Source organism: Myripristis murdjan, chromosome 10 (genome assembly GCF_902150065.1).
Source record: "Myripristis murdjan chromosome 10, fMyrMur1.1, whole genome shotgun sequence".
NCBI classification, from domain to species: domain Eukaryota; kingdom Metazoa; phylum Chordata; class Actinopteri; order Holocentriformes; family Holocentridae; genus Myripristis; species Myripristis murdjan.
The window spans coordinates 8,295,167-8,356,655 of NC_043989.1; the positions used below are offsets into that span (position 1 = coordinate 8,295,167).

The 61,489-nt window shown below is 40.0% G+C and overlaps 2 protein-coding genes across 4 annotated transcripts in view; both read right to left on the bottom strand.

Annotated features, from left to right (window-relative positions):
* Positions 1-15,842, bottom strand: part of gria2b (glutamate receptor, ionotropic, AMPA 2b) — a 57,502-nt gene extending 41,660 nt beyond the window's left edge. For all 3 annotated transcript variants that reach the window (XM_030061987.1, XM_030061985.1, XM_030061986.1), the window contains exons 1-2: positions 15,561-15,842; positions 15,251-15,391 (exon numbers count right to left, since the gene is read on the bottom strand). In XM_030061987.1, the coding sequence (XP_029917847.1) occupies positions 15,251-15,391; positions 15,561-15,645 (226 nt within the window). In that variant the 5' untranslated portion in view covers positions 15,646-15,842. The remainder of the gene's footprint in view (positions 1-15,250; positions 15,392-15,560) is intronic.
* A 9,394-nt stretch (positions 15,843-25,236) lies between these two features.
* glrbb (glycine receptor, beta b) lies at positions 25,237-59,719 on the bottom strand. Its single transcript, XM_030062751.1, has 10 exons — positions 59,445-59,719; positions 56,307-56,452; positions 52,352-52,458; positions 49,241-49,308; positions 43,832-44,058; positions 40,823-40,905; positions 40,081-40,221; positions 35,891-36,043; positions 31,525-31,817; positions 25,237-25,965 (listed from the first exon to the last, which is right to left on the bottom strand). Exons 1-10 carry the CDS (start codon positions 59,445-59,447, stop codon positions 25,669-25,671), a joined length of 1,518 nt encoding a protein of 505 aa, XP_029918611.1. The 5' UTR covers positions 59,448-59,719; the 3' UTR covers positions 25,237-25,668.
* Between the last annotated feature and the right edge of the window lie 1,770 nt (positions 59,720-61,489).

Genomic DNA, 61,489 nt, shown 5'->3' on the forward strand with positions numbered 1-61,489 from the left:
CCTTCACAGCAGCCTGAGCACATTTGTCACTGATCTAGTTGCTGCACGGGGCTGATTTTGACCTTGTATCTCCAAAAAACATACAGCGGCAACACCAGACAAACAATTCATGTGCGTGTCAGTAACCATACTGTGTACTCCGCCGTTTGATGGACAGCTTCGCCCAGATGCCTTGCAGCTCTAGGAGCAGATTCAGGCCCTAAAGGGACTCAAACCCCTAATCCTGTCAGCATTGGTAGCATGCTCTACTCAACGATATACACAAGGTCACTGAGAATCAAAGGAACCGATCAAGAGGAATATATCAAAGAACTGTATGTGCATCCGAGAACGTTCCCCATCAAAGTTTGAACTAATATGTTTCTACGCCCACTCCTTCAGGTGCTGAAGTGAGCCTGAAACACACACACATACACACACACACAACCACGTACTGTACACAGCAGCACACACAGGCGCGCAAATGCTCAAGCGGTCCCTGTCACTGCTGCATTCATGGGAATTTGTTGATGTAAAAACACAGTCTGACAGCTGTAACATTTAGCCAGTGCAAGGAACAGAGATATGTCCTATGTCCCATCCTGTGCTATGCTCCATGAAAACAGTTTTATGTTTGGTTGGGGTATGCACAAAAATACTCATATAGTGTGACTGTCTGCCACCTTTAATGTCTTCGTTGTGCAAGATATCCTTTCAAGGATTTTAATACTTTTAATAAACCAGCCTGCGATGCCAGTTTGACCCACTCTGACTCTTCTGGCTTTGTCGCCGAAGTGAACCTGTGGTCAGGTTGAGTAAACAAAACGTTAATTTTCAGTATAATTTTTTTTTTTTACCCCTTGGAGGAACATTGGCCCAGGACCATAGAGCCGTGATCTGGTTTAATTCCCTTGCTAGACTGATCCCTGGGTATCACAGCTCAACCCTGTTCTCTCTACACTGCAGAAAATAGCCACTATGCAGTATTCTCATTAAGTGCTGAACCTTTAAATGCCATCTCTTTAAACTGAGGAAATCTGCAAAAGGTCATTACATGTTTTTTTTTTCTTATCTGAAGAGCAATTTCACTTGTTTCGAGATATTTCTTGAACTAAGATCTGTATTTTCTTTCAAGTTAGCATCATTTGATTCAAGAATATGACTGATTAACAATTTGATTGGCTTTGGGAAAAAGGTGAAACAAGGCAACAGTAAAATGTTGTCCACCGTGAACTCAACTTGTTCTGATAAGAAGATCATTTTAAGACGCAGTGCAAGATGAAATGACTTGGTAAGGACGTCTTTGGCAGCGCACCACCATGGGATGCTGCCTGGGCGACAGTCTCATCCTCTTAAGCGGCCGGCGGGAAGACTTCTGGGAAGTGTCACCGTGGGCGAGTGCGGCACATTAGGATATGTTTTTGTCTGGCAGCTCTTCCGACAGCTGCTCTCTAGAAGTACAGAACAATTCAGTTTGCATCAACTTCAGGAAAGCCTCCATCCTCTGTGTCTCTCTTTATCCTTCTCTCTCTCTTTCTCTCTCTCCCTGGTTCTTAAAGGATTTCTGAGGGCACTGGAGGTGGATGTGGGTTTCACAAGCAGGGAGTTGAATGGGTTTTCTCAATTTAAGAGGCTGGAAAAGAGGCTTCATATTTGGACACATATACATCATGTAATCAGCAAGAAGTGCACTTAATATTTATCACCAATATGAAGAGTTTTAGACCAGAATAAGACATCCACTTTTTAAAAAATACAGCAAAAACTTCAAATAAATAGCTGTCTGTTTCAAAGGCTTGATAATTTCACTTAAATTTCACTTGAATTACAAAAGAAACACTTGAGTTGTGTCGTGCTTTGGAGGTGCTTTCTTTGTATTTTTTCTACAAATCTATCACAAAGATTTCTGATATATTGAGTTTAAATACAGCAAAATGCTGTGTTGTGTTGCATCACGGTGCACGGACACTACAATCCATCCCACTGTAAGCACAATACAGAATTCTTCCGCCATATTGATTCTGCAGAGCCAGCCCATGCATCACACGGAGCTACTTTGTTCGCATTTGGCCTGTCTCTTGTAATAAAACATACTGTATGTCCATTGACCTTTAGTGGAAATACCAGAGGAGAGTTTGGATCTGCTGCTCTATGTTCTAATGATCTTGGCTTTGCCAGACCAATATTAGTTACATCTATAGAAACACAGCTTCATCCAGCGTCTGCGAGAGCCGCTGCCATGGCAACCAGACACTCACTGTTTGCTGAAGATGAATAGGGATATACCAGGGAGGTGGGGCAGAGTGAGAAATTGGTACATACCGTCCTCTGCTTTCAGGCTCCCATGAAAAGACAGATTTTCACATTGGCCGTAAACCCAGTCTAAAGATTTTACTAAACATATAAAGAAACACTAAGAGCAGTGCAAGTCTTAAATACTACTACTAATACCAAATCTTATTAGTAATACTAACGCCAGTACTAGTGCTAATACTAATACCAAAACTAATAGTGATGCTAATGCAAATAGCAGAACAAATACTAACACTACTACTAATACTAATACCAAATCTGATGCTAATGCCCATACCAGAGCAAATATTAATACTAATACTAATAGTAACACTAACACTAATACTATCAGTACCAATGCTAATACTAGAATTTTTTTAAATAAAAAATTTTACTTAATCAGGAAATACCTCACAGAGATTAGAAATATCTTACTGACACAAATACTAATAATATGAATATGAATATAAAAAACAGTAGTAATATATGCAATAGGGATCTAAGTACTAGTACCAATACTAATATCATTTTTTAAATTTTTATTTAAATCTTTATTTTACCAGACGATATTTACCCAATATGTAATACACTGTATTGTGTTATACAACAATATATATTATATTATATTATATTATATTATATTATATTATATCTGCTCAAGTCTATTCTGCTTTATTCTATACTAAACAATGCTATACTATAATGTCCCAATACCACACTATATTTCACTATGTTATATCTACTATACTGTTATGAAATGTGATACAGAGGGATCTGAATACTAATGAAATCAAATGTTTACAGATCTCAAACGTGAGACTATGAGAGTGGTTACAGCTCAATGATCTGCATGAGAAACTGAGGAAGGCAGCAACTCTTACTCTCAAGCACAATCTTCATTTTTTAATACATAATGCTTCCTTGTTGTTCCTTGCAACCCTGCCAAAGCTTGAGTCAGGTGTGCAAATCACGATGAATTTCGAATAGTGCTTTCACTTCAATAACCGCGATCAATAATATGCACTCAGATTGTGTTTGCGGTCTGTTCTTTGGAGCGTCATCTCCCTCATCATATGGGGTATTTTATGCAGCTTTGACTGTTTTTGACAAGCATCCTTAAAACACAAAAGGCTGTTTTGTTGTGCCTGCACAACACCAAACTATGACTCAGTTATGTTGACAGAACACTGGACCATTGCATGATGATAATTGCTCTACAGTAATCTGTTTGTTCGCCTGGAAAAACAAATATCACTTTTATGCGTGCAACAGGAGATTATATGTAATTAGGATATAACTGACAATTACAGCCACTACAGTATGACAGGCTTCCATGTCTGAATGTGTCTTCTAATGTGGTGGAGTATTATATTGCAAGGATTATAGATGGTTGCGCCGCTGTTGAGTATTTTCCAAAATGTGCTTGGTGTAAGTTTCCTTGACGAAGCGAGTGATTGTTTTATTTATTTATTTATTTATTTTTAAAGAGGTCTGGAACACAGTGTGGGAGAAGGTGGAGGCACACGGAGCCAAGTATCTGCAAGGAAGTCTTGAGAATGAGTCAGGAACATTGTTGGCAAAGTTCTGCCTATTGGCTCAGTCTTTTTTCCCCCGATAATAAATGTCTTGTTTTAATCTTATGTAATTTCAATGATATTAAGCTGGAGCACAGGTTAGAGAGTAAAATTTGTCAAAGAATGGTCCATTTTTCTATTTGGATATCAGTGTTTTTTAACTCATTAAAGAACTGAGAAATACAATACCCACATTGAGGTGTTTACCAAAGATTTAGGATATTTAACTTTGGCTAATAAGGCCTCTGTGTGAACACTGTACACTGGAGCAGAGCCAGGCAGGAATAAAAGGTCAGTATCGAAGGCGTTTTATTGAACGCAGTGCTATTATTTCAGCTTCGTTTTGGCAATCAAATGGTGGAGTGAAAAAGGAACTGTCAGATAATTTATGCAGCTGCCCCCTTTTCCCAATGTTTCTCCTGCTGTTTTATCACAGCAGGGGAGTCGAGGAGCTGCTAATAGACATGGGGGGTTGTTCTTCGAGTGTCATTTTGAAACGAACGTACTGGATTGGACTGTAGTGTCATCTCAATCTGATTGGTTGGTTCTTGAATTTCTCCAATTTCCTATCTGTAAAAAAAAAAATAAATAAATAAAAAAAAAAAAAGCCAAAAAGCCCGCAAGCAGCAATAAGTAGGATTTTTACCGCCCCTTTGCACAAAATGACCATAATAGATCTGCAGGGAGTTAATGGGTTTATTGATCTATACCAGGAGCTGAAGGATTATTGTACTTCCCAAGATGCTGAGATTTCCAGCTTTGAAACTCCATTTCTGGCTTTCATTTTGTTTTGGATTGCAATGTATCACCGTTTTTGTGACCTTTCTGTGAAATCTCTGCCCTAATCAGCTAGCTTGCTCTTCTGAAAATGCGACTTCATTGTTTGTTTTAATTACAGGCCACCATAATTCGAGTGAAGGCGGTGGGTGGGAGGGGGTCGGAGGAGGGAATAAGTTCTGCCGGTGTTGTTGTAATTTTCCAGTGGTTGCCAATAAAGGTCAATAAAGGTCATAAATTACTTCCCACTGCTTTTACAGGTGGGAGTTTTACTGTCATTTTACTGGATCATTTTGCAAATTGAAACTGCAACTGCTGCACTCTAATCTTGGACCGGAGTGGTTTTGGATCCGGCCCCAACTGCCTTTGGTCTTGTTCTTGTCCTGGTCTCGTTTGGGGGTTGCCGTGACAACCACCCTGCAGGACTCTTTCCTATTTATTTTCCGAGCCGAACAGCATGGTGACAGACACTTGTTTCTGATGGGAGGATATTCTTCATGCTATATGCACTCATACATAGGCACACAGGATAGTGTCCATTTGCATATTTATCTGTGCACACACAACTACACACACACATACACACACACACACACACACACAGATCCACTCACAAGCATCTATATTATATCGAATTCCCTGCCACTCTCTCTCAAAATCTATTTTAGATACACACAGCTCACACGCCCACACACAGTCTTACTTTCATTCTGCCAGACAGGTGCACACACACTCTCTCTCACTTACTGTCTTTTTTGCACACACACCAACGCCCACAACAATAGCCACCCCTCCACCACCTCACACACAAACACAAACACCCACTGATTTCATGTCAACCCATAATCTCTTTGTCTCAGCCCCGCACACTCTGTTTCTCACTTTCTCTCACACATACTCACAGACACACACACTCTCCTCAATGCATAATGGTATCCACCCCCAAAACAGATACAGTCCAGTTTTCAATCCCTCCACTCCTGGCAGATTCCACCAAATCCTTTCCTTACTGACCCATGTGACAGGCGGATCAAAGTGCCCGCCCACTCGCTGCGGCCTTACAGGGCTTCACACAGTGAAGCACCCGAGGTTCCTTTAATGGAAATGGACTGAATCACAGCTCCAGGCAGTGGGGGAGCAGGCCTGCTGCAATAGACTGTGAGGAAGCATGACTCCTCCAAACTTCAAGATTCAATAATGATTCAATACTAAGATGCGACTTTTCCCTTGCTTCGACATGTGTTTTCTACATCATTGCTTTATTTATTTTCACTATCTACGTCTATCAATTTATTATTGTCTATCTGTGGTGGGTGTGGGAGTGCTGAATTAGGAAGGAGAGGCCCATTCTAAAATATTTAGATATTGTTCAAAGCTGTGAGTGGCAGTGTACCATGGGACCATATTGTTGTTTGGTGGTGTATTTATTTATTTATTTATTTTTAATTTCCATGGATAATTACAGTAAATATGATATCAATTTCATCATGTCATTGTCAGGTTTATGGTTTGTCTGTAGTCTGATAGTAGATTTATTTATTTCTTAATTAATTAATTATTTTTTTAACAAATATAAACTGTAAACATCAGGTTTGGCTGACAGTCCCTCAGAACAAGGGCTTCTGTCTAGACGCAGGATTTAGAGCCAATCATCCAACAATCATGCAGAGAAAAGAATCTATCGAAGAAAGAAGAAGAGATGCAAATTGCATCAAGAATAATTGCATCAACAGATCAGGCTAATGTTGCATTTTGATGAGGGCTGCATCTATCACCTTTTTCCCAACTGGAAAACGTCTTGCTTTCTTTTCTCAGTATCACTGTCATTACTACTTCATCATTTTGTGCAGTAATCCCAAAATTGAATACAAAAAGTTCACATTGGTCCTTTGCAGTTTGTGGCAAAAAAAAAAAAACAACCTATATATATCAAAATATCAGATGCACAACCTTCATCTTGTGTTTGCATGCATAAATTCCATGATGTTTAGAGTACATATAAGTGACACACTGACAGCTTCGATTTAGAGAGAATTTGGCATCCAGATGTCAGAGGAAATTGCTTTCTTGTTGTTTACATTTATGTAGGCGGTGGGCCATTAAGGAATAAATTCTGTCAGAGCGCCATATCAGGGATGTAGCAACACAGATTTCTCGGCAACATAGCTGACAAATTAAAGAAATTTGTTTTTTTTTCTAATGGACTGAAGCTCTTTATGAAGTGAACGACAGCCTGTACTGCAGGTTGACCATTATAGCAAATAAAGCAGAGAATGAATTACATTTTATTGCGCTGATACCATAATACATGCCAACATGCACATATGTAGCTAATTTAGTTGTTGATATGTTTAGAGACAAGTGCAGCTGAGGCAATTCAAATAGATTTATTGTGCTTGGTGAATGCACTGATTCTGATTAGTAATAGTTGAGTATACACTGGTTGCCGCGAGCTATGCTCATTTAGCAAGTAAACAGCTGCTGTGCTGTCAAACAAATAGACCTTCCAAGGAAACAGCAGTTTTTCTTCAAAATCAGATTTCCTTTTTTTTCCTCTGTTATATTAAAATTGTGCCACTGAAGTAGATATGGAGAAAAAAAAATAGATGCTGTGTGGCTCTGGTTCTTACAAGTCTTATCACTGGCTGCTTGTAATGTTGGTGATCAAGGAAATCCAGCTCATTTTACTGTTTCACTCTCTATGAGCCCGTCTGGCTAAATCAGTCAGCGGATGCTTGAAATGTGACTGTGAGCGAAACTGGAAAATTCATATGGATGTGGTATCCACCTTTAGCTTGAGTCATGCCTGTGCTTTTAAAAGCATCCAACCTGCCCACACACAGCTGTTCTTACATGTCCATTTGCATTGCACTGCTCAATAATGACAGAGCCCAAAGATGTGCTTGTTCGCTGCCCGATCGCTCACCCTCTCTCTCTCTCTCTCTCTCTCTCTCTCTCTCTCTCTCTTCATCCTGTTGGGTCATTTTCTTTCATCATTCCCCATTTTTTGTCTTTCTCTGTCTCTCTCTCTGTCTCTCTCTCTCTCTCACACACACACACACACACACACAAACACACGCCCTAATAAGTCTGAGAAGAACACGCTGTAAGGCAATACAGGACAACCAAATCGAATGTTAATCACCATGATGATGGAAAAGTCAGACTCTGCTCTTTGCATGCTAATGAACACTCCCTCTTAGCAAATATAGGAAATTAACTTGGAAATATATAAGGCTCATTCTCAACTAATCCAACATCATTTTACCAAGACAAACATTTGGGTGTCAGATTCCTATATGGACATGGTTTTACAGCTTGGTCAACCCTTTAAGCCTGCAGAAGCAAGTGGGGTTTAATGTGTTTGGCTCACGTCCTCTCTTCATATGAGGTGGTGATGCGTGATAGCATGTCTTCTTAAAAAATGCTTAAGTCATTACCTGTCTTGAGCCCTTGACTTATAAAACGGCAACAGTCTAGATAACGTAATGAAGCCCTTCATGGCTGCACTTGGCAGAGGCAGTAACGTAAAATCAGATAATGGAAAATGAGATGAACTTAGATGAACTCCCAAGGCAAATTTGGGTCATTGGAAGCACCAAGGAATAGTATATAGGTATAAATAAGTAAGGGAGGAAATGAGCAAATAAATTAATATATACATGGTACATATAATTAATGAAGGCTCAGATAGTTTTTGTTGTTATTGCTGAAAAGATTGTCTTGGTATGTTTGCTGTGCATAATCAGTTTTAGTTCAATTTTGGCTTTTTCCCCAAGAATCCCTCTTATTTTTATTTTCAGTTCCCCTAATTTCAACCACAATAACCTTGACTGGATGCAAACAAATTTATATTTTCCTTGATATATAGTTGTAAAAGTGACTCTGTATGTCTACAAGGTGTTTGTGTGTCCATAATCTGCTTTTGTGTTCAGCAGATGGAGACTGCATGTCCACAACACTCAGTACAAACACACATTTTACTGTTGCAGTTGTGCTGCTTTTCATCATATCGGTGATAAGTTGCAGATGCCAAGGACAGCTGATCTATAATCTTACCAGCTAGCCTTACATCTGCATGACACAGTGCCTTGCTCCTCTAATGGATTTAGCCTCTGCAGGGGTTTCAGACTCTGGTAAATATTAGAGTAAATACCTTTGCTGCTGTTGCCCCTGTTGTCGCCATGCTATCGTTTAGAGTTTGACAAAAAGCTGCAGAAGAATGATTGTTTGTTTCTTTTTCTATCAGATTAAAGATTAGAGAGGGGACATCTAGAAAGATGTGCGGGGATAAAGCCTTTGTTCCATCTTGTTGGGATAAGGATCTACTCTCTAGGGAGCCAATCCAAATCTTGATTCACAAAGTACAAGAAACGTAAAGAAATTAGTCTTGGTGGCATTGCCGCAAAGATAGATTTACCTGAGATAAAAACAAACCAAAAACAAAACACATGGTGACTGAGGACAGGAAGTGAATACACAGTAGCAGTCAGTGTTCAACCATTAACATGTATTCAGACAGGGTAGTATCCAGTACAGCAGCTGTAAGGTAGGACAATCAAATATCAATTACAGTGTACAAGAAAATCTGGACCATCAGAATCTGAAAATCAGGTGTGAAATCAGTTTTCTGTCCTTCCCTGATATCTGCACCATGGAGTGGGACCCTCCATCTGAGGTGAAAGCAAATAAAATGACTCTGTATTACATCATCCCGCCTTTGCTCAGTGCTAGATGGGTGAAATTCCATTGTGAATAATGAAGTAAATTTTACCCTGAGCTGACATATTTATCCAAAGTGACTCGTACCGTCTGCTGTGGCTGAGCAGTGACAGAGTAACACCTTCATGTAGATACATATATAACTCTATTCCATTAAGTTACCGTACAAATAATGTATTTTAATGCTGTGAAAAGTTACAGGATTACTTGTGTACACTTAAAAAGCAAGAAAATAATGAAGCTCAAAAGGCCATTTAAATACTTTAACATCTTATTTGCTGCTTTATAGACTACATGCAGTGCAATAAATAAATCTGAAAGCCACTAACATCACTGAATTTGGGTTAGAGTAACCTTTTTTGGCTGCAAAGTGCATGTACTGTGTCCCACTAATCATCATTCTGAGGCCCTTTTCTACTGTAAAAATGTTGCTGATGTAAGGTTGTGAATGTGTGGGATGAAGCAGTCAAAAAAGTTTGCTTCATGCCCTGCTTGGAACACAAATGCACTTGACCCAGCTGCCTAGGGCGCAGTGAGCGGACGAAGCCATCTGATATGAGACAGGAGGCAACTGCCAGCTAAGAGCCTATGAATCATGCTGTAAATGATACTGTCTCAGCCTTGTGTTTCTTTTTTTTCCTTTTTCTTTTTTGCTTTTTTTTTTTGAGGACAGAATGAACAGGGCTTGGTTGGGGGTTGTATTCAGGGCAAGCCAAGGCCCATAGAGCTTTCTTTAGCCTCATTTTCTGACCGGCCAGCTCCCAGGCCTGCTTAATATTTCACAGCTCCCTCTGAAATGGAGGAGAATGCATTTAATTAAGTGTGAACAATAAATTGGCTATAACCAGTGCACTACCATGCATATATGGTTGGTTGACACTTTTGATCATCCAGCAGCAAGCCGCCAGAATGTGTGTGTCCCCGAGATGCCACATGCATGTAGATGCATGAAATTATTGGGGCAACGTGATTCAACCATGACAAACCAGAACTTTGATGTGTTAAATCAGGTGCCTCTGTCAGTGAACTCAAATCTGCTCTGTTGGTCTCACAGGAGGAGCAGTTTGCTTTGAAATATTAAAAAAAAAAAAAAATCACAGTATGGGACCCTAATATGGCAGAGTATAATGTATAAGTCGAGGCAGGCACACACACACACACACACATACACAGACACACAACCACACACGCACATGGATGCATGCATATAAACGCACAGACAAGGAACACAGAATTCAGCATAATGCAAATGTTAACCTCTGTTTTACAGTAAAAGGAAAACTCTCCACTCTTATGTATCATCAGTCTGCGATGACGCATTTGTCAGTGGATTCCAGCAGTTATTTTCGGACGAAGTGCTGCACTGTACTTTTTTGGAGCACTCGCTTTCCCTCAACCTTTCCCGTCCACTTCTATGTCAGTTAGTGATTTCCTACATTTCCCAGAATGACTTTCAACAACCCCGCGCTGCAGATGTGTAGGTGGTTTTGCCAGTGAAGAAGATGATAGTGGAGAGTGTTTGTGCTTGTGTGCTGCGACTGGCTGTTCAAATTGACAAAAAAAAAAAAAAAAAAAATGACAGATCTGAAAGGAATCAAGCAGCGGCTGTATTGTATTCTGGTCCACTGGGGCCACTGTGAGGAAACTGGTATCTCTGTCTCTTCCACAATGGATTTCACCCTGTATGACTGCTGAACGTCATTCAGGATGGAGGAAACTCTTACTCTTTGATTTTGAGAGACATGCACGAAAAACCTGACATTTGTTGTTTCTCTTTTAGATAGCTAAGAAAAATCTGCTATTAAACTCCATTGAAGCTGTGATGGAAATATCTCCACGTGAGGTCAAGTCCATGTGGCCAATAATCTATGGTAATAAGAAAACAGCACCACCAAGCAACAAATGGTGCCAGAAATGCAAGGTACGTTGTTTTGTTTTTTGGCAGTGTTCAAGTGTTTTAGGGTGGATTTTTCTTCCCTTAAGTTTGTGAGCCGGTGTAGCAGATGTGGCTCTACTCATGTCTGAAGTTTGTAAATACTTACAAATTCATAGCTGTAGGTGGACAGCACACACACACACACACACACACACACACACACAAAGACACTGATTTCCCTGGTGCTGGCAGCAGATGCAGGCCTGTACAGATGAACTGTTATCGACTGAGCGACGTGTTCTCCCTCCCACTGCTCTGACACATTGCCTTGATGAAGTGCGCTGCTACACTGGCCAAGCATAACCAGATCATGATACATCTCTAGATAGACGGATAGATGTTGCTGATGCAGAAGTTACAGTATCATGCAGACAATATCACAATAAATAGAAGCACAACACACATATAAGCTATTGCTAAAAATACTAAAAACCTAAAACTAGACCTCAGGTCTACTGCACTCTACAGGTATTTTCTGGATTGGGAAGAAATTATAAGACTATGTTATAGGCTAATATTGGCCTTTTAGTAAATAATTTATAAATTGAAAGCTATGTGGTCCACTGCCATTATGACAGAGGCTCCTGCTTTACTGCAATTAGATAACAACAGTCAGTAAAATTCATTCTGACAGTCATTTAATGACTCATGTATTTGATGCGTTATCTTTTTTAATACTTCAGTATTTGATATATTGGTTAATCTAACTGTTGTGCACGTGATATATGGAGAATTAGATAGACTGGCTAGATGGGTTGTCGAAACATGTGATGATGATAAGTCCGATTTATGTGCTAACAATTTGTGTTTGTGTGTGTGTGTGTGTGTGTGTGTGTCTTTTATTAATCGTAGAAATGGAATTATATAACACTAGCAGTTCAATAAAGCCATCTAATCTAATATAATCAAAGTAATTTTTCAGCAACATTTTGAGTTATTTATTTAGTTATTTATTTTAATTTAAAGGCAGTACCCTGGAGTTTCTCAGACTATTGAATAGGTGGGGTCAGTCACTCTGCCTTTAAGAGCTACTAACCCCATAAGAATTTCATTAGTCTGGCTTTCATTTGAGAGTTTTAATATCCCATGATGTTCTGAATGCTTTCCCTGAAGCTGTTTCATCCTGACAAGAATACTAATGTGGCAGGAAAGACTCAATACATGTAATAGCAAATAAATGGAGATATCTAAAAGCAAAAAAAAAAAATGCAAAATATTCATTATCAGCTGCTTCAGTAGAAAAAAATATCAGTAGCAGTATCTGCCCTTGAAAACCCATACAGGTCCAAATTTCTTTTGTGGCATACAGTATCCTGTAGGTCCACATGTAGTTCTTTGTGATTCAACTCCAGCAACATAATTCACTCTGTGTATGGAAAACGTGATATTGTTCAATCTAAAATGGAGGATCACACCTGATGCAATGCTATGGCAAATGATAGATGTTGATTTCAAACGGCTCTGGCTTGTGATAATGAGGCCTGCGGGCAATCCTGGAGGCTCAACAGGCCGTGATACAGACACTGCCTGCTTGTCATGTTGTGGCTGTGAATGTGGAGCATCACCTCCCATCCCTCCTGTAACTCCACTATGTGCTGTCTCATGGACGTCTCAAGCTACACTTTAACACATGGACAGTGGTTGTGTTAATGCACTGTAATTACAGACGGCGGAGAACAGCGCTGTAAGGCACACTGCCATCTACTGGTTTAAAAGTGTATCCCCTCCCCCCAGAAAAAAAAAAAAAAACTCCCACACTCCCCATAGATTAGGTAAGCAGGATTCACACACATTTTGTGAAGGACAGAGATGGGCACAAAGATAAAGTCAAGGCACTGGGTTGAGAGAAAAGTTGACCAAACCTTCAGCTTAATATCTACCCTTTCGGCATCAAGCAACATAGTCAGTTCAACATCACAGAGATCCATATCAAATCACCATGCCAACCAGTTTTTGTCAGAATAAACACATGCACATAGTAATTTTCACATCAGCTAATGATCAGCATAATCAGTTTCCACCACTGAATATGGATGCTTTTTTAGATTTCATTTTAATGAAACACTTGAATCCCAAGAAACGGTAAGCTTCACCACCTTTTGTCATTCTATCAGTGTGTGTCTCAAACAACAAGACTGCTCTGGAAGTTAAGGAGCTTCATATCACTGGCCAAAGGTGACATGGGAGGGTGGAGCAAAATGGGACAAAAAGATAACAGAAATAAAGAGTATGAAACAGAAATTTATAGGCACCCCATACTGGCAAAATGCATTTCACACAATATCCTCAGAGGTGTCTTCAATTATGCAACGAATTGGCCAAAAATGGCATTCACTAGAAACATATTTCAGTAGCTATATGTTTTGGACTCAGTCGTGCAACACACAAAAAAATATATACCTTTCAATTGTGCAAACTGTTTTTCCAATGAATGTGACTGACATGTAAAAAATATAAATATACATATTTTTTTTCTTGAGTGCTGTATGCACGAAATGGATTTTTTGGCAGCACAGGACATGAAACATCTCCGCTCCGGTCCTTGACTCCTTGCTGTGCGTCCTGCTGATCAACACCTGACATGCCACCGTCTCCACGGTGCCAGCATCACCGCGGCTGTGGCGCGCGCACTGTGGCTCTCCAAGCCGGAAGCTATTATATGGTAATGGAGATCGATGGGAACCGATGCGCGCACCAATCAGAAGCTCTTTGGATTTATGTTTGAGGGACTGTTGAAACCAACAGTCGCTCGGCAACCGCCTAATGAAATGTACCAGCCGTGACCATTAAAAAAACAGACTTCAGACCCTGTCCAACTGCCTCTTGATGTGGGCATTTCAAAGAAAATACTAAGCGCCTTTGAGAAAGGAAGTGATTAAATTTGATTCCCGGTGATAGAACTCAATTTTATATCCTAGTCCGTTTTTCTCACGGAAATTGATAATTCGTCAAGAAGTGACGGGCAATCAATTCCCCAAAGTGGATGTGAGGTGGAGGGATGGAGGTAGCCCCAGATGGGCACTCCTGCTGTTTGCATGCAGAGTCGTGATGCTGTGCTTAGCGTCTCCAGGAACTGCCCCGACAGTGGGCCAATTCGTTTAGGACCCGGGTCAGTATTTATTGCGTCCTCCTAATCCACAATGCAACGTTTACCACTGTGTTCAAGCGTCGCCTGGCCACTACAGCTGATGCTACATGTATCTCCAAGCCCTATAGGCGTCAGGACTTGCAAGCCAACAATGGACGAGCCCCGCTCCCCCTGAGCTGGGAAGATACGTGACATCGATATCGACTGCACAAAATGCCATTCTTAACAAGCAATTAATGAGTCTTGTGATGCAGACTGTATCTTTTTCTTAAAATGACTCTATGTCCATGGGGATGAGACAATCCTACTTGTCTCCAATGCAGTTTATCTTGTTTCAGGAGGCAGATCACCCCGCCGGTATCAAGAAAAATGACATTTGATTAAAGAACAAGCTGCGTTTTAATTTGAAATAAGTATATTTATCACATCTGAGTGGTGTATTTCTCCACTCCTTTCAGGGGGAAATAATAAACCTAAGGCTTTAAGACTCAGTGTTAGATTAAATTACTTGTTAAGATCGATATTTTTGCAGTGCATGTCTTATTGTTTGATCTCTGAATCTGAGCGAATGAAAACGAGATGGACGAGCCACATTCCCCATCGCCGTGACTGACGGTTACTGTGGAAACCAACTTTCCCTTGCCAGCGGATGCTCGTTCAGTCTGAACTACCACATCTCACATATCCCTTATGCTTATTAACACAACTTAGACCAGAATTCTTAATCCTACACCATGTGTCAATCACAATCACTGATTCCATTATTCCAAACTCGCTTAATTAAACACACAATATAAACAGCAAATGACATGGATGCCAATAACTGGAGATAATTGTTTTCACTCTAAAACTCGAGAAGTGATGATTTTTTTTTCTACTTACAACAGTTGGTCACAGCGAAACTGTTGGCCACTTCCAGATTGTCAATGTGAGGCGTCAATCTGAATTCCGAGGTGCCAAACTGAACCATTCCTATCCGAAAAGCGCTGTACTCCTGATCCGCGCCCCTTGGAAAGAGTCCCCCTGAAACAGACACAAAATAGCATGTACTCGCACAGATCTATCTTAATAAGCGTATTTGAGTTCCCTTTTTCTTGAGAATCATGCACACACTCGTTGGCTGTAAGGCACTCCGTTAAAAAAAAAAAAAAAAAATCATTTTTTTTTTTAACTAAATGGAAAGGCTACATACCAATTTGAACACTGGGAGAGCCTCCGAGCGCACAGCCCCATAAAACCAGCAGAAATAAAAGGGATAATTTCACTATCTTTTGCATGTCCACAGTTGGGGTGTCCACATCCACCAACAGCCCGATATTCCTTGTTTCCTCCACAGTCGTTAGATCCGACACATATTGGACACTTTCAAGCCTTGAGGAAATTCGCCGCAGAAACGCACAGTTTTCTGCAGGTGGTTATCAGTGAAAAGACTCTCGCTCCAGCACTGAAGGAATGGTTTCCTACAATGTAGATTTACTGTTTCTTCTTCCGCTGTTCCTCCTCCTCGTCGCTCCCCTCCTGCCGGCAGCTGATACCTTCTCTAAACGCACAGGGACACTGCGCGTCTCCGCTCGGCGCGCCGGAGATCCTTTCAGCATCACACCCACATGTGCGGAATGTTAATGAGAAGGCGCTCAGACACGGAAAGAGCCGAGCGCCTTACACTTGGTGACAAGAGTGCATACATTGTTCACATGGGTGACCCCGTGGGACTCAAACCCTTTAACCCCCTTGCAATGGTAGCACCATTGCTTTACCTATTGAAAGGGAATCCGCCCCTAATCAGTCTTGTTATACCCATTGAAGTACAAAGGGAATAGGACCCTGAGTGTTTTTCTCTACCCATTGAGCTACACAGGGGATAAAACTGCCAATCCTAAGAGTGTTAATGCCATAATCTATGCATTACACTACACATGGGAAGCTTCAATATGAGACGTTTAAGATGCAAAAACAGCCAAAGGCTTTCAACTGGACTGACTCACATCATCCCAGAGACATTATGTGTGTGTGTGTGTGTGTGTGTGTGTGTGTGTGTGTGGCAATGTTATGATATAAGCTACATGATCTTTACATCTCTACATGATCAACTCTTATACTCCCTCTTGTCGCTACAGCTATTTCAGAAGGTCAATCTGCTCATCACTTGATGTTGTCTTTATTTTATACAAGATAACTGTTGAAAGGTTTTCCAATCCAGCACCCACAACACTCCCTACGGAATTGATTTGTCATCCCCCACCAAGCTTGTGTTAATTGCACTCTCATCTGAGCCCCTTGAGGTCAGAGCCATTATTGCAATAAAACAGGCCAGAAACCATAACATCAAAGGCATTTTGAGAGTACATCATGGTACATATATACATTTTTTTTTTTTTTTTTTTTTTTTCAAATCGGTTTACATCAGCATCGTGAGTATTTATGGTGACACACAGGAAACCTGTTTCTAATTACATTAAGAACTGGGGGATTTTCCAAATAATTAATTTAGATTACATTTTAAGCATTTAGCTAATGCTAAATGGAACCTAAAGCAACCCATAAAGAGGGAGCACTCCAAAATTGTGCCCAAGAACACTCAAGCAGAGCTCTTGGCTCCTGGTGGACATACAGGGGCTCTTGTAGGTATCCATGTGACCTTCTTGTAAGGGGATGGTCTCTTTAACCTTCCATTGATTCACCCTATTACCCTTCCTGGGGGTGGAGCCACATAGAGGAAGCAGTACAAAACAGCCTCTACGTATATATTTGAAATTTGTGTAGCCAAAAAAAAAAAAAAAAAAAATCTATCGAGAAATGATTTGTGTGATATTTACATGACCCTTTCCCCATCAAGATTTACTTTGCTGCAAGCTTAATCCATTAGTGACTCAATATGCTGAATGGCTTTTGGACAAGGTTGTAAAAGTCAAGAGTTTCATTCAAAAATGAGCCATTTGGAAGAAGTGAGCCTTTTTCTCTTAAAATAATTACTAATATGAGAGAAAAACTGACAGTGATATATTACTGAAGATATTTGTTATGTTAAAGCTTTTTTTGTATAACTAACCTTTTGTAGGATGGAAGGGATGGCCTCTATTTTAAATATACGAAACATAAATTACATTTGTTCTCTTCCACAAAATTAAAATGTGGCATTTTGAGAGGAAATCTTCCAAATACTTTACGACCATCTCCATACAAGCTTTCAAAATTAGATCCAGAGCATGTTAAGGGCCAACATTTTACACTGAGGAAACTCATCAAGTGCATCATCTGGAGGCCATCTCTTATCTCACCAAGAATAACCATTAAATTAATCTTCTCTTTAACTGTGATCTACGACTTACGCTCACCCCATGCATTCAAATCCAGAGCAGATCTGTGTGTGGCCGTATATGCTGTTTTAAACAGGGTTAAACGGAGGAGAGCATCCCCATCACCAACAGGAAATAAATGGCACTCCTGTCCCCTGGTTTTATGATATGCAGGCTGTATCTCAGCCCCCAAAGACAGATGTATATTAATCATTGGGCGGTGTGAGATAGCAGTCTGGGAGCAAGCTAATGAGGCTGAGAGTGAAGGGGAACTAGTGATGGCAGCAGTTAAAAGGCAACAGAAGGTACTGAGTGTCGCTCAGACTTCAGCACCATGGACAGCGAAACATAGCATTTGCCATTAAGAGAACAGTCCTGTGCAAAAAACCTTGCAGTACCAAGGGTGCCTTTATTTCTATGGGTGACTCTAGTGGGAATTGAATCCCTAAACTTTGTCAGCTATACCAGGGGTTGGAAACGTTGATTTTGTTAATGCCATTCTCTACCCATTGGGAATGGAAACGCTAACCTTGACAAAGATAATGTCATGTGTTACAAAGGATCCCATGTGTTCATCTGTGCAACCTTGTCTGGAGTTTCTGCCACGCGTGAACACACTCTCCTGCTGTTAGATTGAAATGTAATTTCTATTTGATTATCTCAGGGCATTAATTTACAGGCCGAGAGGTAATTTCACTGTCACAGTAGTGGAGAAGGTTCTAATGAGATTTTGGCGAGACACAAGTAACTCCTGAGCATGAATCTGCTGTATATGTGAATATGTTTACCCTCAAATCAGTTCTTTCAAATAAACCACAAAAATGAGATAAAGACTTTTCACTCACTGTTAAAGTGAAAACACTTAACCTTTCTGAAACTGCTAAAGTGAAAACATTTAACGTTTTGAGGACAGCCTATCAGTCAGTGGCCTGTAGATGCAATAAGGTTCTAAGGTTTATAAGTACAAGTCAGTGACCTTTCAAAAATGTTTCACCACTTAGCCTTTTTTTCCCCAGACAGTCACAAAGTGCATTTTTTTTTTCAGTGGTACAATACTGCCCACAAATGCTGTTTAACCATTGCCTAGAATAAATTTATTTTTCAGGCATTTAGCTACGTCTCTTACTTACAGTTACAATTCACATTTTGCAGACACTTTTATCTAAAGCGACACAGATATTGGGCGTACATGTCAGATAGCATATGAACTGCAATCCCAGAACTGATCGGCTACTGTCTGAGGCCAATTTAGCCTCTGGGGTCGGTGACTGATTTTGGTGGGTTTTCTGGTGTAGCCGGAAACAAGCTGGAAACCGTTTCCGTTTCCGCTTCTTTGATGACAGGAGTCAAAGGTTTCTCCACAGAATACACAAACATCAGTAGTTTTTGTGTTTTAGGCTCAGACGACATTTCTGCCATTGTGTTCCATCGCTTTTAGAGACAGACAGGGAATGGGAAAGAAAGACAGTGTGAATACATAGATAGGAAGAAAGATAGAGGGAGAGAAAAAGTGAGAGAAAGATGGGGAAAGAGTGCCTGCTTTTCTTCCTCCTCCACCCAATGCCCACTGGGAAATCTAAAAGCCAGTCAGTCAGCGAAATGACTTTTTTTTTTTTTTTTTAACTCCTATATTGTTTTGTTCTGCAGTTTGGAACGTCCTACGTTGTTTGGATTCGCTTTGTGGAGAATCTCAAGAGAGACATAAGCCTCCATGTTGCACAGAAAATAACGTGAAATTCAATCTATGTTCTGTCCACTTGAGTAAATATGCAAGATGAGCCCAGAACAACAACAACAACAAAAAAAAAAAAGACAAATAATCTGAAGGTTTCACCCTATACTACAAAATCAGTAAATAACTTGCACATATAATGTAACTCTGCAAGGAGTTGTTCATACATTATGTGGCTCAAATTAATTTTCTATTTTTTACCCGCTTATTTCTCTTCAGGCAGGCTGTGGGGGGCTGGAGCCTATCCCAGCATGCACTGAACAGAGAGCAGTATGGCCAACACAGACATACAGATGAAGTGTTCACATTCATACTACTGATAGACAATTTAGAGTATCCAATCCAGCTGACTGACATGTCTTTGGAAGAAACCCACACAGCCACAGGGGGAACATGCAAATAAAACCACAAACATCTCACTGTGAGGTGACAGTATTAATAATAAGCCACTGTGCTGCCCTGGAGAATCAAGATAGATATTTGCAGATCTTTATGTAAAGTAGCCACAATTGTAATGGAAAGGGGAATTTTTTGGCTCATGTAGAGTTAAAAATTAAATTTACTCTTCAAAACTCCCCGAACAAAAACAGATGTAAAGACTGAGGAGTGCAATCACTTTTTATCTGTTATGCAGCAGCACAATAATATCACTGCTATTAAAATGAGCATCCATATACACTTTACATGTATGGAAAATTTATATTCCCACAGGGAAAACCACCGATGCCATGTTTCCCATGCTATTAAACAGCTGAGCACACACAAGAAAATGCATCAGAGGAACCACATGACGTCTCCTACGGCTGAAAACAAACACCTACAGCACAACAGAGAAAGAAAAAGAAGCATCCTGCAACTGATTGCGAGAATTACAACTTGACTGCAATGCTGCACAAACAAGTATGAAACATCAGAAAATCCTCTGAAGATGTAGAGCTTTTTGCCTTCATTTTGTGTCAGTTGGCAGGGAAACTGAAGAGGACAGGGTTTCTCTGTGACATGGAGGCTGCTGACGTGACAGAGACTGGAGCTGTTTGAGCATACAACGTGGAGGTGATGGGAATACATAACAAGGCTTGCAAAGACAAAGAAGTTGCTTGGCCAAGCATATATTGCTATTAGAAAAGTTCTAGGGAGCCGACCCAGCAGGGATCAGTCCTAAGGTCAGGAAGATTGCTGAGACTTGACACCCTGACTGTCTCAGCCTGTGTCAGTAGCCTTCAATCTCTACTGACGCCATACTGAGCTCATTTGAGATTTGACTTCCAAAACGCTGGTCTCTCCCTCAGAACAGTTGAAAGTTTCAAGACTAATGGTTAAAAATCAATTCAAGCAAACAGTAAAAACATACATGAAATGGCTTTTCTAGAAAGTATGTTGTCAGAGGGAAAAAAGAAAAAAATCACAGTTTTCTCATTGGTTGTTAACACTGGAAGGGTAGCCAACATTTTAATCTTCAAAACTGACTGTTGAGATGAAAGTTAACTATATGATGGGTTAATGTTTACATATGAGTAGTCTTCCTTACAAAGTTTTTATGAAGATAAAACCATGAGCATTTTTTTTTTTTTTACTGGTAAACCTCAATTGTCCTGGGTGATGCTGAAATAAAATATGTATGCACAGCAAACCTCCCTTGGATAAATATAGGATACATTTTTTAAAATAACTGTATAATAATGACATACTTCTTCAGGGTCATTTCATGATTCAAGCTGTGCAGTGAAAAGGACATTTTTAAAAAATGAGCTCAGGGAGGTATGTTGGAAGGAATGCAAATAGACGAGGATACAGATAGTTAACATCTATTAATTATCCACAAGTGTAATAGTGCTGGCTGCATTGTGCATTCATTCCTGTAATATATATTTTATACATCCCCTTCCATGCCATCATCATATGTGCTCCTGAAGCCCCTTGCTGATACAGAAAAGCAAATCTTGACAATTTTCATGTTTTCAGTTGAACCTCAGGTTTATATGATCCTCTCCAGAGTGAATGTATGAGCCTTGGACCATTGAAATACATTTAAAATCAGTGCTAAAATTGCAAGTATACATGATAATCAACTTGAAAATGATGTGTTTTGCAGTTACTGAGAAGTTTACTTTTCAAAGATGGGAGATTTTTAACTTGAAAGGAGCACATTGTCTTGCTTTATTTACTGTTCCTCTGTCCATTTCCCTGTTCTTCTCATCTCCTCTCTTCCATCCACCAACATCAGGCATTTCAAATCCGATTTCATTTCAGCTCCATGCATCTATCCATCCATTCATCCATCCATCCATCCATCCATCATTCCATGCATCCATCTTCCTTCACTCTATCTTCTTTTGGTCTGGGCAGAACTAACCTTAACAGCAGGACCCGTGGTCATGGCTGCTTAAGCGATTGGTTTGGTCTGACGGGCTCAACCTGGAACTTGAGCCTCTCGCCACCGCAGCCCCAGACGGGAAATGACATCCTGCACACTTTGTGGAGCTCCACACTTCAAGCTCGGCCAAAATTCAGCCACCAAGCAACCACTGTGCCTGGGAGAGCGAGGAAATTTCTAGTTGACCTGAAATCGACTGTGGCTTTTGAAAAACAGCCTATTAGGCATCATTTATCAGGGAAGTTGCCAATTTCCTCAGGCCAGTGTCAAAATATGACAGTGAGTAAACAAACAATCAAACAAAAAGATACATAAACACATACTATATACATAAAGTAACAAGAAAAAAACAAGTAAAGAATAAAAGTCAAATTTGTAAATGATGAGGATGTGAGGTGACATGACCTGATGTGACTTGATTTGAAATTATGTGACCTGATACGTCATGTTTCAACATAGAGGTACATAATTGGGATATTCTGAAATGTTCTTTGACTCTGTAACCTTGAATCAATCATAAATTTAATTTAAGGAATATAAAAAAATGACAATAATTTCTTGGATATTGGTAGATTTTTTAAAAAATCAATTTAAGCAAATCGATTTAAAAAAAAAAAAAAAAAAAATCATTGTACTCAACTCTGGGAGAGGAATCAAGATCTGTTTTCCAAATCACATTTTTTCGCTGATGGTTGATTATAAAAGCACAACACTGATGGGCCAAACTCACAGAAAATGTGTCTCCCCTCAGCCCTCGGATTTCGCCCCCACAGTTCCTTCACTAATCATCGCCTGACTGTCATTCAGCTGTTCTTGGTGGCCTGGGTCGGTGCCTGGTGAGAGGTCATGTTGGATTAGACAGCAGCCTGTGTGATATAGGTTACTGAGCTGCGCGACTAGCAGGAGTGCTGAGGAGCGGGGGTGGAGCGCAAACACACACACACACACACACACTGAAAGTCATGCACTGAGGAGGGATATGAGGACATGAGCTGTATTTGTTACAACCACTGCCCTGGATTTCATTGTCCCACTCTTTACTTACAATAGTGATCTACGAATTGAAGCTTATTCTAATGCTGCCGTCACTGTAATTCTTTCCTCTGCTTGGATAAAACGGCATCAGCTAATATCTAAAATGCAGGATGTAAATGTCAAATAGAAGTGAGAGCAAAAGCAGCCATAAGCACCGTAAAAGATATCATTACAGGTCTCATGTAGGGCTGAGCTATTCATAATTTGATGCAGTCTCACCACTGAAATGGAAGCCTTTCACAACCATTTTTAGCACGAGTGGGGGACAATGGAAACTAAACTCCTCCTCTCTCCTCCTATCTCTATTAGTGCTGCTGTCAAGCTCTTCCCATGGACCTATACAGGATCTGACTCGGCAACTGTTTTTTTTAAGTCCCAGGAGAATTTTATCCCCTCATTATGATAATCAAATATAGATTTGACCATTAGAGGGCACTGCAGAGCAGACTCTTTCTCATTAAAGATTCAGGCATGGTTGAAAAGAGGTGAGTGTTGAAATGAGTCAATATTTATTACAAATCAATACATTTTCAGCTCATCAATAAAACCTGCAAATATCAGTCCCTTGATGATGTATGTTTCATGTCTGATGTTAAACACCCATTAATAACCATGTCTCATTGCTCAGCTCCAAATCAATGTTTAATATTTATGTCTTGTCTGGTTCTCTCTCTGTGTGGGAAAACAAATTCTCTTGTCAGGCTGGTTTGGTTGACTGACAGCCAAAAAGTCTCCCAAATTCTGTAACCATGACAGCCGCAGGAAAAAAAAAAAAAAAAAAAAAAAAAAAAGAGGCTATCAATACTCATTGTGTTGGAAAATAACCACATTCTCCGGTTTCCTAATCTGCACAGGAAACCGACTGATACATTAGAACAACCCAAAATAAAATGATCCCAGCAATGACATTTCTGCTCTCCTTTACATGCAAACCTGAGCTCACTCGTCTCATGCTTCATTCATATTAGCTTGTTGTTGTGACATAAGGTCGGCATCTATCTTGGTTCATTAAGCTGGAGACAGATTTCATATGAGGAGCCTCGCAATGATAGTCAGAGGTCATTTTCCGAGCACGTTTCCATGAATAATTGATGAGTGGTTTGGCGGATTAGGTGAGGTCAAGCCTCTGTGGAAGAAACAGCTGTGTTGTTGCTTAATGCAGAGTACATGCTGCCTGAGAGGAGGAGAGATGCTGGAGATCAATGATTTTTTTTTCCCACTGTGACTGTAGGAGCAAAAATCCAGATGTGTGTCTGGTCCAGGTGCAGGGTTAAGCACAGGGAGTGTGCTCTCATACCACTTCGTCAATGCTAATTACAAAACAACCTAAGCATCAACTGATACCGAGTACCAAACTGATGCATTTCTCTCACTAAATAGTGCTTGGGTCTTTGGTTTTGTGTCTAAGGATAAAATGATTGATTTAAAATTCTTCTTTCTCCAAGTTTTTGAGAATATAGGCTTCAAAGTTTCAGAAATCAAGAGTTTGCTTTTATCTTTGACATGTCACTCAGGGCCTTTGGTATCAGATAACTGACTTAAGTAAATTCTCTGGTATGATACTCCATTTTAGCCCGGTATCAGCACTGATATTATTATCAGTTTCAGTGTATCAGTGTGAATGTATACAAAAGTGATTAACTCTGTAGCCTATTACCTGTCCTCATCACAACTTTAAGTAATAATGTTGATTCAATAACTATAATGATTAAATAAAATTATCTAAAAAAATAGGAATGACTAAAACAGAGTTCAACTGTTTACTAGCTTTCTTCTTCTGCTTCACCATCCCTCCCCCCCGCTCTGTAAACAAAACAAAAACCTCCTCTAATGAGCACAAGGTAAACTTTCAGTATTCTTTGCTCAAACACAAGTTCAAAAATGACTTGATTGTGAAACCGCAGAACATCTTAACTGATGTGCTTGACGCGTTTGCTTTGATAGAGAGCTGAGAAAGCCTCCGACACAACACTTTTCATCAAGTCATCTGATATTTTATTTGTTTTGCTTGTAAATTTCACAAACACATGGCCAGCTCACTTAGCGACCCACTTACACACGCGAGGACGGTGGAAAAATGGAGTGGGAGATCGTCAAACGTTACAATTGTTGGAGTGGCAGTGTCACATGACCATCTGAACAGGAACAAGGTGTTTCACATATCCACTAGAGCCTTCTCAAGAGCAAATCATGAGAGTAATAAAATTTAATAAATATTATATATATATTTATATTTATATTTTTTTATATATTCATATACATGCAATTTTCAACATGCAAGGTAATTACAATGTTACACTTCGTACTGAAACGTAAATAAAATGCTCAATTTATTAAATTTGCTGGCAGTTTCCCACTCTAGGCATCAAAAATCAGGAAAGCTGACTATTTACAAATGCTCTTTTATAGACCTCTACATCTTTTTTCGCCGATCGATAATTATGTGATCATAATCTTTGACTGTGGATTGTTTTTACACCAAACATCACAAGAGTTATGTCTGCGATGCCCTATCAGTCTCTCTAGTACCAATATCAATAAATTTAAAGTGCTTCATTCCAAGATGCTGAAGAATATCCTTTTTGGGGGGAAAGGAGATCATGGGATATTTATTATTCAGTAGATCAAAAATACAAATGAGTTTAATAATTCATTTTTGGTGATTGATAGTTAAGGGTAACTGACATGTTCAACAATAATCTGCAGTGAGTTTTATTTTCATGTCAGTGGTCATTTTGTATGCGAACAATTCAAACAGGGGATATTTCATTTTATTTTGGAATGAAACTCTTTGATTGTAATTTGATTAATGATCTAATCTAATTAATAAAGGGGAGGATGATATAAGATGATTTCAAGATGATCACAAGTACACAGACCAGTAAATCACATTGAAGAAGAGGAAAGAGAAGGGGAAGAGGGCTCGGGAGTACAGGTCGATTCTTTTGGCAGCTGAGGGGATGACGGGTTTCGGAGGAGGAGGTCTCTTGTTGTTCTTGGCCTGGGATTTGCCGAGGCTGCTGCCGGTATCGATGGGCTTCCCGTAGCAGTCAAAGTTCGAGAGCTCAAAGTCCCGTGGGAGTGAGCCCACGATGCTGAAGTCGTTGGTCCGCAGGTCTGATTTAGAGGTGCACACCTTCTTACAGCGGGTCTCCGCCACCTGGGGACAAGAGAGGGGCAACGTTCGTAAAACATGATACAAGCATACAAGATAAAGTGAATATCAAGATACATGTGAGCCAATGCATGAAACCAAAGATGAAAGTATCCTCTAAAGCAGAAATGATTCAACAATAACCTTTGTTTGACTTTCAACTTAGGCATTTTGCAAGGCTACAAATTTCCCAAAATAGTCAACATCTTGGGGCGTCCCAGTGGCTCATGGGATGAACATGTGCCATGTAAAACTAAATGTAAAGGCTCATTCATGCTCAACATTAAGTACGTATACAGATACGGATGGAGCCTTGTGTCCGTGCTCTGCGTTTATTATGTCCGTATTTCTGCTCATTTTCAGGAAACTTGCAGGTATGAACAAAATGGAGCAGTACCACTGGAAATCGTGAGGCAGTGTAGCTACGAGTTCAAGTGAGACCCGTCTATGACTGAGACACAAGGAAGAAAATTTCAAAATGCATATTACAAGAGGAAAGAATTCTCCCTCCTTCCCTTCGTGATGTGTTTAATGACCTCAAAGGCCACGGCCGTCTACAACACTCCCTGCGCCTTTCTTACTTTGTTGCAGGTCCATTATTACGACCTCCTCCATCGCTGCCATGATTGACTTCTGACTCTGAGCTGCCCTCTAGTGGATTTACTGCTTGACCTCCACGCCGAAGTAATGGATACATGAAAGTATGTGGGCAGTGACGGTTACATCATTTGAAACAGACATTTATTTTTGTACGTAAAGGGAGCATGAATGAGCCTTAAGATGCAGCGTCCTGGGTTCGAATCTGGCCTAGACCCTTTGCTGCATGTCATCCCCTATCCCGGCCCTGACTTTCCTGTCTCTCTCCCCACTGTGACTGTCTAATAAAGCCAAAATGCCCTCAAAATAAATGTAAAGAAAATCAGCATCTTGTTTATTGATCCTTTTCATTCATTCATTTTCCAAGCTGCTAATCCTAATTAGGGTCACGGGGTGCTGGAGCCTATCCCAGTGCTCACTTGGCGGGAGGCGCTGAAACACCCTGGACAGGTTGCCCGTCGTCAGTCCATTGCAAACTTAACCCTTTTACTGTGAATAGTGTAAGAAAATACAGCATATATATACCTACAGTAATAGGGAATCCTATGAAAATTGGAAGTTGTAAACTTAATGTCACCAACATTCATTCGTTCATTGTTTTCTTCAGAATAATTAAAACAAAAAAAATCAGTCAACCAATCATCTGATCAATCAATCAATTGTATAAAACCACAATACTGAAAAGACCTGAGACCTTGAAATCATCCTTAGACTATTTGTTTCTGCTAGCACACTTTTTCACTACCAAAACGATGCCATGCTGTAGCTCAGTGGTATACAGAACAGAAATGTTGGCATTAATTTCTGGCATCCACATCACAAGCATTTCCTCTTGTCCTCCTCTTTCACTCTATATATAGATATATATGTAGAGTGCCTCACAACAGATGGCACAGACTGCCAACGCTGGCCCTTTCTGAAACAGATTCATCCGTCTATCCAGGCCATTCATGATCGCATACATGTTAACCTGGTTGGAGACGAGCTGGAGTTTTCCCTTGGTAAAGGATTAAACTGTATCCAAACCAGACTTTGGGTGGAGTGCACCATCAGCACCCACTGGTTTTCTTTGGAATACTGAACAGTTGTACACGATACCTTGGCCAGTGCAATTTGAAACTGGGCCAGTACAAAACACACTTGGGTGTCTTTATCTGCACACTGCAATACCCAAGGAATCCATGAAGAGGGAAGACTCAGGTGCAGAACAACAAGCACGAGCATTCGTTGGAGCCAAACTGTAAAACCTGCAGCACAATGTGTATCGTCGCAGATGGGAAGTCTACACTTTAGTTTAAAGCCTGACTTTCAGACACATTTTCACTCACTTCACTCATTATTGGCAGGTGACCAGAGCAAATTAGCTATTGCTCAAGAGGTAAGCAAGTTAATTATACTGTGCAATGTTAAATAAATTAAAGGGAGATCATTTGCAACCAGCCTGATTCTGATAATCACATACGTAGTTAGTCTACTGTATGCTAATTAGCGTTAATGCTCAAAAGTTGCATCAGCAATATCTTTTAGCAGCTAGCAGCTGTTGGTAGCATGATGATGAGAAGGCACACTGATATTTAACATTACATGACAGAATGAGCTCTAGTGAAGTTAATGTTGTTTACTTTCCTTCACAGAAGACAGAATTTGGTCCTTTCTTATCACATGACAAAGATAAGTCTGAGAGTCGACACGTGCATCAATCAAATTTCCAAAACATTAACCAATAAACCAAATTATCTATGACTCCCTGTGTCATTGCCAAGACAGAGTGCTTTTCAAAGTCAAGCCTTAAAAACCGAGGCTTGGGCTTCCTACCCATGATGATACAGAAAATACTCCAGACTTGAGAATTTGCTTCCAATTAATGTTTACGCACATGCTTCTGACGTATAGGACTTTTTCCTCTTCACAGGTTCCTTGTCTGTGTCTGATCAAACTTTCAATACGCCACACTATCCATTTGTTTTGTTTGACACAATGTGGTGTGGTGTGTGTGTGTGTGTGTGTGTGTGTGTGAAGGCTCTGCTGGAGTTGTCATATGCCACATCACAGCCATGGTGCAACTAGTTTTGATCAAAAATGAGAAGAGAACTTGAATGAGGCTGTTCAGTCACGGGACGAGACTGAAAACAGACTACACTTTCAAAAAAACACAGTGTAGCTGTTTGATCCTGAAGCTCGAGAATAGCTCAAGCTAATGCATCAAAACTAGTGTTAATTTAGGAGGACAACAACCAAGTAAGATTTTTGTGACCAAAATTAGATCAATGTGCGCTCAAGAATATTGCCTAATATGGTTACTGTCTGAACCGGGGTCTTGTAATCCCTCTGCAACCAAGACATGTTATCACAACAGACAACCATTGGTCATTAAAAAAAAAAAAAAAAAAAAAAAAAACAATATGAAAAAGGCTGCAGATATTGCCGTCCAAAAATCTTTTTCATCAACTTCCCTGAAGGCCTGCAGGGTGAGCAGGAGTCTAATCAGACTGTGGATGCTTATTCACTGAAGTCATTAGACTCATTAAAGCTTCATTATTTTGATTTGGTTTTGACAAGAAAGCCCATTAGATCTCAATGGAATAATGTAATCCTCTCAAACTAAATGCAGCCCTAACTAACATACACTTGGAGGTAAATTAATTTCAATTAGCCGTACAATTTAAAGACCCATAGAAGATATTGCATGCCTGGTTTCTACGTGCGTGAGTGTGGGTCTTTAGCCCTGACCGAGCTGTGTGCGTTAGAGAGGATGCCAATTTTTAATGATTGGGTTTTCCTATTTTGCATTTAGATTGCATCTCTGGACTTCACTCTCATAATCTTGCCTTGGGTTATGGGATATGCAAGGTTAACCATTTTATCATTGCAGTATGAGGGAGGCTACATAAACACAGATGCACTCACTCTCACAGTGAGTAACAGAAAAAGCACTATCACTTCACTCTTATGGTGATTAAACACAGCTCGAATACTAAATGGGTCATTTTTTTTTCTGTTATTATAGGTGCAGCAAATCGAACATTGATGATGTAACCTACATGTACATAACAATAAAAATCAAGGGTGATTGTTAATTTTATGTTATAAGAGTTAAAATCAGAGAAAACATTGGCCTCAACTATGTATAAATATCCACTGTACTGCACTTCACATGATGAAGAGAAATGCACCGCACAAAAGCTAATCAGAAATGAATATATATATATATATATATATATATATATACATATATATGAAACTGAAACTGGGCAATAACTAAATGAGATTTAAAAAGAAAATAAAAACAAAGAAAAGAAAGGACAACTGCTCTTTGTGCGATGGAAATCATAGCTGGAAATCATAACTTACAGTGACCCATTCATCAGTGCTTTCTAATTTCATCATCAGTAGACACAGAATTATTTCTCCTCTCTGAAAAGCAGCTTTCATAAGCGCCTACAGTAAGTCAGTCTCTAATGTAAATATCTGGGGGTGACATAAGAAAAAAAAATTAAGATGAAAAATATATCAGAGTTTTGCTCTTTCAGGAGAATGTTCCTCCTTCTCATTTATATATAAAAAAAATCCACAGCATGTATCAGTTTCTAAAAGGTGTGGATGGGGGTAAATGGCATCCTTTTGTTCGCTGTTTCTCTGCTGTAGCTCGGGAAGAACAGCAACACTACCAGACAGAGCGCTGGCTACTTTCACAACGGCGGTGTAATCAAGCAGTTCAGAGCCCAAGGGCGATTAGCGTCCTGTTCTAACTGCACTGTGAAGTTTGTGCTCAGAAAACCAACGGCGTCCAACCTTTCCTCGCCTGCCCTCAGCCCCATCAGTCTCATGTTGGACCTTCGGCTACTGTCTTCCATCTGAGTGATCTTTGAGGTGAGTTCCCTCACTTGAGGCTAGAGATCATTAACTTGATGCTCACTAGCTCTCACTGCAGCCTGTAGCACGTCAAACTTAGCCGAGCTGCTTTGAATAGCTCTGTGTGAGGCCTTTAGATCTTTGGTCAACACACTCACATTATCCTTAACTGAGGAATGAGAATGTCACTAGCAATGGAGACATTCAGATCTTGTTAAGGCATCGTAACCAAAGGTTTTTCCTCAATGGTGACATACCGTCACCTTCCCAAGTGCCCCCAGGCTTTCCATGAAACATTATGCTGGGATACGTTGGCAAAATGGGTCAGTAGAACTAATGAAAAGGGTTTAGTGGTTGTTCAGGATGGACTATGTTGCTACACGTGCCTCACAGTCAGGCGAACACACACATGATATTGCACTTGGCTGTACTGCAATTTCACCGGACCTGACCTGAGGTAAATTGGTGATACTAAATCACCCCTTGGTGTGAATGTGTGTGTGTGAATGTCTGTTTGTGTGTGTGTGTCCTGTGATGGACTGACGACCTGTCCAGGGTGTTTCCCCGCCCTCTGCCCAATGAGTGCTGGGATAGGCTCCAGCACCATCACAACCCCAATTAGGACCAGTGGCTTAGAAAATGAATGAATGAAATTCAGTGTATTGTGATTTCAGTAATATTTCAATTAATTGCTCGGATCTAGCACCATATAGTGAAAATGGTACACAACACCAATTTATAATCTTTGAAATATACTTAAATTTGATTTCTTTCAGCACTGTAAGACCTTAGATCCATTAAATACATATGATTTGACACTGACACATTAAATTTGTTATATAAGGTGCCCTTAAAACTGCTCTATACTAACTCTATGCTTGCTAGTTTACATTGTTAAATAGCCTGTCATTGACATAACATTAGCTAGAATGCAGCAACATTTTATAAATTACTACAGTCAATGCTGTGCATTGTAAATAACTTATTTCTGAGTGAAAGAGCGATGAATTTTCCTTCAAGGGTGGACACACACTAACATCAACATGCACACACACACACACACACACGCACACACACACATACACACATAGAAGCCGTCAAACCGGATGCACTGACATGTAAGGTGCTGACATGAAGCGGCGTCCCCCCGGTCCCGTTGACCGTGTTGTTCTTGGCAGCGGTGCTCTTTCCCTCCGCCTTCTCCTTGGACGCCATCTTGGCCTTCTCGGCCTCAATGCGCTTGGGGCTGTTGAGCATCACTTGAACCACAGCGTACTCCACCAACGAAGCGAAACCGAACAGCAGGCAGGCAATGAGCCAGATGTCGATGGCCTTCACGTAGGATACCTTGGGCAGCTCTGAAGCCAAAGACGTGCACTCAGAGGACAGAGAGAGCACCGAGAGGATGCCTAGACAGGGGGGGGAGAGGAGTAACCTTGTCAATCAGTGGTCAGCTAAAGTAAGACAGAGTTAGATGTTAATTTAAGAAAAAAGTAAATGCAACTTTCCAGCTCTAAATAACTTCTGTTTGGGTACAAGCTTATCTTTCTTGCACGGCTCCTGGAGATTAATTTATCTTTCTTCCACACTTCCAGACGGTAAATTTGTCCCAGAAAGCATGGATAATTTTCCTCATTAATACCACTAGATTTATATGAACCTTCCAGTGCATGTTAATGTTGTGATAGAGTGCTTGAGAACATTACAGTGAGGCCATGACTCCCAACATACAAGACTGACACAAGACAGAATTGGGGTGCAGTTTGCATCTCTTTTTCCAATTAGGAAAAGCACTTGATCCACCTGGATTAAATTCTGACAAAGAGAGATGAAAAAAATACATCGTGGCCATGAAAGCTGGAGCATTTCCCCTTCCATGCACAAAACAAAACAAAACAATAAATTCATCTCTCAGTTTACTGAATAATGAACGGATTTCTGCCTTGCACGGTTATTGAATACAAGAGCTCAAATACAATTCATGACCTTTGCTTTACCTCTGCAATAATGACATCTAATGGAGCTTAGGGAATGTCTGATGATGCAGTAATTTTAAATAGATTTTTATCTCTGATTGCCTGCAGGATTATTGGCTATAGCTGTCCTGTGCACAGCGGTGCTTTTTCAGGTAATGGTAAGAGCAAAAATAATGATCCAGCCAATAAGGAAGATGGTGCTGTACTACCTCATGAAAAGCTTCACAGCCCCTCCCTTACTCATACTTTTCAAGCTTTTTGAAGCAACAAAAAACACACTGAAATGACCAATGTGTTTCGCATCCAGGCTTCATTAAACCTTCACTCATCAAAAAACAGGATAGTACAGGGTTCAAGATTTCTGATCAAATGGCTGTGTGACCATTGACCTAAATAAGCAATGAAAGTGAGTATTCTCAGCCTGGAAACCCATGTATTTTCCATGACAAAGACAGGTGAGAGATGGAGATACTGAAAATGTTTTCTCCCAGGTTATCTCTACCAGGCAGTAGCCTGGAGGGGATCATGCGTTTGGTTGTGTGTGTGTGTGTGTGTGTGTGTGTGTCAGTCTGTATGTTTGTCTGAGAGCTAATCTCCGCTACTCTCACATTCTACCAATATTTTTCACAGTTGTGCTTCTATGATGAAGAACGTCTGGTGGTTGCGCCTCAAAACCTTTGAAAAACCTGTTTTCTGGTGCTGCATTCTTTGGTAGAGTAAACACACTGCTGACAAAGAAAGTCAACAAAACAGAGCAGACACACGGGAGAAAAACACTGTAAAAAGTTTCATGATTCATAGGTTCATAGGCTGGTTGACAGATTACATTGACATTGACAGATTACGAATAGGCTGACAAGCCTGATGCTTCATAACTGTAAAAATTGATGTGTAAAAACAGCAGCTGTTGTTTCATACATCAGCGGACTAATTTGCCTAATCTTTGCTGGTCTTAAGACTGTAGTGGAAACGCAGAAAACAACACTTTTAGTTCCTTGAAAAGTAGTTCCTTGGATTAAAAGTATTGGGTAATTTGGTTGGAAACCTGCCTATAGGTAAAGAGACAGAGAGTTTAGCTATTTTAATTTGTGCTCTTTTTGAAATGCAATTTCTGTTTAAAGCCACATGGCTTCTGGCAAAGAGACAGAGCTGGCTCACTGGCACAATGTGTGTAATAAACTGAAACAGATAGAGAAAACCTAAGAAAAAGCTAAACTTGAAAGGCTTTTTGTATTTTACGGTATATTTTGTATACTGTCCTGTGTTATATTTGAATAATATAGTAACTTAAACTGTAATTTGAAAACTGTTTGACAGCACAATTGGCTGCTGAGTCTCTCATGTTTTGCCTGTAGTCTGGAAAAGGGAGGAAACTGAGTGCACTATTGTATGCACAAAATAAGAGCAGCCTTGATACAGTATCATCTATGAATACACAGCCTGAGAATGTTCCTGATATGCTTCAGTTACCTCTCCATTGGTGAAAACACCTACTGTATGGGAATAGCCACACACACACACACACACACACACATTGCATGTGTGTGTGTGTGTGTGTGTGTGTGTGTTTCACAAAAACATACAAACACACATGCACACAAGCATGAGCACAAAGCTGCATGTGGGCGCGCGCACACGCACACACACACACACACACACACACAAAAATCACAGTGCAGAGCTATAAATGCCACTGCTCTTACACCTGGGAGATGACTGACCTGGACTGATCCCATTTACAGAGGAGTCAGAAGCGGCTCCCAGGAGGAGATGGTGTGATGATGGGATGAAAGTGGTGTTAAACAACTGGAAGGAGAATGGAGAAGGGAGGTGGTGGATGATTGCAGTGGGATAACAATGGATTATCTTATCCATGCAACCGTGCACGGCCTGAGGTGCTGGTACCTTAAAACATGAGTGACACTGAAACATTGCACATAGGTTGAATTATGGTGCAGAGAACAAGAGGGTAGGAAGGGGACGGGACAGATTTCCTGAAAATGCAGTTTAAATTAACTGAATTCCTCCAATTAAAATTGAAGAATTATAATTCAAAACACCATGTGTCGATTTTATTAGAATAATTATAATAGGAAAAAAGTCACCTAAACCATAAAATTCAGTATTTATAAAATTAAAAGGATTTGGCTTGTAAAAGCATTAATTAATCGTCAAGAACTTAAGCTCTCTAAATACTGAAAAAGTTCTCTAACTTATTTGAATTTCCACTATTGATTTTATTGGAGAAAGTGTCAGGGTGGTCCAACAACAGGTATCCAGTTCTAGGACAAAACTCTTCAATTTTTTCATCAAGGAAACACAAAAATTGCGGTGATTGGTATGACAACTAATGGAGCTATTTATATAACCTGACATTAAATGTCAAGGCCACAGAAATAATGCAACAGATGACCGATGAGGATGTGATGTGACTGAGCAGAGTGTGCTTTGATGAGGTGAATTCCATTATTAGGAAGGTTATCGGGCTGTTAGGAAGACAGATGACGACCCTATACCCCTGTAGTTTGAGAGTTTCTGTTCTTGTTCTAACATACCAGCCTAGGAAAAACAAAAGTGAGACAAAGATCAACACAGTGTGCAGATAGGACACCAGGGATGGGTCTATGGATTTTTGGCTGTGATATATCTGGCAACTAAACACAACAAAATCAAGGAGCCTTTTCAGCTGAAGTGTATCAGGTTTCTTGCCTGGTTTGGACAAACAACAAAGCTTCTCAGGAGGCTCAGCATTCCCCTCGATTAATTTGGTTAATTGGGTTCAGGTGTTCCTCTCTGGCCAGCTGGGCCACTCCTGCCTCTCGACCAGCACTCTCAATCCCCATCCCGCTTAACACAAGGGCTCCTCCAGGAATTCAACACCCTGCCCTTGACTCTTCCCGAAGACCTCAGGCCAAGCCATAAGCACTGCATAGTTTAAGCAGATATGAATGCTTGAGGGAGTAGATTTACTGACTATTCTTTAATAAATCTAAATTTCCATGGGGTTTACTTTACATTGGAAGAGGGCTACTGACAAAGAGAGCACCACTGCTGTAGGTGCTTTCTATCAATTACAGCCACATTCAGTGATTTATCTCAGGTAGAACAATGCTGGACATGGCAGCACGCTTGGCAGATAAAGTCCTCCATGCTGTCAAAGTGATTGATGATGTCATGACGCTGGTGATTGGAAACCAAAATGTCAGTGATCCCTAAAGGCATACAATTATTTCACAGAAGCATCTGTTTGTGCTACCACAGTCTTTTGACCATGGCTTTTGACAACAATAAAACTACTGTGTGATGGAAGGTTCCCTCTTAATGATACCCGGTCTCATCCATCGCCCATTTTCAGTTTTTCCACTACCATCCAAAGCAGGTTTCAGTGTAGGTGTTAAATCTAGTTATACAGCACATGGAATAGTAACATTAGACCCCTGTGTATCTGTAAATGTCACTGGAGGCTGAAAAAAAAAATGGATCACTGGTGTCAGGATTATCCATACCCAAAGGCACCCTGGCAGCACTGGCATCAGGGTTAATCCAGAAGGAGAGCCATGAGAGGACCACGATGAGCAGCGTGGGAGCATAAACACCCATCATGTAGAAGCCAACCTGCCGCCTTAGGGTGAAGATTACCTCCACACAGGTGTAGTACCCTGCATCAGGAACGAGACAGAAGATACACAATGAACTTATTTCACTGAGAAACACGGATCGCTTTGAAATTTACTGATGACAGGCAGGTTCAGTTTGCACAAATCATGAGGAAGGGATACTTCCTCACTGAAATATTATGACCAAGTAAATGCAAGAAAACAATACAGTACTTTATTGATTGTGCCTGTTTTATTTACTGTAGACATAGAGGGTAGATTTAAAGGACTTAATCCCTGGGCAGATAGCAAGCGTCAGACGCTAGAATCAGCAAATGCACCTATTGTTCTCAATGACTGCAGGCAAACTACAGGCATTAAGTGGTGTGTCACAACAGTTTTGACGCGGCTCCAAGCCTCAGCTCAGAGCTCAGTTGAATTTCAAAGCTTCAAAGCAGGGAACAGACCACCAAAATACAGTGCCTAGTGAACTGCAGAAGCAACCAGCTGATCTAGAATTTATCCTCTTGTGTTGACACTTCAAATCTCCTGTGTGCAGTGTGCACTACTAGGTGTCATATGCCATGCATCAAAAGATGTGCAGCCACTGAAGTTTCCCATCTGTTCAGGGCTTTAGAGATTTAGACTAAAAAAGAGCACAAAGAACGTTAAGTCGTTTAACTAAACTTTCCAGCTCTCTAATTAGCATTAGCTAGGTTAGTAGAACTACCAAAGGGCAGGGGTGTCAATCATGCCATGGGTTGCCAATAGTATGCAGGGTTTCATCCCACTGAACTCATTAGTTCCTCCTTTCTGGCTAAAGGAGTGCTAATCAGTATAATCACCTGGTGTAGGTTTTGGTTCTGCAAAAATCTGCATACTCTTGATTCTTTATAGCACATGATTGGACACCACTCAATAACACTGAAAATAAAAATGGACAAGAGAAAGTAAAGATTTGTTTTCCTTGCTCTTGAGGAAGAGGATGAGTCAGAGGATGTGAGCACATGACATCCTCCAAGACTGAACGGAACAGGGTTTTATCATCTCGTCCAAGTGCTAAATAGCGGCTATTTCAAGGGCTGTTTTCACACTGATGTAATGCACAGTGTGGCTGAAGTTGAGACCTGCTCATTCCAGAGCACTCAGGGCTGTGCCACGAAAATCAGACTGTGCCCATCAAAATGCCAGGCATATAGTTTGAAGGATGTATGCGCCTGCCATCTGTCAAACCATAGAAAATAACTCAAAAAGGTGCAGGGTCTTTAAAAAAAAAACACCCAGTGTGATCACAGACTAAAGAGGGATTTTTACGTCCTGAGACACAAAGATTGATTGTGCAAAAGGGGATACAACTGAATCTTAGCAGTGATACTTATGATTCATACGCTCACTTTAAATGTGCGCTTGTTCAAATATTTCTGCTGTAGGGCTAATTTGACTCTTGGGACGATTCCCACACAGACTGTTCTTCTTTAAAGTACAAAACTTTCTGTTCTCAAGTGCTGATTTTTAACCCCTCCTGCTGCACTGGAAGCATGGCCTCCATTAGCTGGGGTTACACCAACATGGGGTGAACAAGCATACATTTCAGAGACGCTTTCCTAATCCCCTCCGAGTCTTCTCTTTCCATCTGCCCGAGGAGGCTGGACGGTAAGCCCGATGGGATGGTGGAGTGGATGGGCTGAGGTAATGTTTGACTAGCCCAAGGCTCTCTGGGTGATCTTTATACAGCATATAAGGAGTGCCTGTGTCATAGAGCAGGCTCGAACCAGTTGTACACAAAGGTGATCTTTGTGTCTGGCTGGGTTTCCATGACAACCCGTTAAAAGGCTGACCCACTGCCAGCGGTGCGCCTCCCAAGTACGAGAGCATTGAGGTCACAGCAGCTCTGTGGTTAATAGAGAGTTTTTCCATTTCATTGCAAGTACCATGCTGCACCCACACTGGGCTTATTATGTGCAGGGTATAGTACCTGCACCCTGTTTTTTTTTTTTTGTTGTTGTTGTTGGTAATAGGAATACTCAGCAGTTTTGATCCCACCAGCATCCTTTGAAAGTGAGCCAGTACAAAATATGTTTGGGTGACTTACAGCCCTTCCCTAGCTTATGCGTACAGAACAAAATGGAAATAACTGCCGTTTCACTAAATTTTGTGAAGTGGGTGCATCTTAAAATGAAAAAGCACATATTCTGTGCACAGTAAAGTGCAAGAAATGTTTTGACAACGCTAAATTATTTTAGGGAGGAGACACGCAGAAGGTAGTTTGGCACTGAAATACTGAGGTGGAAAGCAAGGGTGTGGACGTCAGGGTGGTGGGTGGTCAGATAAATTTCTCCTGAACTGTGATGACCTCGATATTTTACTGAGTGAGGTTTTCAGTTTCAACGTAAGTATTTTTTAAAATTAAAATATTACCTAAACCTCACCCTAACCTTGACCAAGTTGTTTAGTTGCCTGATCTTAACCAAATTTTTATTCACCTTGATCTAACCTTAACTCCACCTTATTCCTAATCTTTCACCATGACAAAAACATGCAAATGGTTTGACAAACCTGCACTGCAGTTGTTGCATGAGCCAATTTGTGTTGGAGAAGCATATTGTTCATGTTATTTGTGCCACAAAAACTAATTTGCATTTTGAAGTTGTACACATTTCACCAAATTTTAGGAACTGTATTGGGGAAAGATATATCATGTTGCATCAGTGCATGTACAGCACTAATGCAGCGCTGCCCTTTGCAATCAACAGGTTTTCATTAAACTGCATAATCTTACGACACATACACATACTCCTCAAAGCTGTCAAAGTTAACATTTCCACATAATAGAAAGGTACATCTTAACATGTACTGTAGTCTAGTATTGAACCGTTAAAATCTATTTGTTTTTTTCACAGTAAACAAAATCCACCAATGATGTCAATATTTCTTTCTCTAATGCAGCATGAACTGGATTCACAAATTTCCCTAAGGTGATAGCATCTCGCAACAAAATCTCCAAACAAGAATTTGTGAAATGAAATTTGAAAAAAAGTAAAATATCTCCTCCTGTTTACAGATTTTTCCAATTGCTTTTAAGGTAGAAAAAAATCATCTTAAGACAATTTTTAACTATGATAAATTACTTGTTAGGATGAATATTATATGCAACACCATGCACAATATTAAACTGGAGCACACTTTGAGACTGCAAGCCTCTGCCAACAATGAGCAATTCTCCAACTTGTTCCACCCAAAGACATCATTACAGCCTCTTAAATTTTATGTTCAGCTGATTTATTGACCGTGCAAATACGCTTTTAACATTTGGAACCGCGTCTCAGTTTCTGTTACTTTCATAGTCACGGCTAAAAAAAAAAAAAAAAGAAAAAATCTGGACAGGTGGGAATCCCAGATCTGGATCACAACATAAATCTGATTGTAAAACTGTTGCTTGGCCCAAGACCTATCTGAGCACTAAAGACTATGGAAATCTGTGCATGTTTTTTTTTTTTTTTTTTTTTTTTTTTAATATCCTGATTACAGACAGACACAGAGAACACACTGGCAGGTGCAAAAACATAATTTTCTTGGCAGAGGTAACAATGATCAGGGTTGTAGTCAGGGACACAGACAAGTTTTTGGACTTTAAATGTAATGATGAGACTATAGCGTTGTGCTTCTCACCCACACAATAACAAGTTCAATTCAGAGGGAATTATTAATGAAAAGATGAAAGAAAAACGCAAAGCTGAACATCATTTAAGTCAAAACCTTGTTTGGCTTACCAGTGCTGTGGTTACTGGCAACACTTAATGATGTAACTGGGACTTCACTGGCTCAAAGGACTTCACTTTGCTCTGTTTTTTTTATGTGTAATAAGTATATAATGTCATACGGTTTATGCCAAATTCAAGACGAAAACCTATGAGTGATCAATTGGCTGTTATTGGCTGAACTGAAGGGTCATTTGTGGCATTCATTTTTCAGTATTTCATTTACTGTAGTCACTGTTTCAATAATTTAATTTCTACTTTCCTGACAATTAAATGTTTTATAACTTTCATTTTGAAAATGGTTGCGTAAACGATGTTTGATATTTATTATGACAACAATACCTGTTCCAGCGTAGTATTTGGTACAGTTTCCGTAATCAATATCCTCCTGTTTGATGTCGAACTGGGGCAGGGCAATGGCGTCCATTTGCACCGGGTCTCCCGTCTGCCACATGAACTGCAGGTCGTCTGTCGTATACCCAACTAGATACAGAGACAGGGAGGTAGACAGATGCACATAAAAATGGTTAAACACAAGCGTGCACACATACACACACAATGAAACAGTTGAACATATATAGAGGTATACACAAACACACACAAGGGCAAATATTATGCACATAAACACAAACAGACAACACTTACACACAATAAACCTGACAGTTAAATACAAAGAAAAAAACATTTTGTCGAGGCACACAGACATACAGACAGCCGTAGGCCTCAGTAATCAGGTCTGGCATTACTGTGAAATGGCTTTAAGCTTTTATTTATTTATATATTTATGTTTGCTTGTTTAGTCTAAACTGCTTTGTAAACAAGATGCAATAACCACAGTCAAGCTCAATTAGCTGGGAGACTTCCATAACAACCTTAAAATATGATGATTTATTCCACTTCTCCAAATATTTACCACTTAAATTGGGCTTTAAACACAACCAAAAAAGACTTCATTTACCCCAAAACGAGTATTTTATAAAAACAACAAATATATTCCCAACTCATGAATAACTCCCAAATACCATTCATCAGATGGTGTGCGCTGACGAGATGGAATATTGTAATATCATTCAGAAATACTCACAGCTCTCAAGTTGCATCTTGCACCTCTGAGTGTCCATGGGGAATAATGTTAGGTCCAGAGGACAAGACAGCGTGACGGACAGCCTGGTAGAAGACATGGAGAAGTTAACAATACTTTTATACGTGCAAATAGATAGATAGATAGATAGATATACTTTATTGATCCCAACCAGGGAAATTCTGGTGTTCCAGCAGTGACAGTAGAAACATACAATAAAGTTAACTAAAGAAAAAAAAAAAGAATAAAGGCTAAATATATACAATAAAGACTATAAAGACTAAAAACTAAAAATATACAATAAGGGCTAACCTAAGGAAAAGAGATATGAGATGTGAAAATATACATATGGAATGAATATGACAATATACAGATGGAACTGAAGTATATACATGATTGTATAGATTGTATAGATAAGATAAATCTCTCATTGCTTAAAGGCCCATTCCTCTTCCCAGTTTGTCAATTATCCCTCCTCCCAGTGTTGCCCCGCTCCTGTCATATCTGCTCACACTCCCACTGACATCATATTGTGTAAAACATGTCATTAAAGCTGCACTGGGCGAAATCAAACACTGGGAGCTCCAAATGGTGAAAGGTAACCATCTGAAAAATGTAAACTTCAACAGCCACACATCCTGTAACGTGACCTCAGTACACAGCACACAGCGGACTCGTGTTTACCCGTCCAGTTGGTGTGTGATGCTTCACACCGAAGGATATCAAAGGGTTGAGGGAGCCAAAAGATCTAACACCGGTCCACCTCTCTCTTGGCAGAGTGCTTGCTCACAGCTGTTTGAGACAGTTTGCACTATTTATTTTATTATTTATGATTTTATTCCATGTTGCTTTTATTATGTTGCCATTCTAATGTGAAGCACGGGATGTGTGTGTTTATGTATGGCATATGGAATACAAAACAGCCTGGCTTGATTTGACTTAATCTGACTTGGCAGCAATATGGCCATACCAGACACCATAATCTCATTTGGGTAAACAGGGCAAATCTACAGTGTGTGAGTTATGGGAGACGACACACTGTTCTTAATTGGAGCCCCACTTTGTAATTAAGGCTGATTAAACAGGTGTATTTTTACTTAAAAATCTTGCCTTGTGCTGCTTTATGCTTTGGTGCTCTGCAAAAGGCTTGAGCCAAACCTGTTAGTTAAAAGGCCTTTAAAATTAACTGAGACTCCACTTGAGCAGTCTATTTAGGAAGTTGCTCATGTCATTGTGTGTCATTGCGTACAATACACGCCATCATTACTGCGGTTGTTTCTGTCACTCGTGTTACGGAAGAGAAAGTGCTGTCTGTTCAGTTACTGGAGAGCTCATTGTGTGTGGAAGCACCGCTCCTTCGCCTTTAAAACACTGAGCAGGTGACAGATGGAGCTGTCTTAGCTTCACCTGTGGTGACAACATGGCTGCATCTCTGGGAGCGCTGTCACTGGCTACACTATACAAGGGACGGTGCTGTTATGTAACACATACCTTTTGCCCCTAAAGAAACAAATTCAGATTAGTCCACAGCACAAAACCATTTTTATAGAAATGAATGTTCATAGCTATGACATGTGAATGACAATTTGATTGAAACTATTGCCAGTTCATTAAAACCTTTACATTTGTCGTTTTAAGTGGGTGTCAGGTATGTGTGTCAAAATTTGTAAAAATCCTCTTGCACATAGGAAGTGATGGCGATTTTTCTGTTTCTGGCCAAAAAAAAAGACAGTGACATGGTTTGTTTGGAAGAAACAGAGGAAGAAATTGTTACTTAGCATATACAGCAAGCGCCACCCCGGCTCACCAGTCAAAAAAAGTCTAACATCTCCAGATTTTACATTTCTTTAACAGAAAATACGAGGAAAAAGACATCACACTGCTTAAGTTCTGTGTAAACACACCATAGTCATACTCAGTGAGCACTGAAAGCAACCACAATCAAAAATGTGAGGAAAAAGACATTGAAAAATGTGTCTTACCGCATGTACATTGTGTTTGAGATGCCTGGGACAGTGTTTTCTGTGCAACCCACAGTGGGTGTGTGTGTGTGTGTGTGTATGTGTGCAGTGGTTACAGCAACTTTTTTGTATGCAGCTTGGATTTGCCATTGTGACCACACACTGGCTCAGTGAGCATTGGTTATTTGCTCATGCACAGAGAAGGGGCTGTGCAGAATTTGAAAGTGAGCACGCAGGAATATTTAATTCTAGATTTCATAGTCATGTAGGATTTTGCATTTGTCCATGGCTGGATGTCCTAGTGGTTAAGGAAACCATTTGATGATTGAAACGACACAGTTCATATCCAACGGCAGCACCAGTCATGTGTCCCTTCGAGATGTCCTTGAGCAAGACGCTGATCTATCACCTACTCAATCATCGTAAGTCACTCTGGACAAGAGTGCCAGCTAAATGCCCGACATGTACAGCTGTGTTTGTGTGTATGTGGCCATATCATCGCTGACAAAGGGCATTTGCACAATCATATTAATGTGACAATTAGTGCTCATGATAACCATTGTACTTTATCACACTTCTATATCTGTGATTGCTATGATCCCATAAAGTAGTGACATTAATAATCAGGTAGATTTCTAAACAGAGCTGGCAATTTGCTTTTTGAAAATACATTTTCTAGGGAACATGTCTACATGTTGTATACCAACAGCTCTCTATTTAGTATGAGACCGGCAACACAGTTGTGTATAGCTTTGCAAAGTGTTGTTTTTTTGTTGTTTTTTTTACAAAGTTGAAATCACACTTCAGTGTTTTCAAGTGAGCTGCATTGCTGCTGGAAAGAGTGGCAACACTTATATACCTATACCTAAACAATCTGAATAATGAAATGCATATATTATACTTTTGATTCATCTTGTTCCTGTGAGCTGAAGCTTTCATGTTTGCAAAGCTACATATTACTGATATAAATAACAGTAGTAATAGCAGTGATTGCAAACCACATTCAGGTAGAAAGGACCGATGAAAAAAAACAAAAAAACAATGAAGTTACCTCATGCTGATGAGGACGTCTCCATTACGGAAGATGAACAGGAGGATGTTCTCCTGAGTGACGTCATGAAAGTTGGCGCTCTTTTCGTTAGCGAAGAACAGGTCGGGTTTCCAGAGGCATTTGAACATCTTGGGATCGACGGTGAGCGAGTCGGACTTGAAGTCCTGCGGTAACCTCAGCCTGGGGTCGTTCCAGCGCTGCCGCAGGAAGATGTTGACTCGATAATCCTGTGAGGTTCAGCAACAGACAAGCACAAACCTATCAGCTGAGAGGTTTGCACGGCTTATCATTTGCTTTATGTTAAGGCTCAGACTCAGCTCGGTTGATATTTAGATTCAGTTTCTCTGGGTTCAGGTGTGGACATAAAATCCAAAATGAAATTTGTGAAAAGGCACGAGACACCAAGCGTCTGTGGCTGCCTCTCAAGGTGCCATCTTGCCATTAGGATGCTGACTGGACAAAACTGCTTTCTAAGAATTTGGAAACCTAAAGTGAAACCCTTTGATTGGTGGAAAACACTGTGAGCTCCTTTTTATTCTCACTGAAGATGATCCAAGAGGCACTACAAGGCTGAAGATTTCCAGATTGATGGGAAAATACACCATCTCAGTTCCACGACCTCTGGCTTTTGGTTATTAGCTCCTTTCGTCAGCCACTCTGCCAGAAATCGAATCGTAGTACACTTGATGATTTCACTTTGAACTGCAACTCATTCCAAGCATTTTAATAGGAAAGTGGTATACCAAATGTAAATAATAACAAATTCTAACCTACTGCCAGGTTGACATTTTCCACTTGTTTTAGGATTTTTGCAAGCTATTTTTTTTTTTTTTTTTTTTTTGCAGTGAGGGTCCACATCACTTGGTGAAATTCTACAGCTGCAAACTTGGGATATTTACATTTAAAGCAGTCAACATGCTGGGAATTGCACGGGCCAAGTGTCAAATGCTATCAATACGGCAAAATACGATACGGCAAATGCCTCATTAGTGTGCCTATTAGTGCAACTTCCTCACTACTGTTGGTGGGAACGTATCACTCAGTGAGGCGTTTGGCCGTTTTGTTGTGCCCACGTTAATGGCATGAGTCAAGCTGCTGTGGGACCAGGTGTTGGGAGGGACTATTAAGGCCCAGTGCGAAGATGGATGACATGTCAAATAAAGCCACCAAAATACCAGCTGTGTGTGTATGTCAGAGGAACAAATTAACTTTTTTTTTTTTTTTTCAATGGGAATTTCCTGCCCCCTTGATGTGATTTTTATGAGCATCTTGATCCTTTTTGGGGACAATTTTGTGGAACTGTGAAATAAAATATCTGAAATGGAACTTGAAGCACACTGCACGGGAAATAATGGTGCTGTGTTCACCCTCCTGTGTCCCCCAACCGGTCTATCTTGCACCCAGTTTGTCATCCTGTTTTGCATTTCAAAAAGCGAACAGGGCAAATGCAAAAAAAGGGTACTCAATTATCAGGGTTATGTTTTGCCACTCATATTTAATTTCGCTGACATTTTATGAACTCTCAAGGGCAACTTTGTCCAAACCCCTGTTAATTACTGACCCCGGAGTGTGTGTTTTGATTAACTTTGTCTGTGTGTTTATCACCCAATATTGCAGAAGTCTTTAATAAATAATTCAGCACTGGAAATTAAATGTCACACTTTGTACTACAACAGATTTCATGTACAAAAAGGGGCACCATTTCCGAACAAAGTGTGGACACTGAACTTCAACAAGGTGCGAATTGTGCTGTATTTTGATGCACAAATTACTAATCTTTACGTGAAGTGGTGACAGAAAAACAGGAAAAACACTTGGTATACATGCGAAAGGTGTCCCTCCAAACTACCTCTCTGAAAAAGCCATGGTGCTTGAACTTAATCGGCATGTTTTTGAAAAACATAGATGACATAACTATTTTGCAAGCACTGGGTCTTAAAATGACCTATAACTCAAACAGTGGCCCGTAATGTGCTTTACTTCCCTGCCACTAACCAATTTTACTGTTCAAAAAACAGCTGTTGCCATCAGACAACAACTGCTGAAGATTGGAGCATATGCACACTGCATATAGGACTGATAGATATATCAGTATATTATATTGACATTGTGATAAAAGATGAGATACCAACTTGGATTTTAGACATTATAATATTGTCACATGGTATCAGAGTTGTCTTTTCCTGCTTTGAAAGGCTGCAGTAAAGTAAAGGAATCCAATTTCCTGAACTCTACCTGCTTGGTTACCATATCCACAATAATAATGATTATTTACCAATAACAATAATTGTTTACGGTCAAAGATCTTATGGTATCATAACATGCAACACTGAATCAAATTCCTGCAGCACTGAACCAAATTCCAGTTGACCATGGCTAAAATTTCAATAAGTTATTGAAATGAAATGAACTGAGCTGAACTGAACTGAGAGTTTCAATTTATCCATCTGATCCAGGGCTAAGAGTTTAGGACCTGGATCTCCTTTTATTTAATGGACAAACCAGAAAGGTGCAAAGTGAGAGTGCAAAAAAGGAGAAAGACCAGCAAGACCAAGCACACATCATGCTGTCATGCTTTCTTTGGTGCTGCACATCATTTTGTAAAAGCAGTGGTCAGTTGGTGGATATCTCAGTTTGCAAAGCAAGGCTTCCTTTCTATACAACTCAATTTTGGACTGCGAGGTCCAGCTTGTCCTCGAGCTGTGGCACAAATACTGTTGTCTCTTCCCTGACAGAAGGACAGGCCAATTCCTACACTACCTTTTCTGAAAACCAGACAAGCAAATACATCTTCCCCTTGGCTCACTATCAAGCTGCCAGTAATGCATTTGATTCAGGAGAGATTTAACACAGCCGCTCTCTGTAATCAAAGAGGAAAACTCAAGCTGAGGAGCACTAAAAAAACACGGCAATTTATTTCATCTCACATCATCAAATTAGTCATCCTCTCCGGGCGAGCACGCTCATAAAGTGAAAATAGATGTGCTAACTACGGTGGACGCACGGCGGTGTTTGGCCGGTTGGAGGTGTAAATGATGAGAGAGGATTTCCTGAGATCAGATACCCCATCGAGTGATAAATTGAAGAGCAGAGGTGACCAGCTGTCTCTTCCCTCCCTTCCCTAATTCGCTCTGAATCTCTCACTTTCGCACTCTTTCTGTGTCTTGACGTGGCGGAGGGGGGAAAGAGGGAAGACAAGAGTTGCCATTTGGGAGTCGCTCATCTCTCGCTCTTTTTGGACACACTTGACTCCTCTCTCCCACACGCTATTTCTCAATCTCATCCACTTTGCTCTCTCTTTCTCCCCAGCTTTTGCCTCCTCCGTCTATATCTTTCCTCTTCCTTGCCCTCTCCTGCTTCTTCTCCTCCTCTTTTCTACTCCCTTTATCTCTTGCTTTCGCATCTCTCTTCCTTACTCTCTCTTGCATGTTCTTCATTCTTCTTCCTTCTCAACCTATCGGTCCTTTCTTTTCCTTCTCTTCTCTCTCTGCCTCTTTTTTCTCCCTTTCTCTCCCTTCAACTAAACTAACTCCCTTTGTCTCTCTTTGTCCTCTTTGCCTCTTAAACCCTCTCCCTTTTTTTTCCTGCTCTCAAAATCAAATTCAAACTGAAATTGGCTTCATTGTCATTCAGGTAAAGATCTATAGTGCCAAAGCATAACAGCATAACATCAACAATAACAGCAGTTAACAATATTCATCAAATCATAATGAGGTGATTGGTTATGATAGGAAATAAGATAATACTGATGGTATTAGAACTAGTATGACTGATCTCAGTATAGCAAGGACATTTTTCAAACATCTTCCCTCTTGTTGTCCTCCCTATGAGTCTGTCCTCTCTTCTTCCTATTTCCTCTCTCTTCCTCCCTCTCCCATCTTCCTTCACTCATCGTTTCTCCCTCTCTCTCCTTTTCCTCTCCCCTCTCAATCTTCCCTCTATCTGGGTCTGCTCTCTCCCCTCATTTCTCCCCCCACCCATCCAAATCTCCCCTCTTCCAACTGTGGGATGAAAAAAAAAGAAAAGGCACATTGTTTCAGTTTCCCACTTTCAGCACAGTTGTGCGTGTGACACACATCTTCCTAATCATTCCTGGTGTGAAATTCCCCACCACTGGCTTTTACAGCGAACTGCAGTGAACTTGAGTGCAGACACACCCCACTGATCTGCAGCCAAAAGAAATATTTTTCAGCGGAGATTTTCATGCAACTGACATTCCAGCATCTGAGATCTAAGGCTTTATTCGTACTGTCGCTCCCTGTGGAGTGAATAACAGTGAGACATTGATCAGGGATACTCCTCTGAACCGAAAAACTTTCCAGACCTGCCTCAAGACACAGTGCTAGGTCTACATGTCCAGTTTAAAAGAGGGGAAACATTGCTCGAACTTCATCGTGATGGTCATTTGTCAAACGAACAGCTTGTGAGCCAAGAACTTAAGTATCCTATTAAACAGTGGCATAATTTGTTGTCCATCTGTCCTTCAGAGGGTGATATGGTATCTCAGACACCACTGGTCTGATATTTATGAAAACTTAGAGGGATAATGCATTTTAAAGTACGCTCCATCTTACAAATTAAACAACTTAAACATTGAAGGAGATGCAATGATGTCAAAATTTCAAATTGTGCCTTTTTGATGAAACTTTGTCACTGAAAAGCCCAAACGATGCCTGCATCATTTGTGGGGGACAACATATTGTGGTTTTATTAATATTAGAAAATTCATTTTCTGAGATTTAGCCTTTTATTCTTGTAATGAAACTGTCCAGATGACAACCTATGAAACCGAGCTGGTGGTGAGTAAATGTCATAAGTTCATGAGGTAGCATCACGTACTGTAATATTGTGGATTCTGTTTTAATATGCATTATATGCAACTGGAGGGCACTGCTTTGATTAATTGTAATTATTCTATGTCTCGCCTCTCTGAGACTGGGCAGACTCTCTTTGTTTAGATTTCAGTCTTTTTACCTCTCCTCCTCCAAAGCCACCTCATTTAATGGCTGAATGTATTTACTGAGGGAGGCTGTTAATGCTGACTGGCTCCTCCCAAAAGCTTCAACAGTAGGCCGGGCTTATTAGCAGCCATCAGGATTGTTCTCTTTATTGTTTCCTTAGTGATCTAGAGTCGACCCAGTGCCATCCTTGGGTGTAATCTATTCATTAGCATTCAAACAGCACTTCTTTATCAGCAATTAAGCCATCAGATAAATGAGGCATGAAAACCCCAGTCTTCATAATGATTCCCTGCTAAATAGTCTGATACAGTCTTGAACACAAGCTAATGCGTGCTTTCCAAAAATCTGTATGGCAAAGCAGTTTTTCAACCATGAGCTATTTGCTCGTGAATGGCATAAATATTGATGATCAATATTGAAATGCTGATGAAGTGAGAATACATCTTACCATGGTGGTTTCCTGGATTGAGCCGAAGCTGTTGATGAAAATGTTCACTCGATCTTCGACAGGGATTCCTGGGCAAGAAATAAACAGAAGATGGCATGTAAGAGATTGATTCAAGGTTGAAGTCCACTGTCTTGTATAATTACTTTCACTAAAGGCAACATCTTTTTTACAGGACAAGCACCAACATGTACTCCTCTAAATCAATTCATGTCAGCACCATGGTCACCAAGGACGTCTTTCCTGCACCTTTATTGTACTTCATGATTAAATTGATTCTGTGATGAGGAATCATAAAAGGCTAAAATAATGAAAAATCTCCTCTCGGGAGCATCCATGTCATTTTCCATAATTGTAATGCCATTTGCACATCTTCATGTCTCTCAGTCTCCACTCAACCTATTACATAAACTAATAAAATCCTTGACGAGTCCAGCGTACTCATACTGTTTTAAATAAATTGTTCCTCGATGACTAGGAGCTGTTTACTTGAGGCACAGGAGTTGAACAAAAGCAAATCAAACGAGCAGATCAGAAAATTAATCTTTATAATATGGACGCCTTATATAGCTGATGGATTCCATAGTGCAATTATGAACCGGGCGAACTTATTAGTATTCAAGAGGCAGCTCATAAAAGCAGCTCCCAGTTTTATAGGCTTGGTCTAAGTGATACACAAGACACAGTTTAGGATGCAATTTGGGAGATTATAATATTGATGTTAATGGACCGGGAGCTTTCATCTCGCCCTGATATGAAGAGCAGATGCTTGGCTGCTGGACCGATGGCAGGCAATCGTGCAGGGAGCTGATTCCGCACACACCACATCAAACACTGAGTCACAGATACAGCCGCTGCCAAGTGCCAGAGGATGAATATTGTCTGAGGATCCACCTTGGACTGGTAAGACCATCAGGCAGGCTTAGCCCCTATAGCCACCAGGCATCTCTATTTTTTTTTTTTTTTTTTTTCCTTTTTGTAGCAGGCAGCGCTGAACTCATGTACATGGAACCCACTAGTCATGCTGTTTTTATGAGACTACTGAAAGCCGTCGCAATCCTTGGATAAAACCTGACATTCTTTTTGCCTGTGTCATTCAGCTGTAAACATTTAAAGATTTTTGCCCTGTCATGTCGAGGATAGGCATCAGTGTCTCATTTTAATTGTACAAAATAAGGCAACAAAATACAGAAGAACAACAATAAGAAAACAAAAACAGCGATGTAAATTAATTAAGTTAACTGTATCAGTGATGAATCAGTTGAAACAATGAATCAATGACTTGTTGGTTTTTTGTACGAGAGATTTGTTTCATTTGTGAATGCGGAAATATGCTGCTGATTATGAAACTCAGTCAGGTTAACTAAATGTGAAAAAGTATTAGGGAAATTGCAAAAATTTAAAAAGTAGTGATGGTGTTAGACCAATTTATCTGGCTGACATTGGCTTTCTCCTTGAATAGCAATAATTGGACAGTCATTGTCATCCACTGCTGATATGACACCAGTTACATAAAATCACAGTGAAGCCTAAAAAGAATTCATATTTTCTAAGCATCTTTTAGTTTGTGTTAGTTTGTTGTTACCATGGAGTAGATGTGATGTAGAACGTTGGCAGCGCAGCTAACGGTCTAAATGCAATTTCAGAGGCTTGTCGACTCCAGAAAGAATACATTTTCATTGAAACATTGAATTCTTGTACTAATTAAATTTAAGGACATTCAACATCGGCATGTCATGAACTATCAATAGCTGCAATAACCTTCACAAATCAATATCCCTGAAATCCTACTGATGCATCATGTTGTAGTTCATACTTTATTTTGATACTTTAATCACATACAGCAGGTGTTTATTGACAAAAGATTTAATAGGTAACAGAAATACCACCTTTACCTAATACTTCTCATTTGTTGAACCAGTTCTTAAATCAGGTTCATTGTTATAGCTGTGAACAGTGATTGACTATAATTTAGTATATTCAGTGAATCAAGTGAAATAGGATAGAGCTCACTAACTGAAATAGTGTGTTTCAAAATATGACATCAGTGTGATGTACAGTATGGGCACATATTTGACTTGGACTGCAGTGACACGGGTTCAAGTCCCAAATCAAGCGAGGAAGTTTTCTGCAGCGAGTTATGTCTTCATTTTCAGCAAGTTTCTCTTCGACAGTCATGAAATGAGGAGAGAGCTCCATTTCTGGAGGTTACGCAGGTTACCTGTGAAGTGCTGGCCACCCTGACTGTGACTAAATTGTTTTAGTCACGTACCTTTAACTGTAACATTAACCAAAAATTAACCTCATCCAAAGAGTTAAGTCTGCCCCAAGATATTTGAGCAATTATTTTGTATTTTGCCATGTTAGGGATTCTTATAGCCTCAGTATGAGAGCCAGTGCAGCTAATATTTGTTTGTGCAGGTTCAAAAGCTTGGTAAAGAAGGGTTGCTTCTAATAACGGAGCTTTTAAATGGAATAATCTAACTTTTACTGTGAAAACTTCCTCCTCACTCAACACATTTAACAGGAAGGTGAAAACAAGGGCACTAGATAAGACTCCTCTACAAGTAACATATATTCTTCTTGTTAGGCATTATGATGAATGTCTTTATGTTTTTCTTGGGTTTTAGCAGATATTGTGGTTTTGTTTTTTTTCTAGCCTGTGTGACTGATGTTATTGTATTGCCTGCTGTAAGTTTTGTTATTATGTTGCACGGATTCTGTGATATGGATTGTGTTTTTAAGCAAGTGCATTGTGGCTTATGCACAATCAAATAAATCAAATCAAATCCCAGTTAAATTAGTTTTATTTGGTTTTGGCACACTCATAGTTAATGCATTTTAGTGTAGTTAGTTCAAATCAAGACACATTATTTTTTTTTAAGATTATCACGCATCCATTGTGGGAACAGACTAAATAATAACAATAGTGGTAGATCCAAAATAGAGTGTGTGAAAGGATGATTGGGAGGAAGAATGACTAGCATGGAGATCAGAGAGACTGTCTAAGGTCACAGATTCAACCCCAAGAGCATCAACTAAATGCCTAAAATTTAATTTGATTTAAGTGAGTGCGAGACTGAGACAGAGACAGATGAAGAGGGAGAGACTTGCCTTTGAAGTTCGGCCTTATTCTGGGATCATAGCTGATCAGTAACCTGTTCAAGATGTTACTGGTTGAATTTGCAGGGACCCGTGCCAGATCCTCAGATGACAGCTGTCTGCGAAGAGAAAGACAGAGAGGGAACTGCAGACACGATTACATGGGTCAAATTCCTAGCAGATTAACAGTGCAGACGCTCTGTACATCCACTCCGTCTCTGTATACCATTTGATTAAACTAAAACCTGAGAGAGCTACCAGCAGAATTAGCTTTTAACATTCGGACCACCCAGGCAATGTTAGGGTAAAGGAACATTTAGCAACAGGATGGGGTGCTATTCTGAGATGTTTCCAAATCATCATTAAGGCAAAAGTTCACATGGTCCTTTGGACAGGGGGAGAGTAAATCTTTCAACCCTCTGAGAAACCTACACCGCAAAAGCAAGAGTACACTGCAAACATGTCTCAAGTTATTTAGTGTCATATTTAGCCATAAAATCTATTTTTTCACTTGTTTGTGGATTTCTGTAGAAGCAGATGCCAAAAGCTTGATTCAAGGCAGAATACGGCAATTCGCCCATTAAGGAAATGATGAAACTATAAGAAAAACCTTAAACAAGTTAATATTCAATGAAACCAAGTTCAATCCCCACCCCCCCATTGGCACAATTTTTGATTTACCTAAAGAAAAATAACCTTTTAAGACTCTGTCCTTTAATCTGCCATGTGGGTGGCAGTCGGTAGATTAATTGACTTGTTTGGATGGATTTATTTTTGGAATGTATTTTCAGTTTTTCTTGAGACCGGTGCCAAATATTCGTTATGAACCAGCGTGCAAATACCTACAAGGCACTGTATGAAAATTAACATCATAACAAGAAGCAGTGACTTTCAAAGATTTTCAGCCAAACATTCAAGAAATATCATTTGTTTTCTGTGGGGCTGATTGATGAAAGAACAATGGCACAAAGGGAGGGAGGGGAGGGGAGGGGAGAGAGCAGGATCTGGCATGAGAGAAAGGAAAAATGGAAAGCCTCCATGTGGGTGGCAGTGAATTCGACTGCCAAAGAATTTCCCCATGTCAAAGCACTTTACATATTATTATGTAAACCTTATCATGCACCAAAGATGAGTTAAAGTGCTCGGCAGGAATGCCGCACAGACTGTGTGTACGTTTTGCGGTTCCCCTGATCAAAGTGGAAACCATAAGTCCCATCACATAACTAAACCTCTTTTTTTTCACTCTCTCTTTCAACAGGCCATTCTGACAACCCCGAGCTCTAAAGCTAAACTGGAACCAAGTGGCTGCCTTGATCCACAGAGACATACAGTATCCTGTGACTGCACAGTGTAAAACAAGGAAAACAGCACAGAGCTCACACTTGCCAATACTAGGACAACACGAGGTTTCCCCCTCATTTCAAGATGTCCAGGTTGAACCTTTTGTTACATTTCCAGGCATTAGTGTTGTGACATAAAAACATAAGCATGTCGTCACTAATTTCTACAATATTCCTGAAATAAAACCACCAAAATCACACTCATTGCTTCAACATAGAACCTCTGTGCTTGCATCTTGTTCACTGGGACGCAGCTCTTCGTAAAGTGCCACAGGGCCAATGGATAGTCCAAAAAAATCAACTCCAAACGCACCCAAAGGAAGTCTTTTCCAACACCGGCCAGCGAAGGTAAACAGAATGTGCCGGAGCTACGACTCGAGGTCATTTCCGTGGACACATATTGGCTTTAGGGTTGGCTTTTAGAGCGTGTATTGGTCCCAGGACTGTACTACAGAGCAGCACATCTGGGCCAGCATGGTGTAATTGACAAGATCTGGTCAGAACCCATCCACATCATCAAATTAGATTGGGAAATAAGGTCCAGTGTAACAATGGACAAAGTTATGCTTTGTATTCATATTACAATGGAGATTTTATTCAGTTAAGCAGCTGGTTGCCTGACTCCACAGACATTAAAAAGCACTATTGCGTGCAGAACTATACTTGGTGACTGAATGATTAAAAACCAGTATTATTTAATTTATTGGGAGGCTGGGATTCATTTGAGCTGAAAATCTAAGGTTAAATTCACTCATCATGGGCATGTTATATTACTTAGCAGCACAAAATTAAGGGTCTATGTAATGTTATATATCATGATAAGCTATGCTACGGTCTGCTTTGTCTTACTGTTGTGCTTATATGTTGTGCCGTGTTATGTTATGTTATGTTATGTCATGTTATTTAAGCAATATAATACTCAAATTGCTGTGTTTCAGTCGTAGCCGTGATGATATTCACTTTATCAGCACAACCTCAATTTTGATTTAGCTTTTTTTCAACAGCTCAACAAACAACGTCTTTTATCAAATAATGGTAATAAGTCTCAGCAGATTATGATTTACTCATTTAATTAATTTTTCGGGGCTGCCATCACAAATAAAGCAGCTGAATTGAACCCTGTGCTGTGCATGTACAACAAAAGTTTGATCAGATAAAACCCTCAATAAAACAGTGCAAACCTAACCCTGTTAGCTAAAAAAAAAAAAAAAGTAGCATTGCTTTCATGAACTTAGCAAATCAAACAGGAGGGTCGTCAGCTTTGGCTTAATACCCTAATTAGCTCAATAAGCTACCAAAAACAATAGTAGCTTTAGCTAATAAGGCTATCTTTAACCACAAAACTAACCGTGGTTAACAAGCTTAGATTTTTCACTGTTTTACTGGCATAACCGTAAAAGGTTTGGATTGGGTGACAAACATTAACATTTTCCTGACCACAAGCTAGCTTGCCTGGATGTTTCCATTGCAGTATCTGCCAGTAAAGAGTGGGAGCAACAAGGAAGAAAGCGGCCATTGGTGTCACTCGTGTCCACCTTTGTGCGAGGTTTGTTAAGGTTACAACGTGGATTCTGGGTATTAATGCAATTACCAGTTACGACTGAATAGGTAAAGCGCAGTGATACATACTAGCAAAACACCAGAGTGCTGTTATACTGTTGGTGTTGAAAATCGCCTACTAAGGTACTATTCACAGTAAGTGTGACGTCAAATTGAGTATATTGTTCATTCCAACTGCATAGTATGAGGATTTTGTGAACGCTAGAGATGTATACTAAGTTTGCAAGATTTTTTGTGTGTGCAACATGAGCTTACTAGTGATCCTCAGCCACGCCAAAATGCGTTGCATCAAGCCAGAGTGTGCGATGGCGAACGGTTCTGACACTGAACAGCAGCAGCGGCTGAACAAACGTGTCCATGATTAATGCTATATCAGTGTTCTGATGCTATAAATGATTGTCATTTAAGATTTAAGCTGGTGTCTCTCTCATCTCAGCTCACATTAACATACTGGCAGCCAGCCAACTTATTGAAACTAGACATAGTGTTATGTGTCAGGTTAGCTGGAAGCTGAGAGAAAAAAGACGCCACACTTCCTGTCTTCAAAACAAAACCACCAGCCTTGGTTATAATGTATTCAGCAAGTCATTTGTGAATAATGCTTTTATTTTGTAAACAACAGGAAGTGTGCTTATTTTGTACTGTGGTTTGCTTGCGATTTTTCTGGCATCTCATGATTAGATTATCACATATTGATAATCTACATGGCTACTTTGTCACCTGAATTTTTTTTTTTTTTAATTAATACAGTGACATGTTTACAGTGTTAGAATGAAAAAATAATGGCATTCCTAGCAATACACTTCAGTGTGAACTGTCTGCCAGTAATAGCATACTAATCTTTGGTTGAGTAGGCAGTATGTTGTCCATACTGTTTGAGTGTGTAGTACTGTAGTGTAGTTTGAGTGTGAACACAGCCTGTGTATCAGCACTCATTGAACACCTCATCCAATCAGATCGCACCACTGGAGGTGTTGTTTAAGGTATGTATTATGTTATGGTATGTTATGTTATATGTTATGTTTTATGGGATACAGCTGCTAGGTGTTGTTCAATCCAGTACTTACGAAGGGCAGTAAACCTGCTTTCCTTTCTTTTTCCCCTTTTTGGTTCCCTTCTCTTTGGCTGATCCTCCCTCTAAACAAATAAAGAGGACTAGCAGAAAGATGGACAGCTTCTTCACGCTCATACTGGTGTGAGTCAAGCCGTAAGCCTGTGGAGGGAAAAAAAAAAAAAACAAAGTGGTTAAATGAAAAGGGAAGCCACACACGGCATCCTAAATCACGCAGGGTTAGCGGTGCGATATATATTAACTCAAAGTGAACTGCTGTCTTTTCACATTCAGTAAACCTCAGCGTTCTGCTGCACAAAGTAAGTGACCCGTGTAATATCTGGTTTGGATGGGAACACAGCTTTGGACTCTGCATCCATCTAATGATGCACACCACATTTCTCTACCTTTATGCTTCACACACTGTAATTCTTATGTCTTTAAATTCTCCATGACGCAGGATCGTTTTCATAGGAGATATAATAGAATGTATATTTATTGTCTGGGCACAATGACTTTGACCTTTGCACTGCTTAGTTTTAGTGGCTTGCCAGCAGTCTGAACCTGAATGGAGAATGAATAGGACGTCACTCTCTGAGACGCTGATCATCCTTCATTCTTGTGGTCTTTCTTCAATGAGCTCCATGCTCCACCAAATGTTCAGGATGTCATTCTTACCATCTGCCATCAGATCCTGCAATGAGTCAGTCCCAGAGGATTTCCTCATCTTGGACAAACAGTGTTAATATGGATATTATTTTCTCTCTTCTTTCTCCTTAATTTTCTGTTTCTATATTTCTCAAAGGATGGTGGCAAAAACAGCTTCCATTTGGGATTATTAGCATATTCAATCATCCACATACATTTAGTAAATATACAAGGGTTAAAAATAAGTAGAGCAACTACAAATGTAAATGCATCTTGGGATAATGATGGCCAACCAAAACTCATCAGCTGCACTGAATGTGAGTTTTAAAGGATAACTGGACAAATTCTACACCTGAAATTACATTTCACATCAACATAATGCTGAGGTATATTTTCCTATATGTAGCTGTAGATTTTATTCTTCATGACAGATCATTTCATGTGATTTATAACAGATGTGGTGTTGGAGTTCAGGCCCTGCATGTACCACAGACACTACAATGTGGGCAATAATATAGCCCTATGTGTTTACCATTAATCTTCTTTGTTAGAAAATCCAAAAACCAGATCCAATTCTAACACAACTACACCTACACACACTTCCTATTTGCAGGCTGTATATTTGTACAGTCCTTGATTGGGGTCATTAATCAGCAAGCAGCCATAGTAGCACCTGTGTGATTCATTCCACCTAGAAAAGCGGAGCCCTCTTGTTGCATAGGGACACTGAGACCTACAGCTCAGCCAGCAGGCTCAACGCGCCGGCCCTGCCAGCACACTATATATTAAGTCAGGCAGTTTATTGTCTAGACAGAGACGCTCTCCCGCTCTCATTCTCTCCGTCTTGGCCCACTAATTCTGTCTGCTCCTCGCCTTCACATTGATCATCATCTTCTCCAGCGGAGTCATTTCCACAGCAACTCTCCTTGCGAACACATCAGCTCGCTCTAACTAAGTTAACGTTGTTTCATCAATTGGGAAAAATTTCCTATGAAACAGGAGGCTCTTGTGCCCGTTCTGTGAGTCAGAGGAGACGTATGAACATGGACACACATGTTAGCTCACACACACACACACACACACACACATCAGATGGGAACAGCTGGAACGGTGGTGACTGTTCAACTTGGCATCCAACCACATATCTTACAAATAATTTCTTATCTGACCAACAATCCCTCTGACCTATGACACACATAGGAATAAGCTACCAATCATCTTTAGATTTTTTCTAACAGAAAAAGTTTCTGAAGATACGGTTTGATCAAATGCTGCTCTAAATGCTTGGGACAAAATGCAAAAGGGTTGATAAATTGGCTCTCCTTTAAGTTTTTAAGGCATAGTTGAATGACTTTGAATAACTTTGTCTGTCTTTGCTTCAGCTAGATCCATTTTATTACTGTATTTTGCTTCCTGGTATATTTTTAGAATGGCTTTTAGAATTGTGTCTTACGTTGTTTCATCTTGGCCAGACTCCCTTGAAAAAGCGATTTTTTTTTTTTTTTATCCTAGTATAATCAACATTAATAAATATAACACTCACTGAATCTATAGCAAAGGTTTTCCTAATGTGAACTTCCATGTGAAGTTGTTTAAACATTTAACATTTATAACACATATGAAGCATGAAGTCACATCCATGTTTAATGAATTATAGTGCAGGGGAATGTGGTTCTAACAGAAGCGAGGTCTTGAATTCGACCTTGGCACGGTCAGAGTCAACTTATGCGCCACTACAGGAGAACATTGCCCTTGTCATGTTTTACTGTTGGCAATGTTACACTGTGCAGGGTTGGTCATACAGCAGCTGACTGTGACTCAAGTGCCCATAACGGTCTGACCCATGAGTACAAGGTCAATAAGCAATAGTGTTCTGCCAACACAACTTCCTGGAGCGGTGCTTCCATTGCATTATTGGATTTTGGACCACTCGCATGCCTCTAATTGGAAAAGTAATTGCTGCAGGTAGAGGATAATGTTTCCACATATGAGTGATGCTCATTGCAAAGCCATTAGTGTCCATGACAATATAATTTAGTGCAAAAGATTATTTTGTGTTTGTTAAATGCAATTCCAAATAACAGTGCAAGATATACCTCCTGATTTGATAACCTAGACTAAGACTTTTGCTAGAAGTTTTCATAAACAAGTCTGTCCAATGTTCATAATTTGATTGAATTATGCAAGGTTGAGGCAGTGCAAAACAAGCATTTAGACTACTTGGGCAGTCACAACCTGTGGCTGCAAGTCCCATCAGGTCACTCTGCAACAAGAGAAGTAAGAAAAGACGCGGACACTCGCCCAGAGCCTGGCCATGAGAGCAGCACAGGGATGGGAATGAGAACAACACGGCAATAGCGACCACCATGACGGGGGGAATGCAGGAGGAAGATGCCATTACATATGAACGCGAGCATACGTCTCATGCATTACACATGAGCGCACATTATAAACGGAAGTAACCCAGAGGACATTTCTTACAAAAATGCAATGCAACACCACTTACCATTTGGTTTTCCTGCAAGTCAAATTCTTTAGAAAACTAGACCCGGCAAAGCTGACTGTGCAAATAGTCGTTAAGGCAGCCTTCAGGACCAGCCGCTGTTTTTCTCTCCCATTCTGCTCTCCTCCTTCTGCAAATTGTTGAATGGAGGAAAAAGTTACATCTCGGCAAATTGCCAGTTTTTTCCAAATTTGATTTTTTTAGTTTCACGCGGCCTGTTTTATGTTGTTATTTGAAATCGGTGTATATGGCTGCTGCCCTTTCGCCTCAGCTCGGGATGCCCAAGATGGAGGCTTGCGTGTACCTGTCATGCAACATGCGCAGTAGCGGCGGCGGTGGCTGGGGGAGCTGACGAGAGCGTCAGTCCCATCAGCACCACGGACAGCCGCTCCCAGCCTCCAGCGCTCAGCCGCTCCTGCTAATCCATTACGTAAAGAGCAATAATGCATAGATTCACGAGTTGGGAGCAAACCCCTCTCTATTTATAGCAGCCGTGCGCGGCATTTAGAGGGAGATGGAGGTGAACTGTGCGACTGTAAAGCACGGAGGAACGTCAAATCACGAATGCAATAAGGTTCAGGCTGAGGATCTAGTGCTATGGGCTTGCATAGACATTCGTTGTTTTGAATTTGGCCGGTTTATAGACAAATATTTCATGTCTGGATTAATTTTCTTGTCTGTGTCTAAATAGGCATGAGTGAATGAGTGCCTCACGCAAATGGCTCATTACATTAGAAATATAAAAATAAACACTGGATGATGGTTGGCAGGGAAAGAGCCAGCTGAGCACACTGGTGTTTTAACCCTGTGGTGATGTCTTCTGTAAGAGGAAGCCTCCCTGTGCTGCGTTTGTAATGGCGGTGAGACTCAGCTCAACATGTTTGACACAGAAAGCTGCGAAGCTGAATTAACACGAACAGCAGCATTTGCCATTTGTTTGTATGCCAACAAATGTGTGTGTGTGTCTGATCAAAGCTACATAGTCCTAAATCAGCCTGTAAATCCTGAAACAGAATTTTGTCATAGAGCACCCATTCTTTAATGTAATTATTACATTATGTATGTATGTATGTATGTATGTATGTATGTATGTATTATTATTATTATTATTATTATTATTATTATTATTATTTGATCATTTATTCATTTATTTATTTATTTACTTATTGGTAAATTTGTTCTTAATTCAAAAATCAAATGTATCCCAGAGTTTCAACTGGACTGACTCTGAACTGGCCATGTCTTTCACATCTGTTAGCATAGCATTTGACCTAGAAGTAGCTGCCACCTGCAAGAATTAATTCCTAATTTAAAAAATAAATAAATAATTTAAATAAGACAGAAGGAAAAGTACATTTTTACATATATTTGGGAAAAAGGAAAATTTTCACATATTAAAAAAAGAAGCTATTAGTAGCCATTAGCACTTAGCCATTGGCAAATTGCTAATGGACACTAAATCCAAAATCACAACATCACAAATTGCTGTTTGTTATTATTATTATTATTACAATTATTGTTGTTGATGATGATGTTTACAGCTGTAAATATTGTGTAGAGAGATATGGCCTAGAGGCTATGCTAACCTACTTGAGTTTCTGATCACAGAACAGCTATGATCAGCTATAAAAAATATAGTTTGACTCAAAAGTGGTGTCAGAATCCACCTACACCAGAGTTTTAGTCAAATGATGGTCTAAATGCTGTCTCAATCCTCTAAGCATTCTCAAGGGAACCCAGAATATTTGCAGATTTTGCCCATGAAAATGATCAAATTTAAATCTACTAAAATATGAACTATTGATGATTTCAATATAAAATGTCAGGATCAGTCTTTAAAAACTCTTGTTGGCTTAGCCCTGCTGTGTGTCAGCTTCCACAGTTTGATGTCCCCAGTGCAATAGAGTGTATAAGTCAATAATTTGAAATATTTAAGCAATAAAATCCTGTTTATCACATTATCATAGGAAAAAAGATCAGTGCAACCTGCAGATCTGGCATTAATTCCTTTGTAACACAACTTCAGCTGGGGTTTGCTTGCAGGTATA

Bases quoted from the DNA above. Each gene is read 5' to 3' on its own strand.
- glrbb (XM_030062751.1), bottom strand. The intron at 52,459-56,306 runs GTAAGTACTGGA...TTCTCTTCGCAG, and splicing joins AAGCAGGTTTACTGCCCTTC to ACAGCTGTCATCTGAGGATC. The intron at 49,309-52,351 runs GCAAGTCTCTCC...TTTCTTGCCCAG, and splicing joins AATAAGGCCGAACTTCAAAG to GAATCCCTGTCGAAGATCGA.